The sequence below is a fragment of the Argiope bruennichi genome, chromosome 11 (genome assembly GCF_947563725.1).
Source record: "Argiope bruennichi chromosome 11, qqArgBrue1.1, whole genome shotgun sequence".
NCBI classification, from domain to species: Eukaryota; Metazoa; Arthropoda; class Arachnida; order Araneae; family Araneidae; genus Argiope; species Argiope bruennichi.
In genome coordinates this window covers 70,291,589-70,363,677 of record NC_079161.1, presented here as the reverse complement: position 1 = coordinate 70,363,677, position 72,089 = coordinate 70,291,589, and the positions used below count along the sequence as shown (strand labels likewise).

The following is a 72,089-nucleotide window of genomic DNA, read 5'->3' as shown; positions in this document are numbered from 1 at the left end:
ACAATCGATTGTGATTTCCTGTTTTTGAAAGTTAACGGTAAATTATGTAAACAGAGGTAGGCACCCAGCGCCATCTATTGAGTGATCCAATATGCAAGTAAATTTCTATTTTTATTTAAGCCAAAAGATTAATCCCAAACCATACCTTGTCTAATTAAAAAATTGACATTACAGTAATTTCTAGGAAAATCATTTTTAATTAAATTTTTAAGGAGGATATTTGATGCTTCAATATAAGAATTTTTATTATTGCAAACCCTTTTGATCCTGTTAACTTGTGAGAAAATAAGATTTTTGAAAATTTTAGAGTTTAGATTGGAATGGTAGTTACATAGTTTTGTTATTTTAAAGTTGAAATCATCCCTTTTATCGTATATACCAACTATTGTTTTATCATTAGCAATTTCGATTTTTAAATCTAGAAAGGTAGCCTCAAGTTGATTTATATTTGTATCTTTTAGAATTAAATCTTTTGGATAGCAATTAGTAATAATATTAGTATTGTCGAAGTTAATCAAAAGTAGGTCATCAATATATCTCCACCCGTTTATTAAATTATATTTAATTATTTTTTTCTCATAGTAATGCAGGAAAATATTAGCTAAAGCACTTGAGAAAGCTGTCCCCATTGGAATGCCCTTGACTTGTTTATAAAAATTAATACCATTAAACACGTAATTTTCAGTAATATTAAAATTACATAACTCAAGCCAGTTATTTTTAGGAATGATATTTTCATTTAAATATTCGTCATAAATAAAAGTGCAGACCTTTATTAATTTTTCATGAGGTAGATTAGTGTATAAATTTTCGAAATCAAAAGTATTAAGTTTATTAATGTTGTTATCTTTAAGAAAATCCAATACTTCTTTGTTACTAGAAATAATAAAGTTGTCTTCATTTTTTATTTTGTCCAGGATAATTTTTAAGTATTTAAAGAAATGTTTACCCGTATAGTAATTATAACTACCAGTGCTACAGGTTACGAATCTGAATTTTAATGGATTTTTATGAAATTTAACTGTTGGGAATAAATAAGGATAGTTAAGAGAGCAAGTCTTAGTTTTGGTTTTTTTTGCGAAAGCTAGCATTCTTTTATCTAATTCCTTTTTCCCGGTGTTCTTTAACATATAAGTTGCATTAGAGTTATATTCATTAATTAAAAGTTCTTTATAATAATATTTACAAATTAAACAGAAATTATTTGCTGATTTATATATATATAACAATGTTAACGTAAGAGACACAGAAATCATTCTTATTATTTACTAGCCGGGCCATTTACTAGCGCATGGCCCGTCGCGCGCTCTACCAAGGGGCACTGTGGATAGCTTTGTGTCAGGAGCATTCACGGAGAAAAAATTACTGACACAATTGTTTTGTTTAAAAAATCTTAAAAATACAAAAAAATATAAAATTTGTGGAAACGGAAAGTGTAGGACATGTCCTTTGGCAGATAAGGAACAGATCAAAAATGAAAACTCAAAATTACAAACATTCTGTAAAAACAAAAATTTGATTTATCTCCTTAATTGTTCAGAATGTAATTTAAAATATATTGGCCAAACTAGCACCGAGCTTAATTTAAGAATTAACAATCACAGATCCGATATAAAAAACTTCATAAAAAATAAGACCACTGACTTCGAACTGGAGCATTTTCAAAACCATAACTTTAACAATATTAATATCTACATTCTAGAAGACAATATTAACGAATTAAACAAAAGATTAGATCTGGAAAACATTTATATTTGCAACCTGAAAACTTTATTTCCTTATGGTCTCAATAGTAAATTAAATGGGGAAGGTTATGCAGATTTAAACAATAATTGCATTTATAACAAATTTAACATTTTTAAAAATTTTCTAAATAAAGATAACTTTTCTAAAAGATTTAAAAGAGGTAAAGGGAAAGGAGGCAATTTTCAAATTATATTTGAGGAATTTCAAAATTACTGTAATCTGGAACACAATAGTGAAAACATTCACAGAATTAGGAAATACATTTTTGGTCTTAGAAATAATAAATTAAATGGTTTTTAAATAATAAATTCGGGGAATTAGAATTTAAAAATTCGTACACTAAATGTATTATTCTAGATCTTATTAAATGTAAACTTAACATTGGAAAAAACGATTTACTTTTTAATAATAAAAATAATGTTTACAAAGAATACTGTGTGATTAAATTCTTGGATATTTACTTCGAATATCTAAAATTACCCAAAATTATACATAATAATAATATATTTTTTCCTCTTGCAGATAAAACTAATGTATCAATAGCGTTTAGTTACACTTCAACTTTAAAGAAAAAAATTTGTAATTATAATTACTATAGCAAAAATTTAGATAAAATAAATAAAACAGATTGTTACTGTAACAAGGAAAAATATAAAGATTTTATAGATATTGATAAAGGTCATATTATTACAGGTAATTTAAAAATTATTGAATCCAACTCTTTAAGAGATTTGATGGGAAGAGGAACAAAATTTAGATTAAGAGAAAAAATAAACCATAACAAAATTTTGATTTCTATTGGTAATGATTTGGATGTTTTTATTGCCAAATTATCTAGAAAATACCACTGGCCTGCGGAAGGTTTCGGGGAATGGAAAGTGAGAATTTTAAAGGAAATTAAAATAAAATTGAATACTGATTTTGACAGATCTAAAGAACGTGGGATTTATTTTAGTAAAACATTAAAAAATGAAATAAAAAATTTAAAAGAAAAATTTGTTATTACAGTAATAGATAAATCAGCAAATAATTTCTGTTTAATTTGTAAATATTATTATAAAGAACTTTTAATTAATGAATATAACTCTAATGCAACTTATATGTTAAAGAACACCGGGAAAAAGGAATTAGATAAAAGAATGCTAGCTTTCGCAAAAAAAACCAAAACTAAGACTTGCTCTCTTAACTATCCTTATTTATTCCCAACAGTTAAATTTCATAAAAATCCATTAAAATTCAGATTCGTAACCTGTAGCACTGGTAGTTATAATTACTATACGGGTAAACATTTCTTTAAATACTTAAAAATTATCCTGGACAAAATAAAAAATGAAGACAACTTTATTATTTCTAGTAACAAAGAAGTATTGGATTTTCTTAAAGATAACAACATTAATAAACTTAATACTTTTGATTTCGAAAATTTATACACTAATCTACCTCATGAAAAATTAATAAAGGTCTGCACTTTTATTTATGACGAATATTTAAATGAAAATATCATTCCTAAAAATAACTGGCTTGAGTTATGTAATTTTAATATTACTGAAAATTACGTGTTTAATGGTATTAATTTTTATAAACAAGTCAAGGGCATTCCAATGGGGACAGCTTTCTCAAGTGCTTTAGCTAATATTTTCCTGCATTACTATGAGAAAAAAATAATTAAATATAATTTAATAAACGGGTGGAGATATATTGATGACCTACTTTTGATTAACTTCGACAATACTAATATTATTACTAATTGCTATCCAAAAGATTTAATTCTAAAAGATACAAATATAAATCAACTTGAGGCTACCTTTCTAGATTTAAAAATCGAAATTGCTAATGATAAAACAATAGTTGGTATATACGATAAAAGGGATGATTTCAACTTTAAAATAACAAAACTATGTAACTACCATTCCAATCTAAACTCTAAAATTTTCAAAAATCTTATTTTCTCACAAGTTAACAGGATCAAAAGGGTTTGCAATAATAAAAATTCTTATATTGAAGCATCAAATATCCTCCTTAAAAATTTAATTAAAAATGATTTTCCTAGAAATTACTGTAATGTCAATTTTTTAATTAGACAAGGTATGGTTTGGGATTAATCTTTTGGCTTAAATAAAAATAGAAATTTACTTGCATATTGGATCACTCAATAGATGGCGCTGGGTGCCTACCTCTGTTTACATAATTTACCGTTAACTTTCAAAAACAGGAAATCACAATCGATTGTTTAAAGTTTCGTTCACTGTTGGATGGTATGTCTTGGCCTTTTCGTTTTTAATTTTAATTTTAATTTTAATGCTGTTTTTGTTTTTATTGTTATTGTTTTTATTGTATTTTTACTTTGTGGTTTTTTTCTAATTTGTTATTTTGTATTTCCTTTCTGTTAAAATGATATATCTCTTGAGCATAATTTCGGGGGATTTTCGGGTCACGAGGAATCATTATTAGACTTAATGTCTGTATGTCCTCACAGAAAAAATCCCTTTATTTGAATCCCTGCCTGAGGGTGACCCTTGAAAAAGTCTTCAGGCCGGATTCTTTTTTAATATTTTTTAATAATTTTTATTTGGTTTTTGTTTTTCCTATTAACTTGATTCTAATACTTTTGTATCAATTCATCTGTGTTTTAGAAGTAGCTGCAATTGCGCTCTCTTAATACTATGAAGTTCCTTTTTGGTTTTAGTTTAAATAGGTAATAAATTTTAGTTGCGATTTCGAAACTGTTTTGTTTCGTTTTCATTTTAGTTTCGTTTTCAAACTTTTTCTTACTTTAGATTGGTTACTCGTTCTTGCATTTGGTTGGAATTTAGCTGCAGGTGCGCTGTTCCACGAACTGCAAAATTTTTAAAAAAAAAATTTTTTTTTAAAAATTTTTAAATAAAATATTTTTAATTTTTTTTTGGTGGTGGTGGGGGGTTCAATAGGTTTTTTGGTGTATTGCCTAAAAAATTTAAGAATTTTCAGATCATTTTTCCTGATTTTACTTTTTCGAGAATTCCTTGTTTTTGGCGTTTAGGAGATATATTTTCATTTTAATAAATAAATTAAACTATGCAAAAAGTTAATAACGAATTTATCATAGCGCATGGCCCGTCGCGCGCTCTACCAAGGGGCACTGTGGATAGCTTTGTGTCAGGAGCATTCACGGAGAAAAAATTACTGACACAATTGTTTTGTTTAAAAAATCTTAAAAATACAAAAAAATATAAAATTTGTGGAAACGGAAAGTGTAGGACATGTCCTTTGGCAGATAAGGAACAGATCAAAAATGAAAACTCAAAATTACAAACATTCTGTAAAAACAAAAATTTGATTTATCTCCTTAATTGTTCAGAATGTAATTTAAAATATATTGGCCAAACTAGCACCGAGCTTAATTTAAGAATTAACAATCACAGATCCGATATAAAAAACTTCATAAAAAATAGGACCACTGACTTCGAACTGGAGCATTTTCAAAACCATAACTTTAACAATATTAATATCTACATTCTAGAAGACAATATTAACGAATTAAACAAGAGATTAGATCTGGAAAACATTTATATTTGCAACCTGAAAACTTTATTTCCTTATGGTCTCAATAGTAAATTAAATGGGGAAGGTTATGCAGATTTAAACAATAATTGCATTTATAACAAATTTAACATTTTTAAAAATTTTCTAAATAAAGACAACTTTTCTAAAAGATTTAAAAGAGGTAAAGGGAAAGGAGGCAATTTTCAAATTATATTTGAGGAATTTCAAAATTACTGTAATCTGGAACACAATAGTGAAAACATTCACAGAATTAGGAAATACATTTTTGGTCTTAGAAATAATAAAATGAAATGGTTTTTAAATAATAAATTCGGGGAATTAGAGTTTATAAATTCGTACACTAAATGTATTATTCTAGATCTTATTAAATGTAAACTTAACATTGGAAAAAACGATTTACTTTTTAATAATAAAAATAATGCTTACAAAGAATACTGTGTGATTAAATTCTTGGATATTTACTTCGAATATCTTAAATTACCCAAAATTATACATAATAATAATATATTTTTTCCTCTTGCAGATAAAACTAATGTATCAATAGCGTTTAGTTACACTTCAACTTTAAAGAAAAAAATTTGTAATTATAATTACTATAGCAAAAATTTAGATAAAATAAATAAAACAGATTGTTACTGTAACAAGGAAAAATATAAAGATTTTATAGATATTGATAAAGGTCATATTATTACAGGTAATTTAAAAATTATTGAATCCAACTCTTTAAGAGATTTGATGGGAAGAGGAACAAAATTTAGATTAAGAGAAAAAATAAACCATAACAAAATTTTGATTTCTATTGGTAATGATTTGGATGTTTTTATTGCCAAATTATCTAGAAAATACCACTGGCCTGCGGAAGGTTTCGGGGAATGGAAAGTGAGAATTTTAAAGGAAATTAAAATAAAATTGAATACTGATTTTGACAGATCTAAAGAACGTGGGATTTATTTTAGTAAAACATTAAAAAATGAAATAAAAAATTTAAAAGAAAAATTTGTTATTACAGTAATAGATAAATCAGCAAATAATTTCTGTTTAATTTGTAAATATTATTATAAAGAACTTTTAATTAATGAATATAACTCTAATGCAACTTATATGTTAAAGAACACCGGGAAAAAGGAATTAGATAAAAGAATGCTAGCTTTCGCAAAAAAAACCAAAACTAAGACTTGCTCTCTTAACTATCCTTATTTATTCCCAACAGTTAAATTTCATAAAAATCCATTAAAATTCAGATTCGTAACCTGTAGCACTGGTAGTTATAATTACTATACGGGTAAACATTTCTTTAAATACTTAAAAATTATCCTGGACAAAATAAAAAATGAAGACAACTTTATTATTTCTAGTAACAAAGAAGTATTGGATTTTCTTAAAGATAACAACATTAATAAACTTAATACTTTTGATTTCAAAAATTTATACACTAATCTACCTCATGAAAAATTAATAAAGGTCTGCACTTTTATTTATGACGAATATTTAAATGAAAATATCATTCCTAAAAATAACTGGCTTGAGTTATGTAATTTTAATATTACTGAAAATTACGTGTTTAATGGTATTAATTTTTATAAACAAGTCAAGGGCATTCCAATGGGGACAGCTTTCTCAAGTGCTTTAGCTAATATTTTCCTGCATTACTATGAGAAAAAAATAATTAAATATAATTTAATAAACGGGTGGAGATATATTGATGACCTACTTTTGATTAACTTCGACAATACTAATATTATTACTAATTGCTATCCAAAAGATTTAATTCTAAAAGATACAAATATAAATCAACTTGAGGCTACCTTTCTAGATTTAAAAATCGAAATTGCTAATGATAAAACAATAGTTGGTATATACGATAAAAGGGATGATTTCAACTTTAAAATAACAAAACTATGTAACTACCATTCCAATCTAAACTCTAAAATTTTCAAAAATCTTATTTTCTCACAAGTTAACAGGATCAAAAGGGTTTGCAATAATAAAAATTCTTATATTGAAGCATCAAATATCCTCCTTAAAAATTTAATTAAAAATGATTTTCCTAGAAATTACTGTAATGTCAATTTTTTAATTAGACAAGGTATGGTTTGGGATTAATCTTTTGGCTTAAATAAAAATAGAAATTTACTTGCATATTGGATCACTCAATAGATGGCGCTGGGTGCCTACCTCTGTTTACATAATTTACCGTTAACTTTCAAAAACAGGAAATCACAATCGATTGTTTAAAGTTTCGTTCACTGTTGGATGGTATGTCTTGGCCTTTTCGTTTTTAATTTTAATTTTAATTTTAATGCTGTTTTTGTTTTTATTGTTATTGTTTTTATTGTATTTTTACTTTGTGGTTTTTTTCTAATTTGTTATTTTGTATTTCCTTTCTGTTAAAATGATATATCTCTTGAGCATAATTTCGGGGGATTTTCGGGTCACGAGGAATCATTATTAGACTTAATGTCTGTATGTCCTCACAGAAAAAATCCCTTTATTTGAATCCCTGCCTGAGGGTGACCCTTGAAAAAGTCTTCAGGCCGGATTCTTTTTTAATATTTTTTAATAATTTTTATTTGGTTTTTGTTTTTCCTATTAACTTGATTCTAATACTTTTGTATCAATTCATCTGTGTTTTAGAAGTAGCTGCAATTGCGCTCTCTAAATACTATGAAGTTCCTTTTTGGTTTTAGTTTAAATAGGTAATAAATTTTAGTTGCGATTTCGAAACTGTTTTGTTTCGTTTTCATTTTAGTTTCGTTTTCAAACTTTTTCTTACTTTAGATTGGTTACTCGTTCTTGCATTTGGTTGGAATTTAGCTGCAGGTGCGCTGTTCCACGAACTGCAAAATTTAAAAAAAAAAAAAAAAAAAAAAAAAAAAAAAAAAAATTTTAAATAAAATATTTTTAATTTTTTTTGGTGGTGGTGGGGGGTTCAATAGGTTTTTTGGTGTATTGCCTAAAAAATTTAAGAATTTTCAGATCATTTTTCCTGATTTTACTTTTTCGAGAATTCCTTGTTTTTGGCGTTTAGGAGATATATTTTCATTTTAATAAATAAATTAAACTATGCAAAAAGTTAATAACGAATTTATCATAGCGCATGGCCCGTCGCGCGCTCTACCAAGGGGCACTGTGGATAGCTTTGTGTCAGGAGCATTCACGGAGAAAAAATTACTGACACAATTGTTTTGTTTAAAAAATCTTAAAAATACAAAAAAATATAAAATTTGTGGAAACGGAAAGTGTAGGACATGTCCTTTGGCAGATAAGGAACAGATCAAAAATGAAAACTCAAAATTACAAACATTCTGTAAAAACAAAAATTTGATTTATCTCCTTAATTGTTCAGAATGTAATTTAAAATATATTGGCCAAACTAGCACCGAGCTTAATTTAAGAATTAACAATCACAGATCCGATATAAAAAACTTCATAAAAAATAGGACCACTGACTTCGAACTGGAGCATTTTCAAAACCATAACTTTAACAATATTAATATCTACATTCTAGAAGACAATATTAACGAATTAAACAAGAGATTAGATCTGGAAAACATTTATATTTGCAACCTGAAAACTTTATTTCCTTATGGTCTCAATAGTAAATTAAATGGGGAAGGTTATGCAGATTTAAACAATAATTGCATTTATAACAAATTTAACATTTTTAAAAATTTTCTAAATAAAGACAACTTTTCTAAAAGATTTAAAAGAGGTAAAGGGAAAGGAGGCAATTTTCAAATTATATTTGAGGAATTTCAAAATTACTGTAATCTGGAACACAATAGTGAAAACATTCACAGAATTAGGAAATACATTTTTGGTCTTAGAAATAATAAAATGAAATGGTTTTTAAATAATAAATTCGGGGAATTAGAGTTTATAAATTCGTACACTAAATGTATTATTCTAGATCTTATTAAATGTAAACTTAACATTGGAAAAAACGATTTACTTTTTAATAATAAAAATAATGCTTACAAAGAATACTGTGTGATTAAATTCTTGGATATTTACTTCGAATATCTTAAATTACCCAAAATTATACATAATAATAATATATTTTTTCCTCTTGCAGATAAAACTAATGTATCAATAGCGTTTAGTTACACTTCAACTTTAAAGAAAAAAATTTGTAATTATAATTACTATAGCAAAAATTTAGATAAAATAAATAAAACAGATTGTTACTGTAACAAGGAAAAATATAAAGATTTTATAGATATTGATAAAGGTCATATTATTACAGGTAATTTAAAAATTATTGAATCCAACTCTTTAAGAGATTTGATGGGAAGAGGAACAAAATTTAGATTAAGAGAAAAAATAAACCATAACAAAATTTTGATTTCTATTGGTAATGATTTGGATGTTTTTATTGCCAAATTATCTAGAAAATACCACTGGCCTGCGGAAGGTTTCGGGGAATGGAAAGTGAGAATTTTAAAGGAAATTAAAATAAAATTGAATACTGATTTTGACAGATCTAAAGAACGTGGGATTTATTTTAGTAAAACATTAAAAAATGAAATAAAAAATTTAAAAGAAAAATTTGTTATTACAGTAATAGATAAATCAGCAAATAATTTCTGTTTAATTTGTAAATATTATTATAAAGAACTTTTAATTAATGAATATAACTCTAATGCAACTTATATGTTAAAGAACACCGGGAAAAAGGAATTAGATAAAAGAATGCTAGCTTTCGCAAAAAAAACCAAAACTAAGACTTGCTCTCTTAACTATCCTTATTTATTCCCAACAGTTAAATTTCATAAAAATCCATTAAAATTCAGATTCGTAACCTGTAGCACTGGTAGTTATAATTACTATACGGGTAAACATTTCTTTAAATACTTAAAAATTATCCTGGACAAAATAAAAAATGAAGACAACTTTATTATTTCTAGTAACAAAGAAGTATTGGATTTTCTTAAAGATAACAACATTAATAAACTTAATACTTTTGATTTCAAAAATTTATACACTAATCTACCTCATGAAAAATTAATAAAGGTCTGCACTTTTATTTATGACGAATATTTAAATGAAAATATCATTCCTAAAAATAACTGGCTTGAGTTATGTAATTTTAATATTACTGAAAATTACGTGTTTAATGGTATTAATTTTTATAAACAAGTCAAGGGCATTCCAATGGGGACAGCTTTCTCAAGTGCTTTAGCTAATATTTTCCTGCATTACTATGAGAAAAAAATAATTAAATATAATTTAATAAACGGGTGGAGATATATTGATGACCTACTTTTGATTAACTTCGACAATACTAATATTATTACTAATTGCTATCCAAAAGATTTAATTCTAAAAGATACAAATATAAATCAACTTGAGGCTACCTTTCTAGATTTAAAAATCGAAATTGCTAATGATAAAACAATAGTTGGTATATACGATAAAAGGGATGATTTCAACTTTAAAATAACAAAACTATGTAACTACCATTCCAATCTAAACTCTAAAATTTTCAAAAATCTTATTTTCTCACAAGTTAACAGGATCAAAAGGGTTTGCAATAATAAAAATTCTTATATTGAAGCATCAAATATCCTCCTTAAAAATTTAATTAAAAATGATTTTCCTAGAAATTACTGTAATGTCAATTTTTTAATTAGACAAGGTATGGTTTGGGATTAATCTTTTGGCTTAAATAAAAATAGAAATTTACTTGCATATTGGATCACTCAATAGATGGCGCTGGGTGCCTACCTCTGTTTACATAATTTACCGTTAACTTTCAAAAACAGGAAATCACAATCGATTGTTTAAAGTTTCGTTCACTGTTGGATGGTATGTCTTGGCCTTTTCGTTTTTAATTTTAATTTTAATTTTAATGCTGTTTTTGTTTTTATTGTTATTGTTTTTATTGTATTTTTACTTTGTGGTTTTTTTCTAATTTGTTATTTTGTATTTCCTTTCTGTTAAAATGATATATCTCTTGAGCATAATTTCGGGGGATTTTCGGGTCACGAGGAATCATTATTAGACTTAATGTCTGTATGTCCTCACAGAAAAAATCCCTTTATTTGAATCCCTGCCTGAGGGTGACCCTTGAAAAAGTCTTCAGGCCGGATTCTTTTTTAATATTTTTTAATAATTTTTATTTGGTTTTTGTTTTTCCTATTAACTTGATTCTAATACTTTTGTATCAATTCATCTGTGTTTTAGAAGTAGCTGCAATTGCGCTCTCTAAATACTATGAAGTTCCTTTTTGGTTTTAGTTTAAATAGGTAATAAATTTTAGTTGCGATTTCGAAACTGTTTTGTTTCGTTTTCATTTTAGTTTCGTTTTCAAACTTTTTCTTACTTTAGATTGGTTACTCGTTCTTGCATTTGGTTGGAATTTAGCTGCAGGTGCGCTGTTCCACGAACTGCAAAATTTAAAAAAAAAAAAAAAAAAAAAAAAAAAAAAAAAAAAAAAAATTTAAAAAAAAAAATTTTAAATAAAATATTTTTAATTTTTTTTGGTGGTGGTGGGGGGTTCAATAGGTTTTTTGGTGTATTGCCTAAAAAATTTAAGAATTTTCAGATCATTTTTCCTGATTTTACTTTTTCGAGAATTCCTTGTTTTTGGCGTTTAGGAGATATATTTTCATTTTAATAAATAAATTAAACTATGCAAAAAGTTAATAACGAATTTATCATAGCGCATGGCCCGTCGCGCGCTCTACCAAGGGGCACTGTGGATAGCTTTGTGTCAGGAGCATTCACGGAGAAAAAATTACTGACACAATTGTTTTGTTTAAAAAATCTTAAAAATACAAAAAAATATAAAATTTGTGGAAACGGAAAGTGTAGGACATGTCCTTTGGCAGATAAGGAACAGATCAAAAATGAAAACTCAAAATTACAAACATTCTGTAAAAACAAAAATTTGATTTATCTCCTTAATTGTTCAGAATGTAATTTAAAATATATTGGCCAAACTAGCACCGAGCTTAATTTAAGAATTAACAATCACAGATCCGATATAAAAAACTTCATAAAAAATAAGACCACTGACTTCGAACTGGAGCATTTTCAAAACCATAACTTTAACAATATTAATATCTACATTCTAGAAGACAATATTAACGAATTAAACAAAAGATTAGATCTGGAAAACATTTATATTTGCAACCTGAAAACTTTATTTCCTTATGGTCTCAATAGTAAATTAAATGGGGAAGGTTATGCAGATTTAAACAATAATTGCATTTATAACAAATTTAACATTTTTAAAAATTTTCTAAATAAAGATAACTTTTCTAAAAGATTTAAAAGAGGTAAAGGGAAAGGAGGCAATTTTCAAATTATATTTGAGGAATTTCAAAATTACTGTAATCTGGAACACAATAGTGAAAACATTCACAGAATTAGGAAATACATTTTTGGTCTTAGAAATAATAAATTAAATGGTTTTTAAATAATAAATTCGGGGAATTAGAATTTAAAAATTCGTACACTAAATGTATTATTCTAGATCTTATTAAATGTAAACTTAACATTGGAAAAAACGATTTACTTTTTAATAATAAAAATAATGTTTACAAAGAATACTGTGTGATTAAATTCTTGGATATTTACTTCGAATATCTAAAATTACCCAAAATTATACATAATAATAATATATTTTTTCCTCTTGCAGATAAAACTAATGTATCAATAGCGTTTAGTTACACTTCAACTTTAAAGAAAAAAATTTGTAATTATAATTACTATAGCAAAAATTTAGATAAAATAAATAAAACAGATTGTTACTGTAACAAGGAAAAATATAAAGATTTTATAGATATTGATAAAGGTCATATTATTACAGGTAATTTAAAAATTATTGAATCCAACTCTTTAAGAGATTTGATGGGAAGAGGAACAAAATTTAGATTAAGAGAAAAAATAAACCATAACAAAATTTTGATTTCTATTGGTAATGATTTGGATGTTTTTATTGCCAAATTATCTAGAAAATACCACTGGCCTGCGGAAGGTTTCGGGGAATGGAAAGTGAGAATTTTAAAGGAAATTAAAATAAAATTGAATACTGATTTTGACAGATCTAAAGAACGTGGGATTTATTTTAGTAAAACATTAAAAAATGAAATAAAAAATTTAAAAGAAAAATTTGTTATTACAGTAATAGATAAATCAGCAAATAATTTCTGTTTAATTTGTAAATATTATTATAAAGAACTTTTAATTAATGAATATAACTCTAATGCAACTTATATGTTAAAGAACACCGGGAAAAAGGAATTAGATAAAAGAATGCTAGCTTTCGCAAAAAAAACCAAAACTAAGACTTGCTCTCTTAACTATCCTTATTTATTCCCAACAGTTAAATTTCATAAAAATCCATTAAAATTCAGATTCGTAACCTGTAGCACTGGTAGTTATAATTACTATACGGGTAAACATTTCTTTAAATACTTAAAAATTATCCTGGACAAAATAAAAAATGAAGACAACTTTATTATTTCTAGTAACAAAGAAGTATTGGATTTTCTTAAAGATAACAACATTAATAAACTTAATACTTTTGATTTCGAAAATTTATACACTAATCTACCTCATGAAAAATTAATAAAGGTCTGCACTTTTATTTATGACGAATATTTAAATGAAAATATCATTCCTAAAAATAACTGGCTTGAGTTATGTAATTTTAATATTACTGAAAATTACGTGTTTAATGGTATTAATTTTTATAAACAAGTCAAGGGCATTCCAATGGGGACAGCTTTCTCAAGTGCTTTAGCTAATATTTTCCTGCATTACTATGAGAAAAAAATAATTAAATATAATTTAATAAACGGGTGGAGATATATTGATGACCTACTTTTGATTAACTTCGACAATACTAATATTATTACTAATTGCTATCCAAAAGATTTAATTCTAAAAGATACAAATATAAATCAACTTGAGGCTACCTTTCTAGATTTAAAAATCGAAATTGCTAATGATAAAACAATAGTTGGTATATACGATAAAAGGGATGATTTCAACTTTAAAATAACAAAACTATGTAACTACCATTCCAATCTAAACTCTAAAATTTTCAAAAATCTTATTTTCTCACAAGTTAACAGGATCAAAAGGGTTTGCAATAATAAAAATTCTTATATTGAAGCATCAAATATCCTCCTTAAAAATTTAATTAAAAATGATTTTCCTAGAAATTACTGTAATGTCAATTTTTTAATTAGACAAGGTATGGTTTGGGATTAATCTTTTGGCTTAAATAAAAATAGAAATTTACTTGCATATTGGATCACTCAATAGATGGCGCTGGGTGCCTACCTCTGTTTACATAATTTACCGTTAACTTTCAAAAACAGGAAATCACAATCGATTGTTTAAAGTTTCGTTCACTGTTGGATCGTATGTCTTGGCCTTTTCGTTTTTAATTTTAATTTTAATGCTGTTTTTGTTTTTATTGTTATTGTTTTTATTGTATTTTTACTTTGTGGTTTTTTTCTAATTTGTTATTTTGTATTTCCTTTCTGTTAAAATGATATATCTCTTGAGCATAATTTCGGGGGATTTTCGGGTCACGAGGAATCATTATTAGACTTAATGTCTGTATGTCCTCACAGAAAAAATCCCTTTATTTGAATCCCTGCCTGAGGGTGACCCTTGAAAAAGTCTTCAGGCCGGATTCTTTTTTAATATTTTTTAATAATTTTTATTTGGTTTTTGTTTTTCCTATTAACTTGATTCTAATACTTTTGTATCAATTCATCTGTGTTTTAGAAGTAGCTGCAATTGCGCTCTCTAAATACTATGAAGTTCCTTTTTGGTTTTAGTTTAAATAGGTAATAAATTTTAGTTGCGATTTCGAAACTGTTTTGTTTCGTTTTCATTTTAGTTTCGTTTTCAAACTTTTTCTTACTTTAGATTGGTTACTTATATATATATATATATATATTAGATTTATGTACTATACTCTCACAGAAAATTAAAGTTTCTACATTTTATATATGCTATAAACTTAAACTAATTTTATGTATCATGCTTATTTTTACAGTTAATTGGGAAAAAATAAGCTATTCTGATTTTTAAAAATAATTTCCCAGCAGTTTTATAGAAAAATAAAATATAATATCAATGTAAAATAAAGTGTAATAAAAAAAAGAAAATGTATAAATGTGTAATTTATAAAGTAATGGTATTCATGCATAAATTGCATGCCATTAATTAATTGCCACAATCACTTGCTTTCTTTGATAAGTAAATAGGTTCTTTGATAAGTAAAACTAACTTGCCTATGCTTACTAATAGTGTACGATTAATACACAAGTACCAAAGTGCAGCATATATATGGTGTAGATTAATAAACATATATGAAAATGCAATATATATATATATATAAAAGGTATCAGTATACGAGTGCATAATATATAAAAATATGTAATAGTATAAAAATATGTAACAATGTAAAAATATGTAACAAAAAGTAATAATATATTAAAGCAGAGTATATAAAAAATAATATAGTAATATATGCAGAGCTTGACTAGGGCAGGGACATACGGGGCAGTTGCCCTGGGCCTCCACATCAGAGGAGGGAGGGCAAATCAAATAAAAAGTTTATTTTACTTTTCCTCATTTAATGCTCTTTTTTTTAAAACAAAATTTCAGTACAGTGTAAAATCCTTGTTTTATGTTAGCTTCTTCATTAATCTATCGTATGAATACGAAAAATCTATATTTCATAAATCCATGGCTTTCTAGGGTGGAATTCAGCTAAATTTTCACAATTAAGATGGACAATTATGCATCTTTAACTCAGTTAATGGAAAGAAAATAAAAAAAATTAGCCAAAATAACATTGCTTTTCTAGAACAAAAAATAACAAAAGTATAGGGCATTCCCCTCCCACCTTTTCTTTTAAATTTTGCATGCAATAATTAATTGAATATAAATCAACAAAAATGGACAGAACGATATTTTGTCTGACCACTGGAGGGAGGAGGTCTTTATAGCTATTTTAGGTTCTAGTCAATTTTCTTGTTATATATCTATAATGAGGTGAAAAATTTAAATAACTCCATAAAGCTCGGTTCTTCATTGCTAAAGTAGTGAAGCAGAGGGGGCCCCAAAGAATTTTTTGCCCCTGTTAGTTTAAGTCGGGCCCTGCATATATGTTACTATTATCCTGTAGTCTTTTTATGAAAGTGGTCAAAATGAAATTATTACACAAACATATATACATTAAAAATATTTGGAATTTCATATCCCAAATAAATGAGATTTTTATTACAGTCTGCAGATGGTATTCAAATACTTTCTTTGACTTACATAACGTTTTTTAATATACATTTATTACTAAAACCATAATTGACCCATAATCACTCTGCACTTAAACAATTAATCATCACAGATCACTTTCTAATGGATTCGTTCATAACTAGAAATTGATAATGCTCAATCATGGTATATGATAACTAAACAAGTGCCAAATTGATATATAAAAATGTGGTATATATATATATAACAACATATAAATGCATAATATATAAAAATATGTAACATATAACATAATAATATATGAAATCACAGTGTATAAACAACAACATGTATATATGTTAAGATAAACAGATCTTATACAAGTCTTTTTATGAAAATGGTCAACATGAAATCATAAAACACACACATATATATACATTAAAAATTATTAATGAAAATATATGAAATTCCAGGGGCAAATAAGTGAGATTTCTTTGACTGTTGTGAATATATTTTTTTTTCTGTAATCCTTTATTACTAAAAATTATACTTACTTAAGTGATATCCTTTCTTTTACTATCTGCATATGCTAATGTATGCATAAATAACTTCTGACCATACCTTACTATTTTTTAAAAATTCATTTGTGTGTACTTAGCTGAGGTGACAAAAATTCCTAATTAATTGAATTACAAATGTAATAATTTTGACCCATCAAATATCATATATTCTTTGTTATTTTCCAAGTTTAAATTTTTTAAAAATGAACTGTGCTTTCAAATTTTAAAGGAAAGCAGCAAAGATTTAAAAAAAAAAAAATATTTAGAGATGGTTGAAGTGAGCAGCTTTCATTAATAAATTTGTTAAGAGTGGTTTGTGGAAATTCACATCCTGTTTATGTCTTCCAAGTTACTTTCCTTTGCTAACTTACAGCCCCAGTCATCCACTTATATCATAACATCCTGCCACAACTTCCCAGGTTCAAGTGATACTCTTACAGGCTAAGTCCCTAAAAAGGAATTTACTGAATCCAATATCATTCTAAAGTTGATCATAAACTTCCTTGTTTAATTTACACTAACAACAAAGAATAAATTGAAGTCTTGAGTCTTTTGCCAATCATGCCAGAGGATACTTAGCAGGCTAGTTGATGTTATGAGCTGCCTTTACTCCTATTCCTCCATGCATATTAAGAGATTTTGCCTGCCTGCAAACTGTCTCTCTTAAGGACCCATATTCCCTTTCTTTAGGCAGTAGTTACACTGTGTCTGCCTAGATATTTATTTAAATAATTAATTAAGAAATCAATCACTTTAATTATTGAGAACAAAATTCTACTTTCCCCGAACATGTTTGAATTATTGTCAAGAGCATATTCAGAGCATTTCATTTCTTATATTTATATTAGAAGTGAATTTTTTTATGAAGGGTAAATGATTTCATGAAGAATAAGTTGTTAATTATAAATCAACAGGATGATAAAATAATAAATATAAGAAATATATATACAGTACACTCCCGATTATCCGCGGAATTGGGTGGCACGGCCGCCGCGGATAACAAAAATCGCGGATAATCCGAAAAAAGCTAAAAACGGGTATAGCAAAAGAGAAAACAGTCATTCCAACTTTGAAAAATCGTTTTTTGTACAATAAAACGTAAAACAAACAGCAGGAAATGTTTAACTAACGCTTACTATTTTAGTATATCACTCAAAACTAATCTAAAATGCATTTTGTTAATGAAAACAGAAAAGTGCTTTGTACTTACGAGAGGCGTCAAGGATACACAGAAAAATTAATACATATGTACTGTTTTAATACTGTAATGTATTATGTAATTATAAAAGCATAACTGTAAAACTACACCTTTTTGAAGAAAGCAGTCATTTGTGTTTGCTTCTTGCTTTGGAAGCATTTTCTCTTTGCTTGGAAGCAAAAAAAAAAAAAAAAAAACTTTGTGCGGCAGGCGCGGATAATCGGGAGTCTACTGTATTATATTGTCATTATATATATATATATATATATATATATATATATATATATGACAGTAAAATAATGAATATGTATATTGTCATTTGGATAATTCCCTGAGTTAGTTTGAAAATTTTTTTTTTATAAAATGAGAATTTATTAGATTTTTATCTTAGTAAATGATAATGTCATTTTGAATGATCATGAAGTTGAATTTACAAAGGAGAAGATAATTTAATGTAAATTAATACAAATTCCTCAAGTAAAGTGGAAAATTTAAACTTGGTTGGCTACTTTTAAATAATTAATGGGGTTTAATTTAAAAACCTAGTAATTAAAAATCTTTTTTTTTTCATTTTATGTATACAATATAATCTATATATTTGATTTATCACCCATCCTAAAATAATAAATCTTTATTTTAAATTAGATTTGTCTTTATCACTATTTCATGCATATGTTATATCTAACTTATAAAGTTCCTTTTAGATCCAGTGATTTGAGTTAGGTTCATTATTAAATGTTAGTGTAAATTTTAATGTCCAAGTTTTAATACACAACCCAATATTATTTTACGGTGGTGATTTAAAAAGTGCCATCAATATAATTTGAAAATATGAATGGTAAATGAATATTATTCCAAAATTAGAATTCCAAACCTTAAAGGAAAAACAGATTAAATTTAGAAAAGCTGACAATATTTAAAAGTAAATAATCATTTCTTTGACAATTCAAGATTACAAATGCAATTGTTTTTGTTAAATATAAATCATCCATAAAAAATACCAAAGAAGAGGTCTACTTTAACATTAGTAAAAAAAAAAAAAAAAAAAAAAAAAAAAATCCTAAGCACTGTTGATATATATTAATTGGATATATAATCTAAATTTAAAGTATTCTGAAATATGTTGCTTGTTTCAGCTAATTTAAATTTCTAGCATTTCAGGATCAAGGAAATTATAATTAAACTTCATAAAAAATAAAAATACATGATACTTGTGTATTAGGCACATGGCAGCAATCAGTCACAAAAAAGTCAAATGTAACAAGTTTACTGCAACAAGCAATTAATTGGCAAGGATGTCATGTTAACTTTTTAACTATATCTGCCATTTACATAGGTTGTCCAAATTTCATTAATTCTATGCAATTAAGTTAAAAGTTTGTTAATGGCAGGCGATTAATACACAAGCACCAAATACACTAAAGCATTATGTATATACATTTACATATACACAAATATATTATTAAACAATATATTTTTCCCCTTACATTTAAAAATGAGCAGAATAAAATTAACTTATCAAATAATAATTAAAGCATTTACTTTAGACGAGATAGTGTGGAAATAATTAAGAATTTGAGGAAATATTCAGTATTACAATTTTTCTTTATAATGTTATTTGAAACACAGTTAAACCTCATGAATGTGAATAAGAAAGTTTGTTAATGAGGATAGATACGAAATACCACTTCACAGATAAAAATTACTTCAATGATAATAAAGACGAAAGCTTTCAGTAGAAATCCTCTGTCAAAAGCTATAGCTTTACCAGCTGTAAGAATGCATGCATCCTTCTTTAACAAAAAATTAATATGTTTCTCATAGTTTATACAACTGTCTTGATTTAACTGATAGAACATTTTTTCAAAAAGCACTGATTTGATTGCTGCCATTTCTATTGATATATTCCCGGCACAGAAAGACATAATTCCTAAAGTAACAAAAATAAAAATAAATTCACAAAGAGCTTCAAACAAAATCATTGCCACAAAATCTTCAACTACCATCATATCAATGACTAAGATCGTTATAATGCATAGGGCCTGTAGTAGAAGAATGAATGTTACATTACAAAACAGATTATCAAAAATTTCCACATTTTTAATGATATTAAGATAATCTTTCATTGTATTTTTCATGTCTGTAGAACAAGCAAGATCTAACTTCTTGTGGAACATTTTCTTATAAAATCGCAAATTTTGCAACAGTACATAACAAATTGACACATATGTGATGACCATTATACAAGGAAATACTGCCTCCTGAAGAATGCGAAAAACTTCTCTTACATTCATTACATTTCCCACAATAATTCTCAAGGCGATTAATAAAAGAGGATAGATGAATATAAAACATAGAGCAAGGTTGGTACAGTATAAAAGGAACCGATTATGGGATGTAAAATTCTTAGAAGTAATATTACTCAAATCGGCCAAAAACCATTTCAAAGCCTTTTGTTTTCTCAACAATAACCACATGAAACAAGGTAGAACTGGAAGTATCACGTCAATGATTGTAGCGTACTCTAAGCCTCCTTCACTGATTGTTGCATACCACAAGTAAAGGCAACTTAAATGAAGAAAAATAGGATAGCATAACTTCAGCAAATAATCTAAAAGATATCCTTGCCGACTGCTGTTACTGCTTTCGGAGATGGGTATTCCAGTAAGCTTCAAAATAAGCAATAGCTTTCCCAAATGTTTTTCCAGTTTTCGAATAGAGTTTTCATCAACTTTTCTTTGTGCTTTGAATTCGCCGCCGGTTTCCATTATGTTCATTTCCATTCCTTATTTTAATAAACTGTAAAACTACTTAAACGAAATTATTAGATGAACGCACAAATATCTTATCCAGATATGAATGTCCCTAAACGAGTTCTTAAAATTGCACCAATGTTGCGCAATATTGAATGAAAACAAGTGTCGCATGCATAACGATAAAGACTGTAAAATTGCGCAACTCTAGTATTGTCATTTTATAAACTAAAAAAATAAACAATGTCGCATGTAACATTAGCCAATCAGCGAGAGGCGTGGAAAACCCCAAGGCCATTAAACAGGAAGTTACACTATAATGAGCGCGGATTCATTTAATTTATTGTTCCAGAATCAACAGATCCGTTTCCCGCGTCCAGTAGAAGAGCGGAACTGCGGATATCCGCTCCGAGATCTGGATTGAAAATTTAAATAGAATCATTGGCCCAAACTGCTTTAATAATATTTTTTACTATAGAAATTTTTAATAAGTAATAGTTTAATGAATTATTATTAATTATAATTTTATGAGATTAAAATATTAACCTTTTATTATTTTCATTTGTTGATTTTATTTAAATTCAATGAAAATAATATTACCAGTTCTCTTTAAAAAATCACTTTGATCTTTCTGTGCTTCAAATGATGAAGTTTCATGCTATAGTTTTCATCAATTCACCGACTATTTATATTACAATTTTGATTTCTAGTGTAGCCTTTTCATGAATTGTTGGATATAATTTATTTACTGAAACGGTCAGGGGTAGAATTTCGAATTTCTAATGAAAGATACAATGTTGGTTGACTCTAAAAAATATCTTATTTGTCCTCAAAAAATTGTTAATTTTTTTTTGCTCTTATTGAAGTTCAAATGCCAATATTCGAAAATTTTAAGTTGTTAATATTTCCATGATAAAATTTTATTTTCATTGAATTTTCTGCTGATTTAATTACCTGCCATTAAAATTTAGGAAAAAATAGATTTTTCCTTATATGACTTAACTGCTTCTGATGTCACGAATTTCATAAATTGAACAATTTCGGCTTCTTGGCGATTCGATGGCCTACTTGACGATATACTTACCTACTTGACGTCGCAATTTTTTTTCCCCCTGGAAAAATTTATTTGTGATAGTGAAGAATCTCAGACTGTCTTATTGTTAAGATAATTGATGTGAGTGCTGATTAAAAAAAATGATTACTTTAACAAGGATGATGATGTTACAAAAAATATACAAACAAAGTGAAAAAAAAAAAAAAAAGAGATAAAAGTTAATTTCGAGGATGATGACAGTAAGAAAAAAACTCCTGGTTCTTAGATAAGATAGATAGATCCAGATCATTTTATCCAAGATCTGTTCAGATAAGATACAAAACAAGATATTGCATGATCTCTTAAGATGTTATCCGATATTCTGAATGCTGGACAATATCGTGAAGACAATGCAACATTATTGTGAGGCCTTTTGTGCTAATTATTGCATTATTGAAGACTTATTTGTACTGCCGCCACCAGAAGAAAAAGAGATACATAGAGAACCTCAAAAGAAGAAAAAGAGTCAGAATCTTATTCAGAACACGACGAGGATTGAAAAATAGGATTTTCTACCGTATACTTGATGCAAATGTAGAAAGATGGAAAAACAGAAGTTCCTGTGATTTATTTTTTAATCATTTGACAACCTGAAATAGATCCTGATATCTCAGCCTATCCTTCCAACCGACAAAATATTTTTGAACTCAGACAAATTGCACATCACATTTAGAGCGGGAAAGTTCCGAAAAGCCTTGATCAGCGATTGCCAATTGAATAAAATGGTCAATCGTCGATTTAGGCTATTAGGAAGGTTCGCCCTAATTGAATTACCTTTCCCTAAAAACTGTATGTGTGTGTTTACCCTAAAAACTGTGTCTTTGTACTGTCTTCAGAGCAGTGTTGAACTTTCGTACAATAACTAAATTTTCGATTCAAAAAATTTGTACGAAAAGGGAACATGTTGATGGCAGACGCATTACATGCTAAATGACATATGCACACCATTTGAATAAAATTGCCATATGAATAGATTACATTGCTTCTAATTAATATCTACTAGTCTGATTAACCTGTAAACGTTCATTTAGCTCAGAATTGCCAACTTACACTTATTAACTAATTGGCCTTATGAACGAACATTAGAACTAATTTGCATTTGTGGATGCATCATTATTATTACTGTACATTGATAATTTAATGCACTTCATCTTGTATAAGATTTCATGAACATGATACTTTTAGGAAGTCTATTTTAGATATGCAGAAATTTTGTTCCCTCTTGCCTACTTTATTCTTGGTGCAAATTGTAATCTGAAATATATAACAAAGCTTCATTTGTAGAAAAAGAATTATAGTATAGTCGAATATCACAACAAAAGAAATAATTTTAAATGTCTTTAAAAAGATTAGTAACAACAATTTTCATAAAGGGCTGTCTAAGCTTTAATTTCTGGTGAAAAATTATTGATTTTGAGTTTTATGCGAAACAACCAGTCAATTTGAATGCACCATAATGTACTGAATATTGGTTAATTATACAAAGTTAAATATATTATTAAACTGTGATGTTACTCTAGACATGAAAAATAATTTGCAAAAACTGAATAATATTTAAATAAAAGGTATCAAATTTTATGACTTTAAAAATGAAAAATATTGGTTATAAAATTTAAAATCAATCATTTGCAGATACACCATACATTTCATTCGATTGAAAAAGACACTGGTTTGTGGCCTGTTCTTCCTATGAGTGAGATGGAAGTTGAATCAACCGGGCTATGTAAAGGTCATTATCCCTTCACTCACAAACATCTCATATTTGGAGAAAGTTCTCCTGTTTGCAACACTTGACAACTTCTTTTTATGGTTCAACATATTTTAACTCAATGTTCTTCTTTTATTCATTATCGTGTTCATTTTTTTTTTTTTTTTTTTTTGCTTTGTTTTCCTTTGCTTGACCTGACAAGTGAAAAATACTATCCAGATATATTTAACTAGATGGATCAAATTTGGTATACAGGTTTAGCATTTAAAAAGAAGATGAATATCAATTTTTGAATAAAGTTCCTTCAGGGATTGACCCTCTGTAGATCTACTCTTTTCCATCATGTAAACACAATTACATGGATAAATGATATACAATGTGCAATAACAACAATTAGAGATATGAGTCTATTTTCAATTTGTTGGTCGGGGGGAGGATGCCCAAAATGCATGCTATGTGTTTGGATACTCAACTATTAATACAAACAATTACAATTTATTATTTTGAAAACTTTAAAAACATACAGAAATTAATTCTTCCAACATTTCACATTTAAACATTCAGATATGTTAAATATTTTTGAAACTTGAAAAATTTTCTAACTAAGCAATAAAGCAATAATATAATTTTTTTTTTAATGTTTATCTTTCTTACACAAGAGAAAATAAGTTTATCTTTTGCTCTAGATAAATCAAATTTGACAATAAGAAACTGGATGGAAAATAATTTTTAAATCAAAATATAAATTCTTCAAGAAAATTCCTATACAAAAACGGACTCAAATTTCACTGAAACAGAACATTCAATGAATTTATGTTCTTAGATATGAACATCAACTGGATTTTACATATATTTTTAATCTAATATTTTTTATTAATTAGCAAGATAATGTCAAAATGAAACAAATTTATTAGAGAAATCTTATCTCAAAAATTTTAAATTTATGTTATTTTTAATAATAGTAAAAAAAAAAAAAAAGAAATGCAATAAAATATTTATCAAAAATAGATTGAAAAGAAATATTACAACATTTTTATGCAACTTCATCAATAAAAATCAGAATTCAAATATCAATTTATCTGAACAACAGAAAAATTGTCCAATTCATAAATTAATTTACGAACAGAGTAAAATGTTGCAAGCATTAAAAGTTGCCTTAGGAACTTTAAAAATCAAAATATTAACCACTGCTAATTTATATATTTATAATGAAAATAGAAAAATAATGGATATTAGAATATATATTCTAAATAAATAGTTTAAAGCTACATAAGTATATCTTCTATGATTTGATTTCAGCTTTAAAAAATGAAAAAATTTATTTGTTTCAGATTATAATAATGCACAATTATAATATATAAAAAAATATTTTATTCAATCTAGCATATTAACTTAATGACAACATCTAACTATTACAATATTTTTAAACCATAGAAATTATCCTTCCTTTGTATTTGAGAAATTTACAGCATTTCATGCATAAATATTAAAAAGTCTAAAAAAAAAAAAAAAAAAAAAAAAAAGGCCATTCAAACAAAGAAATTTACACTTGATTTTTGGATGCATGAATATGAACTTAGCCTTCATATGTTTTGATTACTGTTTACAAAGCTCCTGAATAACTCTGAAATGTTACATTCAGTAACTATTTCTGATTAACTAAAATGATTTTTCCTTTTGCTCCTGATGAATGGATGATATCTTTGTGTGCAATACTTGCATTCTCCATAGGATATGACTTGCCAATGAATGGCTTCACCCAACCTTCCTCATTGCTTTTCAAAATAAATTCTGCACTCTGTTGCCATTCCTCCTGAAATGATATCCAAGAACATTTCATTATATTATATATATTTACGCTCATCACACCACACTTGCATTAAGAAAGTTTTTTTTTTTAAATGCATTAATATAATGCTTTGTCGATGCTACCAAGGCTGTCACTTGCAACATTTAAGCTCAGTTTGGGTTAAATCCCAAAAACTAAAAACTTCCATAATTCAGAATCCAAATTCACCATATTAATTAGTGTATGAAAATCATATTTAAACAGGATCAATTTATTTTAATTAAATATCATCTTTAATCAAATATTACATATTCCTAAATAATAATTAATCATTAAATTATAAACAGAGTAATAATTCTGTCCTAATTTTGAAAAAAAAAAATCATTGCTTGATAATAAAATGCTTCTACATTCTGTGTAAATTCAAATGGCTCATTTACTGTGACACACAGCATACAATACTAAAATACCTCACTGCTCAATTATGGATATAATTTTATGATTTAGTGATTAAAATTACAATTAGAAATATTTATATATACATTTTAATTAAATTAAACTAAATTAAATAATTGATTTCTCTGAATTCTTTTACAGACTTCTGGATAGTAACTATAAGAGATTTTTTGACAGTGCAGATTTCAAGATTTGTCTGCTTGCAACATTTTTTATCTAAAAAAAAAAAAAGCTGCAAACCAAAGTGTGTTCTTAAATGAGGAAGAGTTTAAATGTGATTTGAAACTTTGGTCTGAAACATCATAACTTAATAATGTGATTCATTCATCATTGCTTTAATTTTCAAACTTGTCCTTAATTATGTAGCACCGATAGCATGGACATACACAACTGTATTATATATTTAATATAAAATGGGGCACGAGTGAAAATAAACCCAGAAACTAAGGCAATAAGAAATATTATTGTAAAATATGTATATAAATATCTCTAAAAGTTTATTGAAATTAGAAAAAAATGTATAGAGTTATGTATTGGATAAAGCATTAATGTACTGAAATAAAATTATTATTGCAGCAAAGCTTACTGTCTGAATTTTAAAAAGAGGTAAAAATGATTTGTGCATAATAGTATACTCCTAAGTTTATATTTCAATTTAATCTGGAAGAAAATGTTAACATTTTGATTACTTTTCAAATAAAATTTTAACTAAAATTGTTAAAGAACCTATTATCCAAAATATAATACATGTTGAATTAAGAGATTTTTAGGTTCAATGGCCTAGCCTGTTGGTAATTTTGCAAACCTTACCTTGGTACACCAAAAGAATGGAATCCACCAGTATTATTGGCTCTCATCGTGGAAAACATAAGATGTCATTAAATAGGAACTTTGAATCAAGTGATTTTGTTTAATCAAGTAATTGTCAATTCGTTTTGTCATGAATAACATGGATTTAGTCGAACATATTTGTTTAATTGTTATTGAGGTGAATTTGCCTCTCAATAGTAAATATCATTGAATGGCTGAAAGTACTTGAAATTCATACAAATATCGTACATAATGCCAGAAAATCCTGCCCATATGGAAAAAGATTTGTTTGCTGGCAAGTTTTTGTTTCATCTCAATTCCTCATCCTCTTTAGCGAGTATATCAGTTTTATGTTTAAATCCTTACACAAGAGGATGGGATGGACTATTCTTATTATATACTGTGCAGAAGTTGTATTTTTGCCATTAATTTATAATCCGTGTAAATATTTTCTTTAAAATATTGCAAAAAAATGATAAATATTATATTTTTGTAAACATCTTATAATTGTGTTAAAATTATGTTTAAATCTGTTGTAAAACATGTAGCTGTTAATAAATCTTGACAACCATAGGAAACTGTATACAAATACAACAAAAAGTATTAGAAACAATTACATTTCTCCTCTATCCATCTAATAACAGTTGCTTATTTATAAGAAATATCTTTGGCTTGCACAAATTCCCCAAAACTATTGTTACAATACTTTCATAATACTTAACGGCATTCAGAATATCAAACAGTTTGTTGTAATAGCAATTGCCATTTTCCTACTACTTATTTTGATCAAAAACAAATAACATTCAACTGAAGTTCAATAAATTTCTGAAACTGCATTACATTATGCCCTAGTTTTTTTTTACTTCTTTTATGATTGAGAAAAAATTTCCTTATTTGCAAGATGGTTAGCTATCAACTATCATCAAACTAAACATTGTGTAAAAAAACTATCTATAATAGATATTAATATTAATGTAACTTTTCAGAATATCATTTAGAAAAAAACAGGTATTGTTACAGTGAAATATACTCTTGAAATTTAACAAGCCTAATAATTTTTCTTTAAACTCTAAATCATAATTAGTTTTTATTGACTATCTTTGAAATTTCTTCGCATCTCGTCCACATTTTTTCATTGATTTTTTTAAATTCTCTTCAACTATTTTACTATATTGCATGCTAATATTTTGATATTTATTTAAGTGATAGTTGAATAGTGTGAAGAGAAAATAATTTAATAATGATTTGTAGCAACCATTTATTTGATAATGAATTATAATTCACCTTCACAGGATGAATGATAAAATGTGATCGCTAATAGACTTGCACTCGAAGATTTCGAGTAATGAACCAAAAGGAAATAAAGATAACTACAGCAATTTAATTGTAGATTGATGTAAATGAAATAAAGTAAAGTATCAGTGATACCTTACAATGAATCAGTTAATGCACTGAAACAAACATCCAACAGCATCTAAAAAAAATAATGGAAAGAAGAGCAGGGAATTAAGATGTTTTATGTACAGCAATATAATTATTGGCTAATATTTTTTTTAAAATCATCTTTATGGATTTGAAATAGATCGTGAAATTGATTGCAACTCGAAACATGCATACAAATGACACAGAAAATCTTGCCTAGACTATTAATTACATTATAGACTGTCAAAGTTTTATTACTAGCATTTTTGTTGATATAAATTATTAATTTTTACAGTTTGGAAAAATATTTTTTAGTTTATAGCATTTTTAATGAATTTCATGAGTTGAAAAGATTGCAATCCTTGGCAGAATTTTTGTATACAGATATGTATTAAAGCGATGCTAATATGTTATAATAAAGTAATAATTAAAAAATTACTGCATTAAATTTATTAGAGAGTAAACAAAATATACAAGATTAAGAAATATTATAAAATACTACTAAAGATAATAATCAAATATATTCAATAAAAATATCATTTAGAAAAGGAGCCGAATCTTGTTTTGTAATGATTTCTGTAGGTTTTATACGACAATGTATGATGTCATAAGCTCTCCAAAGCGAGAGTCAATAATAATGGCACATTTTTTATGTCTTTGGTGAATTAAGGCAAGGTTTGTAAAAAGGTATCCTGTAGAGTGGTTTTACATTATACATATCACAATGTACAAATAGTATGTTAGCCTATAAATATCATTATACTACATAAGTTTTTAATGTTATATTATTTATAATTTCATTATAAGAAGTCTATGCTGCAAAATATTAAAATTGACTCCAATTTGTTAGGTAAACTATATATACTTCTGCAGAGCTTTCTGCAGCTAATACAAAACTGCAATTAGTTCCAATTATAAAATTGGACCAAAATTCAATAAGCATGCAACATGGTTATAAAATTTTTAACTGTAAAGTTAATAAAAAAAATCCCATAAAAATCATTAACAGAAATTAATTTCTACAAGTTATTAACTTCCTGGCTTATTGAAAAATAATTTCATGAAGTCTCTAATTCTATCCAGTATTGATTTAAAAAGCATTTTTTGACATAACTGATTTGCTTAGTGACAAGACAAAAGTTCTAATACTATGTTGTTAATATAATATTACTGTGAATTAAAATACCAGATTCAATTAATGAGAATGAAAGTAAGCTTCCAAAATAATAAAAAATTATTCCAGAGATATTTGAATCAAAGGCTATAACTCCACATCTTTATTAAAATGATGAAAATTATGTGACTGCTTGGTTTTTAAAAGCTGCAAAATGTTTCAATTTATGTTTTTATATGTTATTCATATAAATTAAAGTGTTAACTAAAAGAGATAAAAACCTGATGAAAGCAGTTTTGTTAAGTGTTGATCATCAAAGATTAATGTTTTTGTCCACCGGAAGGCCATTAGTTTTTAATACATCGGTTTACTTTCCTTTCAGTTGAGAACAATTAAAGAAAAAATATTAAAATATAGGGAAATAATTTGCTATTATTACTTTTTTATTTTGAATGAACATTAATATTTAAGGGTTTTTTTAAAAATTATTATTATCAAAAACAGATAATTTTAAAAAAGATTACTGAAATACAAATATTTTCTATCCTCTTAAGTGTTTGAAAAAAGTAAATTTATTTGATTTTAAACTTATTTCACAGTAATGTAAAGCTATTTCATTTTTTTTATCTGGATCACTTAATTATAAAGTTTTAAATCTTGGGCAGTAAATTTTTAGAGGTAAAATAAATATTTAAAATTTAAATTACTTGTGCTGATACTGAATTAATAAATTATAATAAAATGTGGTCTTTTAGTAATTTTTCACTTATAGAAAATTTCATCAATATATTAATTATTAGGACAAGAAAAATCTTTACTTTGTTGCTGTTTAGCAATCCAATACCATAAATTTCATGTTCAGGCATCATCATTTTCCTTGGGTCAATTCGTATGGGCCCTCTACTTCCTATTATCTACAAAATATTCATCAGGTTAATCAAAATGCATTTCAATAACACAACGGTGATTAAGACTAAGAATTTAAAAATCTAGGAAGACTATATAGTAAAAATATGAATTATAATTAATTCAGAATTTTAACATGAATGCACTTATATTTTCAAATAATTTCATTATTAAAAAGTAAAGTTATTAAAAGTAAATTTAAAAGTAAAAAAAAAAAGTAAGTAAAAGTAAAAACCATTTCAAAAATTTATTTTCTGATTTCACCTTTTTAAATTTTTGCTAAATTTAGCTTAATTTTTTAAGGTTTTGAAATTTACGAGAATGGTAGGAATAATATTTTCTTGGAAGTTCACTGAAAGTTTAGTATGATCAGCAAGATATCTTTTTTTTTTAAATATAAATTTCATTGGATCCTTTAAATATTACATTCAAACCAAAAAAATATATATATTAAATGCTAATGGCAGGACCGCATTTCAGATTGTGGAAATATGGAGTGAAGCCCCTAGTTATAATAATTTTTCTTTTAATGCAAAAAGGATCTATATGACACTTATTCTTATCTAAATAATCTAAATAATAATACTTATTAAATTTAATATAAAAGAATAGCAAATTAATATGGCTTAGTTTAAAAAAATAATGAATAGTTTTTGGTAGGACCCAAAGTATATTTTAGATTGACAAATTCAGTGAGGCTATTTGTGGTCGTTGGATATTAAGAAATAAAGGTAATTTTTAAAAATATATTTAAAATGATTTAAATATATTGCATAGAAAACAATAATTAATAAAAAGAAATTACAACATAATACTTACAGCTAATCTACCTCTTTTAGCAAGAATATCCAAATCTTTGTCAAGGTTCTTATTTGCCAGCATTTCCAGAATTATATTCACACCAGTATTCTCAGTGTATTCCTAAATCAATATCATCATAAAATGAGAATTTATAGTGAATGATGCATATGTGAGGAATGTATAGAACCTATCAATCAATATCTATGATTAACTATAACAATCAAGGATCAGGTCTCACAAGTGTATTTATTCTTCAGGGGAACTGATGCTATCATATAGCGAACCATTCTTCATTAATATTACTACCTTCAATGCTAGTGCATGCGCTTTAGTAATATTGCTTGTATGGAAATACTTAATACATATAAGTTTTATTATAACAGAGATTATTCCAGAATACCTTGGGCCTGTGTTGTACCTCACTGTAAATCAAATTATAAAATTGTATTTCTTTATGGCTTCCTAAAACAACTAGCACTATGATATGGGTGGATTTTGGAAATCAAACAAGAGAAATTTACTCCAACAAAACATACTATATAATTTAATTTCCAGATATTCTTATTTTACTATTAAAATGTGTATGAATGTATTCATTGTCTTTAACAAGAATAATCCAATTAGTTTGGATTTCATTCCTATAACTTACTTTTTAACTTCCATATCATATCAGTCTGTTATAATAGAAGTTCTTCATGAAGTATTTATTTCTATTTTATGCATTAGTCGGGCCTTTTTAATACATGTCCTTTTACATTCTTTTTTTTCTATTTCTGTGCTTATAATGGTGAATAAATCCATTTATTTATATTTCAAATAACACTAACTTTTTTACTTCATGATGTTTGGAATTAAAACTCTTTTGTGTATAATATTTTTAATGTAAAAATTATGTTTGTTTAAAATATTATACTATAAAAAACTTTTATCATCTAAAATGTTTTAAAATTAAAATTAGAAAATCAAATGAGCCAAACAGTTTTTAAAATTACTGATAGTTGATTTTCGCCACAATTTATTAATATTTATTCTACTAGTATTCTAAATTTTAAATTTCAATTTTATCTTTTCTCTGTCATAAAGTATTTTAGTTGTATCTGAAATTAAATAAATAAAAAAACTCATTGTTGTGGTTTTTCCTTAAAGTTAGATTGTAATATATTTAATTCATAATAATTCTGAGCACATAGGTAAGAAAAGTTTCTATTATTTCTTGTCTAAGAAAAACAGAAACATTAATAATTCTATCTATAAAGAAAGCCATCATCTCTATTAATGTGTGAATATTACTTTCACATAATATAAAAACCTTTAAGCCTCAAACACTCATTTTTAACAAAGTATTTATTACTTCTTTTTTTAATGTAAAAATAATAAGCATATATTTACCGCAACAATAACGACATAAAAAAAAAGCAAAGAAAAAGAGAAAGAAATATTTAGTGAAAATTATAGCAATGTATATAGAGTGTCCCAAATAGAATATTAGTTGGTGAACTGCTATCTTACTTATATGACATTACAAACTGATTGTGAGGCCTGATTCTCATAGCCTAACAAACAGAGGTCACAGACTAACAAACTAAAGGTATTGTTTCAATTTTTTCACAAAGTGATGCCAAAATTCGTCACATAAATGCATTTGTAAATATAAAATTGCATATATAAATACAAGTAAATTTTTCTGAGAATAATTGAAAATTCACCAGGAAATAAAAACGAATTAGCATAATAAACACATAGGAGAGACAGGGTAATGAACAAAGAGTTTCAGAATAAATGGTTCGAAGTCTAACTTTCAGAAGATAAATACTATTCTAGTCAAGAAAATCTTGATGAAATAATTTTATGAGCGTAGAATTTCCAAATAAACTCAGTAGCACGATTCTTGATTTAGGCTTAGAAATATCAAAGCTTTCAAAAGTAAATTTCTTCAAAGTATATGGAATGATGATTTAAAACATCTTTTTTTTCATTCCCCATAGAGACATAAAAACCAAGATTCTACATTAAACGCCATCATTATTGCATTTATCAAATAGTTTTAATATATTTAAGAGGACTATATGATAATTGTCATATTCTGAAGTGATTGCTCTCGCTAGGTAACAACAAAATTGGTATTTTATGAGTAAAAAAAATAACTCCATTATATGAATTAAATGGGATAAAACCAAATCTGGATAGTTGGACAATTGACCAGAAAAAAAAAAAGAAGAAATAAGCAAAATTACTGATAATATAATAATTTAAAGATTATGGAAACAATATAATTTATATTCTTACAAACAGTTTTAACTGGTGAAAATATTGTTTGCAGCTATCTGGAGTACTCTTATATTAGGCTTATGTTCAAAACATAAAACAACTGGATAACTTTTGCAGGTGATCCCTTGCTACAACTACTAATTTCATTCAACTATGATCGTGGAATAAAAAATCCAATTACATTTTTCTCAAAATGAACGATTTGTAGTTACCTAATTAAAATGCTCATCCCCTTCCCAAATATGCTACTGAAAAGAAAAACAAACAAATTTCATAGCTATTCTAACATTAAATAAATAGCAACTTTATTAAAGTATTGACTAAAAAATGAGGTTTTCGTTACCTGGATTTTTTCAAAGTAATCTTTCTGTTTGTGATTAACTACCAAATCAGCCCCTGTCTGTTTGACCAATGACACACCATCCTCTGTTCCCGCTGTACCAATGACTGTGAGTCCAAGATGTTTCGCAATTTGCACTGCAGCAAGGCCCACAGCACCACTTGCACCATGTATTAAAACTGTCTCGCCAGCAGAGCATTTTGTTCTTAAAAAAAGACATGCATAAGCTATATTGCCTTTCTAGATTTTTATATCAACTAAGAATAATACATATGAGAAATAAAAATATATATATACTCAACAGTTATCAAAGAAAAGGAAGAAGAAATTAAACAAAATTAAGAATGAAAAATGAAAAAAAAAAAAAAATGTAGCTTATGCTATATCCAAAATTTTAATGTTGCTTTTGCCAAAAAGAGTAAGGAACTTAAGATGATATATAAAATCAGACATAAAAAAAAGAATACAATTTTATAAACCAGCATATAAAGCAGTTAATATTCATAGCAAAGTTGTTACAGATTAATCCTATTATTTTCGATTTTACATTCAGACGATGGGGAAAATGTCAAGTGGGCACTTTCTTTAATGCTCTTTAATTTAAAACCTACATCCTATAGTGAGAATGTCATCATTTGATGTATAATAGTGCAAGTAAAATATTCATGTTTGTTTAAATAATTAAAAATTGGCTTAAAAGAGACAAGAAAAGAAATGTAATTGATATAAAGATTGGTGTTTATATATTATGTTATAATTATATAGTGAATCTAGCAGGCATTTGTTAAAAATCATTAATAACTAAAGTTCAAATATTGTTTTCAAAATGCCATTTAAATTTGGAATCAGGTTTAATAAAGATTTCCTTAAATGTATTCCTTCAAAGGAGCCTGCAATTAAAATACTGTAGCATTTTTCAGTAACCATTTATTAAACAAGAATGAAAACAGGACAGATAATTGTTCATACAGATACAAAGTAAAGTACAATAGCATTAAAACTAGTGGAACTGGTCTTTCCAAAACTTTCTTGCATACTCTCTAAAAAGAGTATTATCTTCCTCCCCCTGAATAATACTATGGATTTAGGGTAAGGCTGTGAATAGCTAGCATGATGATGGCAAACAATAGTTAAGAAATATTTAACTACAACAATTTTATGTTTCTTATGGCACTTGCCATGGAAAGTCCGCTGTTACGAAGACAGCGATTTAAGCTGATAGGGTGTGTTTCCTGTATTTTTAGTCGCCCATCTAGGGAGTACGACTTTGCCACTACACACGTCACAACCCTTTTTACGGGTGGACTTCATTCACTCAACCACAGATCGTAATTTAGACCTGAATCAGAGAACGATCACCCCTGATCCAGTACCCCCAGTGGTATTACTCTCAACATGGAGGACTTTGTGACCACAACAGATTTATACGCATGCCAGCCACCACACACACAGGGAGTCTTCGGCTGGCGGGGTTCAAACTCGCGATCCAAGGGACACGAACCAACCAGTCTATCCCGGCCTTAACAATTTTATTGAATCTATTGTCATGTTCTTAGCAATTAATCCCTGGCATTCAGCAACATGTATTCGAAAATCTAATTTGAGTTTTAGATGTATTGTTTCCATCCAATTGAAACCAAAATTTAATACAGAACTACTACTGCAGTCACAAAAATCACATACCAAATTTCATACATTTAGATAATTATGTTCTTGAGTTATTGCATTTACATGCTTTTGAAAGCACAGATGACAGACAGTCAACTGCTTGACGGATTTGATATCAAATTTGATAGATACTTCATGGATTTGTCTTCAAACTTGAGAGATATCCACATTTTAGATGTTATATTAGTGAGACAAATATTTTTTTCAATTTGCAGTTATCAAGTTAACCTATATTCAGACATGCAGACTTCCACCAAATGGATTTCACTCCAAATTTGAAAGTGTATATACTAAATTTCATCAGTTTTGCTCGAAGTGTTTTTGACTCATTTTTGTCATGGGTAGATGAACAAACCTATATTATGCTAAAAATGTGTTTTTCAAACTTGGGGAGTTTTAAAACAGGGAGATTCATCAAAATCTTGAGTTTAGATTTTTAAACAATTACAGTAAATTCTTTATATTTTGTACACAAGAAAGTAAATATGCGAAATTGAACTATATTAATTTGAAAAAAATTATTTATCTACTATTGTAATCTAAGAAAAAACAGAAAACTATATAAAAAAATTGATGCATTCATGAACAATAAATAAAATGAAATTCCATTTAGAATAATAATTCAGTTTACATATAGAGAAGGATCAATAAAATCCTTTAACTAAGACTTTTAAATTCAAAACCGCAGCCCATACAGCCAGGGAAAAAATGTATACTTATAGTAAATAGACTATGCTAAATACATATCACAGTGTTCATAGAAATAAAATTAAGGAGATTAGAAATAAATAAATACATAAAAATAAAAAATAAAGAAAATTCACCAAAAAGTCAAATTAGATAAATGTACATCATACCATAATAAAAGTAAAGAAAAAATTGCACGGAATTATCTGTAAAATTGGCAGAGATATTTGCAATAAACATTCCGTGGCTTGCAAAATGTTTTACATTACAATTGAAAAATATATCCTAAGAATCCCCCCCTCCTTCTTGAGTGCTTTTTCTTATTCTTCCTTTTATTTTACTAATTTTCTTTGTTGCTTAAATTTCCCTTTGTTGTAGCTTAACTCATAAAACCTGTATAATAATCGAAGATGCATTTTTCAATTTTAGGAAGAACCATCATGTGTGTGTGTATAATATTGGGTTGGCAACTAAGTAATTGCAAATTTCACTCATAGATGGCTTCAGTTGAATTTTTAGGTTTGCAGACGTAGTACAAAAGTAAAACACATTTTGATCTGATAGTTGGCAATTCAGCTGTCAATCAGTAAAAAAAAGTTTTTTGATCGGTTGCATAGTTTTTGTTTGGCGTTCGTTGAAAAATGGAAAATCAAAAGGAACATTTTCGTCATATTTTGCTTTTTTATTTCCCCAAAGGGAAAAACGCATCGCAAGCTCATAAAAAGTTATGTGCTGTTTATGGTGACGAAGCCTTAAAAGAACGGCAGTGTCAAAATTGGTTTGCCAAATTTCGTTCTGGTGATTTTTCACTCAAAGATGAAAAACGCTCTGGTCGTCCAATTGAAGTTGATGACGACCTAATCAAAGCAATAATCGATTCGGATCGTCAGAGTACAACACGTGAGATTGCAGAGAAGCTTCATGTATCACATACATGCATTGAAAATCACTTAAAACAACTTGGCTATGTTCAAAAACGCGATACATGGGTTCCTCACGAACTGAAAGAAACGCATTTAACGCAACGCATTAACAACTGCGATTTGCTAAAGAAACGTAATGAAAATGATCCATTTTTAAAACGACTGATAACTGGCGATGAAAAATGGGTTGTTTACAACAACATCAAGTGGAAAAGATCGTGGAGCAGGCCAGGTGAACCAACTCAAACAACATCAAAAGCTGATATTCATCAAAAGAAGGTTTTGTTATAGTTTGGTGGGATTACAAAGGAATTGTCTACTTTGAACTCTTACCACCCAACCGAACGATCCATTCTGATGTCTACATTGAACAACTAACGAAATTAAACAATGCAGTTGAAGAAAAGCGGCCCGAATTGACAAATCAAAAAGGTGTTGTATACCGTCATGACAATGCAAGGCCACACACATCTTTGGTCACACGGCAAAAATTATTGGAGCTTGGTTGGGATGTTTTGCCACATCCACCATATAGTCCTGACCTTGCACCATCTGATTACTTTTTGTTTCGATCTTTACAAAACTCCTTGAATGGTAAAAATTTTAATAATGATGATGATGTCAAATCGTACCTGATTCAGTTTTTTGCTAATAAAAACCAGAAGTTTTATGAACGTGGGATTATGATGCTGCCTGAAAGATGGCAAAAGGTCATTGATCAAAATGGGCAATACATTACAGAATAAAGTTATTTAGTTCCATGAAAAAATTGTCTTTGATTTTCTACAAAAAATCCGCAATTACTTAGTTGCCAACCCAATATATATATATATATATATATATATATATATATATATATATATATATATATAGGGTGCCAACTGTGTACTTTTGATGGAACTTCATATTATTGACAAACATAGTCAACAGATCTTTGTGGCACTTTTGGTGATTATTCACTAGTTGGGGAAAAAAAACCCCACCCCATAACATTTTTTTGTTAGTTAATCACTGGTATGCAATATACTCAAGTACAGTCCTTAATATAATACTCAAGTACAGTCCTTAATAATTTTCTGAACTATCACTGTCTTCAATTATTTTTTTTTAAAAAATCTATAAAATCAAAGATGTTAAGCAAATTTGGGACAATTCTATTAGTAAAACTCCAATTTTTTTTAAAGCTAAATATTAGTAATAATTCACTAATACCAATGAAGGAATGGTGCCAATTGATAACAATAATCGATTTGATAATTAATTGATAACAATCTGATTATTAAGCACAGGAAATATTGATTGCTGTATTACACTCCGACTTGAAGTAACAGCCAATAGTTTAATTAGCCTGCTATAAACAAAACGTAAGAAAAACCACTAGTATTTTTATTAATAGAATGTAGGAGAATCTATTATGAATATATATATATGTATATATAATTAAAAAGATTACCCTAAATGGGAAAATATAAAGAGTTACTTAATAACAAGGGCTCTGTGAGCAGTAAAGTAAGGAACTCCTAAAGCTGCCCCTTGCTCAAAAGTCAGGTTATCATGCAAAGGAAAGAGTTCGTCTTCTTTTACAACAGTATATTCAGCATAAGTGCCATACTTTTGTAAACTCACATTACAGATAAACACTCGCTGCCCAACCTGCACAAACAGAAATAATTTTTTAAAAAAAAGAATAGTTAAAATAGTTAATCTGTAGAAGAAAAAAGTAATTTTCACTATTTTTCAAATTATTTTTGTATATAAAATAGCAAGACTTTTAAATTCAGCAATATATATATATTAATACAATATTTATACTTTAAAAAGCTTAAATATTTATACAAAATTTTTATCAGTAAGGAAGATGACAAATTATATGAAAAAAAAAAAAAGTAATGTTTTGGAATGCAGAATTGCTATATTTGCAGTTGTTCGATTGCTGTTGTGTTATTAGAAGAGTACCAAAGAAAGAAATAACAAAATAAATTTAATTTAAATAGTAAAATAGATTTCATTTAAAGTTACCAGCTATATCAAAACAGCAAGAGTAAGGAAGTGGTGATTTGTTAGAATATGCTGCGATACAAATTATTTATGCTAAAAATAGGGTTGTATTAATGCCTTTTGCTATACTTATTAAAATAACGAACGAATAACGGAAATTCCAATTATCTGAGATATTATAATAAATATAAGCCAAAATAAATAATTAATATTGTATTAAATAAATTATAAATTTTTATTCTAATACTGTAGACTTTTAAGCTTATGTAGCTGATCATAAAATATTAAATATCTGTCATCATATTGAATTCTTAGAAGTAAATGTAAGCCTGCACCATCCATATATGCAACATCCAGTAGTGTTGATGGTTCCAAATCAAGAAGTCACAAGACTTATAATTCAAAAAATATTTCAAAAGTTTTAAATGGGGGAAAAAATGCTCTTCAAAAAAAAAAAAAAAAAAATTTAACTTCTCACGAGATTTAAGTGATGGTGAAATTCTATAACTCATCAAAATAAACAAGCAGTTCTAGTTGCGTGTGAACAGGAAAGTACCTATCTTGTTAAAATGTTTTAAGCAAGGAAAATTGCGATACCAATAAATATATATATTACAAATTTTCGTAATACGTCCAAGTAAAAAAATTATAAAATTTAATTTTATATATGTTATAGTAGTTTCAAGGCACAAAATATTAAGCAAAGTTAATGTTATTTACATTATTCAAGCTAAAAATTTCAGGATTCCTCAAGCATCAGGAAGTTAAAATAAACTAAACTGCTTGCTGAAAAATATCGATTTGATAAAGATGATGATATGCTCACAGATAACAAACAATTAGCATCTTCTTTAGATGCTGATACAAGTTTTGAAAACCAAGAAACATTTTTAAAAAGTCCTTGAAAAATAAAATAAAAAAATTCTTATGAAAGGAGAGATTAATCTATACAAAACTGTTAGACATTTAAAGAAAAACCATGCGAAAGTTATTTTCGGATCCGAATTTTACGGTCCTTGTGTTGTTTTTCCAATCCCGTTCCATGATCTCAATGAAAGTAAACAAACCGATGATTCGAACCCGACCTTTTTGCGAGTTCTGTGGTTGGCAGGAATCGCAATGCAAATCGAGCAAATATTTTAATTTCGGCTCGTGTCGTAGTTTTTAGAGAAGAGAAGGATATGGAATATTTGAAATGTGATTTAACTCTAAGAGAGAGCGTTGACTGTTTGGCTATGCAACTGTATGTTGCTTCAACGTTTTAACTATGCCGATTAGTGATTTTAGACGGTTCGAATCTGAGGTCTGATAATGTTGATTTAAGTTTTTATTATTCAACTTATTATTTTGATTGCTCCAGTTACGAACACATTGACTCTTGATTTTTAATAAAAGTCATTTTTTAAGAAACTGCTTTCCTCTTTATGCCTTCTTGACACAAAAATTTCATTGCTTGCTTTACTAAAGTTTGGGTGAGTTTACCAAAGTATAACAGAGTTGATTATGAGCCTAGAAGGATAACAGTTGGTTATAGGCCCAGAAGTTTAACAAAAACAAGGAAATGAATTTCAGATTTTTTTTTAATGTTGCAATATTTGGTTTGATCTATCTTCTCATTCAGATGTTTAAAAATTAAAGAAACATAAATAGTAGAGAACTTATGCAAGAATTATGATTTATTACACAATTTTGGAGAAAATGTAACATTGCTGATTAGAACACTATTAAGCTATATTGTTATCAACAATTTAATTCATCCCTTTCCAAATATTTATATTGCTGCATGCATTTGATTAACAACTCCGGTTTTGGAAGTTGCAGCAGCAATATCATTTTTAAAACTGAAAATAATTCAAAATTACTAGAGATCTACTATAGCTCAAAAGAGATCAACATATCTAGCAATTATTTTATTGAAATTGATATTTTATAAAAAATTAAATATAAAATTACTTATAAATCAATATGCAAAAAAGTACAACTTCTATAATTTAAATCTAACCAAATATTGAAATTATTTTCTTTAAAATTGTTTGTTTATTTATTATATATGCTTTGTTAATATGTTTACATGAAAATAGATTTAATGTGCCAGTAAAACTTAATGTTAATCAATAATTAAAAAAAATGTTACTTTTTTATCTACATATCTGCATAGCACACCTCTCTTTCACTATACATTTTTCAAATATTTAATTTTGGTTTCAAATTGTAAGATTATAGTATGAAGCAATATATCTTGTATTAAGCAATATAAGCGTACTTCACTTTGTTTCAAATGTTATTTTTTATAATAAATATATGCGTAATGCTTCAAAGAATGTGTTTTAATATATGTTTTAATGAAGCATAAACTTTTCACATATTTCAAAAATTAAAGATAGCATGCAATTTTTTAATTCTTCAATGCAAGTAAATAATAGATATCATAAGCCATTTTTTCTTAATATTGCCACTGCATAAAGGTGTTTGTTAGACATTTGCATAAGACCATCAATTAGGCTTGGTGTGGTACTGAGCAAATGTCGCATTAAACAAAAAAATTACAAATTTTTTAAAAAAAATAAGCAATTAATTTGCAATTTTAATTTCAAAATTATTACACATGGGCATTTTGATACAGCATTCATTTTTAAGTAAATCATGGTATTTTTAGTTTTACAAAATATTGTATAAATACAAGAAAAGAAAAACTAACTTCAAATTTAGGGACACCCTCCCCTACTTCATGAACGATACCAGCTCCATCCTTTCCTGGAGTATATGGCAGTTCAGGTCCATAAGAGAAAAGTCCTGCACGAATATAAGTATCCACAGGATTGACCCCAGCTGCAATTACTTTTACAACAACCTGTGAATAACAGAGTTCACAAAGTAAGAATATATAGCAGTTTTATAAATAGTATATCATTTTTATCTTCACTAAACACTTTATACATTTTGTAAAGGAACAGTAGAGAATCCAGGAGATAGTACAAGTTATGAATATCTACTGATATAAATTAAAACTCAAAATTAATCTAAAGAGAACCTAATAAAAATATTGTTAAAGACAGGTTAATGTTAAAAACAAAAACATAAATATGGAGTATATTTCTTCCACAATAAGGCATATATGATTCTCTTAGTAAACTCACTTTTGGAAACATTTAACTAAAACATTTTTTGTTACAAAAATCTAATAAACAGTAATTGTTTATTGGAATTTGTGTAGCTCTTTTATAAGCATATTTATCCAAACTAATCTGATTTAATAAATTTTAGCTAAATTATATACACAGATATTTTAAATACAACACTGGATACATAAATGATTTAGGATTTTTTCTGAGTACGTTAATTTACTAAATTTCTTTGGATTTATAGAACTGAAGATAGAATTCTCATTTATAGAACAACATAAATTGGAACAAAATATTAATGCATTTACAGTACATGTTAAAACCAAATATGATGACGAAACAAAAAATAGTTTCTCTTGACTTCATTTTTAATATTGTGCCACAAAATGTATCAATTTTAAAAGGGAGAAATAATTTATCTTGATATACATATACTAAGAAGGGTTTGCATATTTATTTATTTTTAAAGGGAATTGAAAAAATGCTATACAATTCTTAAAATTTAGAAGCTGACATTTTGCTTATATAAAAGAAATAACAAGTAAAAAAAAATTCATGAAATTTAGAAAGAAAAAATATATAAAATTTTGGATGAAGAAAATAATAAATTATTATAATAATTTTTTTTCAATAAAATGAATAAACTTGCATGCTTTCTTTTAAGCTAAGCCGGTACTTACAGCCATTAGCAAACTTTTGACTTAACCACAGATCATTGACAAACATTGTCATATTTTAGCTATGACTAACATGATACTGAAACTGGTTGTCACCACTGGTTACAATTAACATAACAACTTTGGCAATTAATTGTTGGCATGAACTTAATATACAAGTACCAAAGAACTTTTTATTTGATGTTTAGACATTACAAAGTTCTAGAAATACTGGCATGCAATTAGCATGACAACTTTGACAATTAATTATTAGCATGAACTTAATACACAAGTACAACAAAACTTTTTCTTTGATTTTTAAAATCACAAAGTTTTAGAGAAATTGGTTATAACTAGTCTTTAATGTAATTTTTAAATAATCAATTTCTAGATTATAATAAATCTGAAGAATTCTTAGACTTTACAGTAACCCTATATACTGAAATTATAAGCTAAAAAAATAATTAAAATTTTAAGTATGTATGTGGACTTGCAAACTTTAAAAATCTAACTAAATCTTGAAATTTTTATCTGAAAAAAAAAAAGATGTTTATCTAGAATAGAAAAACCTAATGAAATGTTTTATCACTAATTATAATGATACATTTTCGGAACGTGAAAATATATTTTGTAACTAAAATAAATTCAGGAAACAGTAGCATACCGTGGATGCCGATGCAGTAGGTATATCAACTAATTTTAATTCAAGTACTTCCTCAGATCCAAACTTTTCAACACTGATAGCTTGCATTTTACCATCTGAGAGAGCTAAACGATAAATATATATACATAAATATTTGGAAGGAAATAAATGAAATACTCTAGGAGAGAGAGAAAAAAAAAAGTTACTGACACATAACTTTACAACTTTGAAATATCAACACAGGCGTTGCTGTTGCAAATGTTTCTGAAGATAAAAGAAAAGCAATGAACCTATATTTATCGTGGGAAAATAACTCCAAAATTAACAAGAAACGAAGGAAGGGTGGATGTTTGTTTCGCGGCGTATGCTCTTGAACAGAATCTTAGCGGGTTAACAAATTCAAATGAATATCATAAACAAGAACCCAAAATAACACTTTTCAAATATAAAGGAAGACTGAATTTAATCTTAAGAAGACTAATTGAGAATTAAGAAGACTAATCTAAGAAGACTAATTGAGATAAATTTTGAACTTTAATCACGAAATTTCGCGGGTTCCGGTTTCGTTTCTGTAATCAAACCGTGATTAATCAGTTTCTCAATATTCATACCGAAATCACCAAAAAAAAAAAAAAACTTAATAAATCATTCAGATTACAATATTTACATAGAAATAATATTTCAGAATTATTATTCCTTACAGAGTGAAAGAATATAAAAAAAGTAAATTGTAAAATATCGATAATTCACTACATTCAATCGCTATCGACAATATGACACGACAGTGCTGTGTTGTATGTAAACATGTCATTATTGGTTTGTCGGCGGATACTTTAATTAAACTTAGTATAGTTTCTAATAATTGTAGATAATCATGACAAAACTCGCTGAATGGCTTGCTGGAGTTATAGTAATAACAGCCATTTGGTTCTCCTGTTTGTCAAATGATATAATTTTAAATAGTCATGATCTACACTCCTGGCTGGTAAGACCGGAACGTCTCCCCCCCCCCCCTTTCTTGTACTGTCAATCCATATAAATTTAAAATGAAAAAGTATCTTTGTAAAATTTAATTATATTCTACAGCGAGGAAAGAATTTTTTTTATTTCTATAGCGATGTAATATTAAGGAATATGCAATATAATTGTTGTCTAAGGAATTTGCTATTGTATTCATATTTTAAAATGATTTATTTTGTGTTTTGGGACTTTCTGCAATCTCTATTTTAGAGGAAGGCTAATTATACGTGAGCGTGTATATAATTTAAATTATGGTAGAATAATTATGTATTAATAATGTCTGCTATTTATACCTCTACATAATATATTTTAATTCGAATTATTCCATGATTTTATTTCAGCTTTTCATCACCGACAGTAAAAATGAATTATTTTTCACCTTTTTTCTTAAAAATGCTGAATTGTTAGACAAATATGAGATTTTGGAAAATATTATGTCAAATATTTTGATGTCTACCGAAGTTTCATTTTAAGTTTGTAATAAATAAGTAAGGACGAAGATTTGATGATTTTGTATGCATATTTAATTGAAAATAATCATGTAAATGTATTTTGTTAAAATTAATTTTATATAGCCTTTAAATTTTTTTTGCTATATTTACTTCTTTCCACAACTTGTAATAACCCTTTACTTCATTTTGAAGACAGGTGCATTTTTTTGACTTATTCTGCTGTGTGTCAAAATCAAAATGAATAACGAAGCAAATGATCGTTAATTTTTCTGAAAATAAATCATTGTATTATATTGGATTATTTGCATATAATTCTCAAAAACTGTCTGTTATTTTAAAGTTCTTGAGTCAAGTTTTTAATGATTTAGGATAAAACAAGTCAATAGATAAGGAGAGGTCGCAAGATATTTTGGATTCAATATATATATATAAAATAATTTTAAAGTATAATATTCAACTTTGTTGAATCAATTTTTTTGTGTTAAATTCACTAAATTAACTGTAGTAATTTTCATATTTTACTCCATTTTATTTCTTTAAAATTTTTTACGTTAATGAATTTTCATAGTTAAATTGTTATTATTTTTAACATTGCTCAGAGAAGAGTAGTAATTTTAGGCTGTTGCAGCAATAAACAAATTTAAAATCATTGCTTTGACTATGACTAAACAAATTTAAACTAAACAAATTTGACTAAACAAATTTAAAATTTTGCTTTGGTATGCTTCTAATATTTTAAAATCTAGTTTTGTTGTAGCACTTTTTAAAAAATTTCTTTGTGTTCTATTCAGTCAATCTGGCTATTAAATTTTCTATAAAATGTCACTGATATTTCATTTTAGAAGTCAGTCAATATGTTTTCAAAATTTAATTAATGTTTAGTTTGGTTAATTTTATATGTAAATATTTTTGTTACATAAACCTATAAAGGTAACTTTAACTAAGTTCTTAAATGATCAACTTCATGAAATGTAATTAATTCTTGTCATTTACAAGTAAAGATTTTCAAAATTAGCTTTTTGAATACTTTATTTGGAAAATTTTAATATTTAAAAGTATTTTATTCAGAATTTCATATGATAATATATTATTTAAAGCTAGGAAAATTTGAGTGAAAAAATCTTTTGTCATGATTATAAAAACAGAATCATTAGTATATTTTTAATTTTCCTTCATTTTAAATTTACTTTTTCTTGGTGCATATATGCATTTATATATATATATATATATATATATATATATATATATATATATATATATATATATATATATATATATATATATATATATATATATATATATATATATATATATATATATATATATATATAACCATTTATTGATTTTCTTTTTACAGCTACCATTTTACGGGGTCATTGCATTTGGGGTAGGTGATTTGATATATATATATATTTTGTAATGTATAATTGCGTCATTCTTGCATTGTAAAATGCTTGCTGATATAAAGATCTATATTTCTGTTTCTTAGAAATTGCAATGAACTGTTATATTAAATATGCATGGAGGATATCATATAAGCTAATATAAATTCAAATAATTAATATCAAAAAAGGTGTTTTTAGTGAATATTTACATTATTAGTAAGACTCAATTAAAATAAGATGTTTATTACTATTATTTTTAATAAAATGAGTTGTCAATCTTCAGATTCTTTTTTAAGTGATATCAGAAAATTAGTTTTAAAATTGGAGAATAAAATTATGTATCTTAGTTCAGAAATTGCAGCTATCTTTAAAATTCATCTTAGAAAGATATTTTTTTATTAATTGGAATTTGCTTTGTAAAATTAATAGGGTAAAGTAGCTACTATAAAATTATTTACTCAAGTTTAAACATAATTGAATTTGTGATACTTCCTTGTATAATATTTAATGATTGTATAAACATATAATTTTTCTTCTATAAATTTAAAAAGAAAAATGTGTCTCCCTTTATTTATTCCTATGTTTTATGTCCTAAATATTTCACCCCCCCCACACCTTCTGTGCATTCTCAGTTTGAGGATATATGTAGTAAAATAAGACAATGATTATAATAAACTTATTTTTGTAAGTGTTTAGTGAAATAGTCTAGTAAAATCTTTAAAAAAAATTTAAAATTTATTTAAACCTTTGTCTTTTTCAGCTTTATTCTCTTGTTGTAGTTTTATATCGAGTTTTTACCTTCAATGATTGTCCTGAAGCTGCAAAAGAATTAAAAGAGGTAAAAACTAGTTTCTTTTGACTTCTAGAATAGAATGAAAAAAATCAAGCAGTTGGTTTTATATTCCTTTATAAATGCTTAAATTATTAATAAATAAAAGAATAATAGTGATCTGTCATCATATTTGAATATTATATCACTTAATAAAAGCCATTTACTTTTAATATATTCTTTTAAATCTTAAGTCTGTTATATAATAATAAATTATTTATTTTATCCAATCATTATATTCACATTTTTGCATTTGTTTACATTTTTTTTGGTTGTCGTAAATATATATATTTTAGTTACATATACATTTTATATTACTATTTGTTTAAATTATATATTTTGTTTAGTATTTTAACATTGTACTCTTATCTGGAAGTAATATACATTTTGAACTTTTGAAATTCATTATATGAAAATTTTCTTCAATAATTTTATTAATCAGATATATTTCAAAATTATATTTCTATTTTATGCTTCTTTGGATTTATGAATGAGGCTTCTTTTATAATATTATTTTATGGGAATTTTAATGCTCTGGTATTTAATGGGACTTTTTATTGTTGTTGAAGTTAATTTTGTAGCACACCATCGCAATTATTAATAATTGCCTTGATTGGAAGTAATTACTTCATAGAACCTTACTAATTTGGTATAAATAAAAAGGTTTTGCATTTAAACAATTTATATAAAGTCAGCAATTGTATTATCTGTTCAGTACATAATTCATTGGTCTCTTAGTAATCATGATTTTTTTAAGTATAGAAGATCAGGGAGATTTTTTTTTTCAGTAGTCTGCAATTTATCAGTACAGCTGCAATCAATCAGTTCAAACAATCAGTACAGCTGCAATTTATTTTCAGTAATCACTGTTTATATAGACCATTTAATTTTCTTAGTCAAGGAGTGACATATAAAAAAAGTTGTTTTCATTAAACTCATCAATTTTCAATTTCTGGTAAGTAGAGTTTGGCATTGTCATTTTGTACAAGAAAATGTTACAGCGAGAACATACTTTATTCAGTTAGATTACAATATTGGTATTAACAAAATCATTTCATTGCAGCTGTAAAACTTTTAAGTTCAAATGATGAAATATTTTTTTGAATCTCTATATATTTATAGTCATGTCATTATTGTCTTCCTTGGAAAAATATAAGTATGATACATTTCAATAAATTTAATTGTATTATTGCAATTGATATTGTAAATATTTTTAGGAAATCCAGATGGCGAGAGAAGATTTAGCAAAAAAAGGATTTAAATTTGATGATTGAACTGTATTTATACTGATAACTAATTATATCTTTTTGTGGACCATAAATATTATTTATTTTTGTAAATGGAAATAAATTATCTTTGAAAAGATTGTTTTTGTCATTTTATTTATATAGATTGATTTTTTATTCTACATGAATGTGTACTGGCATTCACAATGAAGAATAAAAAGTTCTATTCTTGATCACATGAAAAAAAAAAAAAAATGAATTCTGTTTTAAAAGTTTTTACTATAATTTCAAACCTTTTCTTCTTTTATTTTTATTTGGATCTCCGAAAAAAGTTTATTACTGAATTAAAAGAATCTGTTTGTTAAATGGTTTACGTTTTAATGTTTAAAGCATTTTTTAAAAGAATTCATTATGGTCCTAACCAGTTCAAAGTATTTATTTTATCATGTTAATAAAATAAGAAGAACACTATAATCAAAGTTTTAAGAGATTTTCAAAGCAAAGGAAAAGCACTACATGTTAGAAAAGTTTTATTACAAAAGCTGTAAAAATGTACAATTTCATAATTTTTTTTACTTCTAATAGATTGTTTAGACTCCAATTCTAGACAAAAAAAAAAAAAAAAAAAAAAAAATGAGGAGATTAAAAATATAAAACCAAAAACCGACCATATATATAATTCAGTTAATTTTAGGTATGTGAATTTTGAGCCATTTAAAGACTTTGTTTCTTTTTTGATATCACAGATATAAAGGATTTTGTTTTATACAAAATTATTTGATTGAAGTGTAGTTTAGTATGCCTCCTGAGTTTGTTGGCAATATAGCAATCCTAGTGCTGTTTTATTTACTACTTTTTGCAATGGTTGAGTTGTACATAAACTACAATTATTTTATGAAAAATGTTAAAATAATATATCGATTAAAGATTTTAATGTAGTTTTGTATTATAATTAAAAGTTGTTTTACTTCTAATAAGGCACTGCAATTTTATTTTTAATTTGAATACAAACAGAAAATATTTATTTTTTTGCAATTTTTAAGTGTCGGTATGTGCTTTAAAATATCATCTGAATTTTTACTTTAAAAATCTATTGCAATGAAATTCCTTACAATTATAATTCTTTTTGTGCTTTGATCGTTCCCTTGATAATTTGTTATATCAATAATTATGCAAGAATGGATGTCTGGTGAATGGGATGGCAGGAAGTATTTTGAAGCTGCAGAACTGATGAAGAGTGAGTGGAATATACATTTATGCTGTTGATGAAGTTAGGAAAGGTTGTTTGTTTGTATGTACTGTTCCTGTTATCGACACAGTCCTTATGTTCAATGTGCTAGTGAAGCTACTAGGTTCCCATACCCTCTGCTAGCAAAGCCCTAGGATGTTTTTTTCCTTTATGTTAAAAAATTCTGCCTGGTGCCTTCTTCAGATGCTGAAAGAACTGAATTTTGATCTTTATACAACAAACTGGTACAACCAGTTTGAAAAACTTCATTTCAAAATTGTTAAGATAAGCAGCAATAATGATCCCAAAGATTAAAAATTTTTAAAAATAAATCTCAGATTAAAATAAAAATTACAATACTTATCAGTAAGTTCATAATTTTAATGCAGAAAGTAATAATTATAACTGTTTTTCAGAAATGTTTGTTTATTTTGACTGCCATCTTTTTTGGCATCCTTGGCACGACAAGGGGCACACTAAACTACACTTTTACCATTTATTTCACTTCACCAAATTAGACACCTATGGTTTTATGCTATTTATGGACTTTTTTTCATTATGAGTGCTGTAACAGTTCGGCCAGTTTTACCTCCAAAGCTTATGGTGGGGATATCAATTTCATCGTGCAAACAAAAATCTGCAAATAAAATTATAAGATTCATTTTCTTACATCAAATAAATTATCATTTCAATGAACAAATTTCAATACTTTGGTTCTTAATATTATGCTATTTCAATATGTATATTGCAAATGAAAAACGAAATACATTTTAGAATATTTTACTACTTGAATATTTTCTTGAAATTTCATATATTAAGATTCATAAGCAGAAAATATTGATTTTAATATATAGTTTCATTTATTACAAACACATATGGAACTAATCTATTATATTAGTTATACTAAGAAATATTAAACAAAAATAATGATTAAAATATAAAACAAAAAAGAATATTCTATAAACAAGAAATTGAAATATGAAAGTACATCAGATTAAAGTATTTGACAACAATAAGCCTGCAAAATGTAAATCTGCAATAACAAAAAGGATTCTTATTCTTTTCTTTTTATTTTGTTGAAAACAACCAGTTGTAAAAATCAAAATTTAGTTTTTTTATAACAACTTAAAGGAAAAAGTATTTTAAAAATCCTTAAACTATCTCTTTAATTTCTATTAACAGTTATTCTTTAATTTTCTATTTTACAGTTATATGATTCAATTTATTTTTTTATTTAGAAAACAGACTTGGAAAAAAAAATAGTTGAATTTCAGAAGTAATAAATTGTATCAAACACTGAGAAATAATAATAATAAAAAAAACCCATTTGATTAATTAAATAAAATTAAAAATACAAAAAAAAGTGGAGAATTAAAAATGTTATAAAAATATTGTTTATAAAAATGAATTATTTGAACAGTTTTGCAAAAATAAAAAGTCTGACAACTTGACTATGAAAATAGCTAATTATAGCTTTCATTATCTTACTGAGACTCTTATATTTTTCCATAGTGAATAATTTACACTACTAAATGTCTAAAAAAAGAATAAGTTACCAGAATCATCAAAAGATAGCAATTTTCAATAAATTTGATATTAGTAAATTTCAAGTGAACAAGCATCTTTAACATTTTTTATATAAAAAATATTTAGCTTGTTTTTTATGTTTAGCTTGTTATGTAACATTTGGTATAAATAAATAAATAAAAAAATTGGCATCTTTTGTTGCCTTTTAAGTGTAATCTCTTGCACTCTAACAACTGAATCAGACAATAAATGCAGTTCAATAAAAGTAGAGATTCTTTTTATATATATAAATATCAGCAGAGTTTGAAACGACTCTCTTAACTTTGCATATAAAAGAAGAATTTTTGTATAATCAATAGGGCCATTTAATATGACAGATTAAGTTTCTGCACCAGCAAATATTTAATGAAATCCATATGATTCCATTCATTCATAATATCAATTCTTCTTAAAAATTATTTAAAAAAAAAGAAGATAAAAACTGACAGTTAATTCTCTGTTCTAAAGAACATTTATGAACAGGAACATTTATGGTAACTGTTTAAGTTGAAGCATGCATTCATATTTTTTTTAACAGATGTAAAGATTGTAATATAAAAATAGAATTTATGAATTTTCCTTTAACAGTAAAACAATTTTTGATCATTTTATCTTTTCTTCTCTTTCCAACTTGAGTTATATTTTTTGTTAACTTCTTTAGTATTACTCTCATTTGTGATCTATCTCCTGAATTAACATTTCTCTGCTTATAGACAGACATATTATAGAAAAATACAGAATCATCATTATTACTGAGGGATATATAAATAAAAGAGCCAAAGCTTCAATTAAGTATAACATGCTTATTCAGGGTGGCCATCATTTCTGCTTTTAAATTTCACCAATTTTTTCCAGTCTTTTAAGAATTTACACTGACTTTTTTCAGAGGCATCTAACATCCTCAGAATGGTATTGCTTTATTTTATTTTCTTTAATTATTGCACAATATGTTCTTAACTGAATTTGAAAAATTTTTCAACTATTTTAACTAAAATCAATGTAAAATAAAATTTAATGCTCAATATATATATATATATATAGCATTGACACTATAATATACACAAAATTTTGATCCCTCAGAAAGGTAAATTAAGGGCCATGGGAAGTATGCTTCCCACCAAATTCATCAGTCTTTTTAAGAAATTATGCAGACTGGCATAAGCTCTGAGAAATTTTTCAATAAGACAGAAACTTAGATGCTTCAGTTCCTTATCTCAAAAAAATTGGTATGTCTTGATTTGTTACTTAATTATTAATTAACAAAATTAATTCATTAATCAAACAAAATTTATCTAATAAGCTTAATGAGCCAATTTCCTAAAGCCAATCTTAATGCTAAAAATATTTTAATATGTCATGACTTGGAAAAAAAGGGCTTTTTAATGGGTTAAATCTTCAGTAGCCTGGTGCAAGGGCAGAAACACGGATGGTCACTGTTTTTGAGTATTAATAAATGCTTGATTCTCATTAGTTGCCAAAGATTTTTCATTCTACTTATGGAAAATTACTGAAGAATTATCATATTCGATAAAAATTACCAGTTTTATAATAAATTTCCCTGATTTTTCACAATCTTCGGGAATTCACAAACGATTCTCGGTTAACTATCCTGTCATTTCAATATTGCAACATCATAGTCAATGATATGAAACAACACTTAATTGGAGAAACATACTTAGAATTTAATATGGAACATATCTCAATAAGTCATTTTGTATCATTAAATATATCGCTAATTAAGCCAACAGTCATTAGGAAATTAACATTTTTTGGCATTGTGGATATGAATCACCATCAATGTCCAAAATTCTTTCCTGATTCTTTTTCCAATGTCATGCTTTGTTCTACTCGTAACTTTGCGAGAGTCCATTAGAAATGAGATTTTTCCAGGAAACTTCATTATTTTTTTTTAAAGAGAGAATTTTCTTGCACATGTTTTTCGAATTTATTGTTACAATATTTAAAAGAAAAACGAGATGTTTCACCACAAGTCTATTTACAGGAAGGGGAAAAATAAATTGCTAATGCTAAATGCATTCTCCTGTTATTATTGCTTCATCTGTATTCAATGAAAAATTTATATGTAAATTTTTAAAAATGTCTTGTAAAAATGTTTATGCAACATTTAAATTTTTTACAGGATGCATAATTTTTACTTAATAACAAATGATTTAACTTTTCCTTTCCAATTCAGATAAGGCTTTGTTAATATTCAACAAAATTGGAGCCACTGAAAATGGCAAATTATGTACCCAATAATGTAGGAATAATAACAGCCAAATTAGGAATTTCACATTAAAAATTCCGTCACAAAAAAGGGAGCATTAAATGGCACAGGAGCAAAATTTGTAATTGTTGCTGCTAAAAATGATGATTTATTTGGAATAAAAAAAAATTGCTAGGAAAATAAGAGTTTGCAGTTTTTTATAAACACTTTCTCCATGTGGCTCTGTTTTTATATGGCCACTAATACATAAAATCCTTTTTTTTATCACAATAAATAAAGTAATTGCAAAGGATGACTTGCAAATTTTTCTAAAGACTTTTTCACTGACACCAATCTTTTTCATACTTTCTTCAATAAATGTATTAGTTTGTCTAATAAATCTTCAATAAATGTCTTTCTTCTCATGTTTAAGTTAATTTTTTTAAGCCAGTCACACCAGTAATTATTTATTTTTCAGTTTTATGAATGTTCTGTCATCCTCACCTGTTGGAAATGATACTCACCATCCTGATATAACAACTAACAAAAACAAAGGAATGTTGAGACAGACATCACAAAAATACAATGGGTATCTTCACAAAGTACTAACAATTTTTCCCCTTAAGCTCAAAACTGCAAGTGGTTACTTCTCTTGATACCAAATATTTCCTGAATGGCTAAAATAAAAGGTGAGAGAGGGGAAAAAAAAAATCATAAATTCTTTTCAGTGCCGAAATTTGATAATAAAAGGCTGTCAAACCTTTGTTCTCCCCCGCCTCATTTGAAAGGCTTTCGGCATAATTATATGACAACCTATGAATTTGGGATTCTTACACTTTTGTGCCATATGTAAAATCTGTACACAGCACACAATCTTGTTATCTTTCTACTCCCATCTTTTTTGTTCATAAACACCTTCCAGCATATTAAACAAAATTTTAATGCAGATTTACATTGATTCCAAGGATAATCAAATTTTATTCTAAAAGAGCTTAAAACTTCATTCCCACTGGTAAAATGTCATGTTTGGAAAAAAGAAGAAAGCTGCTTACCTTTGAAATGTTGCTGAAGTTCATCTTTTGTCCAATTACATGAAAAGAGAATAAAGTATCCATTTGAGGATAACAAATTAAGAATTTGTTGTATATACTGTCTTCTTTTTTCTTCTACATGTTCAATATCTAGACATATTGCATCATATGTTCCTAGAATGAATAAAAAGTGTAGCTTTATTTCATTTATTATATTCTTAAAAAATGTATTTAGAAATATCTAATGTAGAGCTGATTATCTCTGAATTATTTATACTTTGATTGCTATTTTTACCTTTATCAATTATAACTTGAAAATTTTTTGAATTCAGTGTGCTTGGATCGCTAGGGCTTAGAAAGTCCAACGCCTGTTAACAGACAAAATAAAAAATTATTTATGGTTTAAAAATTGCACTATATATTTTTTAAAAAGCCACATTATAATACAAAAATGTAGCTTTCCTAACTTTTAATAATTAAAAAAATACAATATTATTGAGAATATATACATAATAAAATTGCAGTTATATAATGGTTACTATTATAAACACACATATTTGTTTAAAAAACTGATAATATATTAAAAATGCTAGCATAATCCAAAGATAAGCAATATAGCTAAAAGTTGTATTTTTGATTTTTTTTTACTATTTTTTTTTATTTATTTGATGAATTTTATAAAAAAGTAATATTACTTTTATTTTGTGTATTTCAATAATTTAGGTCTGTAGAATTTGATATTACACATTTTGCATTATTTCACTAAATTATTTAAAATACAATCAGCAAAAAAGTACCGTAATGACATGAAACATCTCTGGTTTCCTCCTTAAATTACTGATAGAGAGAATCAAAGACCATGTACATCAAGTTTTGCAAATATACTTTTGCTGATACTGAGGACATTATAAATAATAAAGATTTTAATTAATCAAGTTATTTATAAATACAATTGTATCTCTATTTCATGAAGCAACTTTGTTCCACTTAAAAACTTATAGAAAAGAAACGTGTTAAACAAAAACTTGTAAATTAAGTTATAAACCCCCCCCTCCCCTAAAAATTATCATGTTGTTTATTAACTTAAAAATTGATTCTAAACTATAAAAACTTTTGCAGTCCTGCTTTGTATAGGTTTATTACAAACACATTTATCATAAAATTTTTCCCACTTTTCTAAAAATTGAAATACAAATCAATATTGAAATGCGATATAGAAATTATTTTTTAAATTATGGAAATTGAATAATATGTAAACGATATTTAAAGTCAAGATTCAATAGAAAATTTTGTTAAATAAAAAACTTCATTGGATAAAAATTATATTGTGTAAAAGAATCTATTTTTTACAAATAGTGACATTTAAAAATTTTTTGTATGAACATCATAATACAATATTAGTTATCTGCTTGCACATAATACTAGAAGAGGGACATAAATAAAAAACTTAAGGAAAAATGACAGCATAAAGTTAAAAAAATGTATGCTTGTATAACAATGTGAAGTTTAAAAAAGTATTTAAGAGATTGTGTACACATTATCATGAAGACTGAAATAAAAAAATATCTTGTTTGATTACTTCATTTACTTACTTCCAGGTTTGCTTTCACATTTTCACTTTCAGCAATCTTTTGAGCTAACTGTATGGCTTTTTCTGAATAATCCACACCAGTTAAGTCTTCAAACCCAGATCTAGCCTATATAAAAATGAATTTATAAAAGTCAGTTGCCATTTTCATTAAATTTAGCAATGTAGAGAAATCTAATAAGGCTGAATGTCATTGACAGAAATAACTATCATTTCTATGAACAATATTCATTAGAATTCAGAGTATTTAATATTTAGTAAAGGCAATAATTATTAATAATAATAATTTGATTTTTTCCTTTCTGATTCATTGATTATGTTTAGGGTAAATATACATGCATAGAAGTAAAAAAAAAAAAAAAAAAAAAAAAAAAAGGATGTTACTAATCATAATTGTAATCATAGCTCAAAGAAGTTCTTAATTTAGTTTATTTTTGTATTAACCACACCAGTAATTTTTTTAAATGATTAATCCCCCCCCCCTGAAAAAAAAATTTCTAAAATCTGTAAACTAACAGATATTTTCATAAATAATATTCACAAAAAGGGAGCAGTTAATATTAAAGTTCATCAATGATATGCAATTAATAGAAAAGTATCTAATTTTTTCAATTTATATTAATAACCTAGAATAACATTTGACCTAGTATGAGTATTTGCACTTAACTTAGTTTAAAACTTTTTCTAAGAAGAAATTAGAAAGAATTAAAAAAAGTAGAATTTCATAAACTTACCAAAGTTATCAATGTCATACCATTCCCACATCCTATATCAAGAATTGGTGCAGACTTCTCTACTTTATTTTTTTCCAGCCATTTCACAATTCGCTCAAGATTTTTCTTCCTAAACCTGTTGTAAAATAGAGCAATTTTATCTGAAATTTCAATTAGAGTATTAAAAATTGCCCATTATACACATTTAATGGAACAATTCATTTGTAACTATGACTAAAAAGCCCCAAGAAATTTTTTTCCAAATTATAAAAATATACTCAGGTATATTATTATTTATTATGAAAATTTTTGAATATGTGGATCACATGCTATATAGTTGATGATTGAAATCGTGAAATTTTTTTTTTTTGGAGCTTTTTGGTCAACATTAGAACCGGAAAGTACCAATTTAAATAAGCTTCTACTAATAAGAATACTTTATCTTAATAATAAAAACTAAAAAAAATTTATAAAGACATTTTGTTTAATTGTAATACAATGTGGCAACATAATTCGCTCTGAAATTATGAGACTATAATTTAATTCTTATATTGAACTCAATTGACGGGATATACAGAAATAAATAATCACAAAAAGTTCATTCTGTCTAAGCATCTTAATAATCTGAACAGGTCAGCCAATCATGAATAATAAATTTGAATTCTGTAGTCAACACATATATAAAATTAAAATAAGAGATGCACAAATGATGATCACTTAGATAATGACCCAAGATCAGCAATGGGTCCATTAATCAATAACATGCCATTATTGTATTGTCAAAGAAACTTGAACTTACTTACAAGATAATTTTTTATTCCCATATCTAAGATAACCCTGGAAGAATAGATACTGAAGCGATATGTGATGTGCTAGGATAGAACCTGGGACCTTGTGGTTAGTATCCAGTAACTAAACCAGTATACCAAAACGATCGTTCGTATAGAAGAGTTGTTAACTGGCTTATATACTATTCACCACAGTACTCTCCCTCCAGTGAGTCGGAGGTGAGACAAACGATTTGGCTGTTGAGTGGTGATGTATTAAGTAACTGTTGTCTAAATGGACCTGTACCCTATTCGTTTAACTAAACCATTATGCCAAAACGATCGTTGGTATAGAAGAGTTGTTAACTGGCTTATATGCTATTCACCACAATATAAATTATAATAAAATAGATGTAACCTCCACCTGAGCACTTAGAACAAATTGAATAGTAATTGTCATGATAATAACATAGGAACTGAAAACGGAGACTTAAAAAGCCGTGATACATCCTCTCTTACAGGAAGTACATCTTAACATTAGAATAGAAGTCATCACTCTAACTCAGCTACCTATTGATTTGGCTATCTGCAAACATCTGCTCACTTTTTTGCCAACTTCCCATCTCATATTTGAGGTGCATCCAAAAGAATAAATACTAGCATACACAGAACAAAAATAAACATTTATTCAAGGGAAATTTGAAAAAAAAAAAAAAAAAAAAACTTTAGTTCAGTAAATAAAGTAAATATATAACCAAATTACAATAAAGTGGTAGAATGATGCAAAGGAAAAAGAATAATGGTCAGAAGATGTTATATAGTTGAATCAGATGAAAACAGAAAGAAAAAAAGAACAGATTCAGAAAAACTTTATAAATAAAACTGAATGTCAACACAGCAATAAATATACTATCCATTGCTGTCATAAAAATCATTCTAAAAATAAAATTATTCAATATTTACAAATTAGCATAAATTTGTGTATTACATAAGTAGAGGTGGAACTGGTCAAATTGTTCAATATTTGTTTAAGAAAATTTATGTATGTGTGTGTGTGCATGTGTCTGTCTGTCTTTCCCACCAATTCCCACTTTTTATATTTAAATAATTCTGCATGTGCTCTGTAAAACTGCTGAATTCAGTGGGTTCCCACACACCGAGTGAAGGGATAAAAATCCTTAATGTTATATCCGTATCAAAATCTCATAATAAAATTACTGAAGGGAAAAAACTTTGTCTCTTCCACACTAGTGTCTCGATGTAAACAGAGGTAAGGCTTGTCATCGCTTCTTTCTTGTTCATAGTATGCCTCCCAGATAAAATAAATCAAAGTTAAAAATTTTTTCAAAAGTTTCTTTTTCTCAGCCATGCATCTGCTAAAATATGCTTATATACAGTGGTGGCCAAAAGTGTGGATATTTTTTGAAAGTTTCATGTTTTTCAACTTTGCGTGCTTGTAGAATATAATTATTTTTACTTAAAAACAAATGTTTATATATCAAATTGAAGGTAATTTATTGTAGAATTTAATAAAAAAAAACAGTATTATAATATCTGTATTACAAAAAAAAGTTACGCTCATTTTAGTAGAACAAACAAACACAAATCGTTTTGAATAATGACGTGTTTTGCAATAAAAGCGTACTAGCCAATCACAAACATTGTTCTGAGGACCCCATCAAATGTCTGTAACTATAGTTTAGGTTATTTGGTATGTAAAATAGTTATTGTTGTGGAAATATTTTGCGGAATGATGCATACAAGTACAATTAAATAGAGTATTGCTGTTTTTGAATATTTTAAGTCCTTTTTTCTAATTAAACTAATTTTAAACAATGTCACCAACAAGAAGAACTGATTGGACATCTACAAAAAGAAGCCGAATTGTCATATTGAGAGAAATTGTCCTCTCTTATGCCGAAATTGCAAGACAAGTTGGTGGTTCAGTGACTTGTTCTGGTGTACGAAAGTTCTGTTTACATTATGAAAAATGAAATCAGTGGAAAATAAGGCCAAATCAGGCCGAAAAAAGTGCACAAGTGCTACTGCCGATAGAAAAATTAAACGGATATGCCTTCAAGATAGAAACATTTCATCAGATGCCATTAGATGTTAAATGAATGCAGCGGGTATTGCAGTAAGTTCAAGAACAATAAGAAAAAGGTTATCAGGATTTAGACTACAAGCTAGAATTCCAAGGAAAAAACCATATTTAAATCAAAAGCAACGCAAAAAACGAGTTAAGTGAAAAGAACACATTAAATGGTCAGAAAATCAATGAAAGCAAGTAATCTGGAGCGATGAGACTAAAATATCGCTCTTTGGTAGTGATGGTAGAAAATATGTGAGATGTAGAGTAGGTAAAGGACTTCATCCTGATTGCATTGAAGCAACTATAAAAACTACAACAAATGTCATGATTTGGGCATGTATTTCTGCAGATAGTGTGGGCCGAATTCAAGTGATTGATGGCATCCTGAATGCCAAAAAATACATTGAAACTGTCCTGGAACCAAAATTGATACTTTCCATCAGAGATTTCTTCCCCAACAAATCACCATTTATTTTTCAGCAGAATTCAGCTCCATGCCACACAGCAAAAGTATGCAAAGCATGGTTTCAAAATAAAGACATAGATGTATTACCATGGCCAGGAAACTGTCCAAATATCAATCCAATTGAAAATTTGCGGCAACGTTTGAAAATTCTTGTACGAAAAAAACGTTCCTCTATTAAAAGACAACTTATTGAATCTATAATTGATTCTTGACACCATGTGATTACGAAATATGAATTCCAAACACTCGTTCACTCGATGAAAAGACGCTGTGAAGCTGTCTTAAAAAAAAGGGTTATCCTACTAAGTATTGGTTGTGTAAGTATCACTTTTAAAAAATGCAAATCTAAGATAGATCTTACTAAAATGAGCATAACTTTTTTTTGTAATACAGATATTGTAATACTGTTTTTGTTATTAAATTTTACATTAAATTACCTTCAATTTGATATATAAACATTTGTATTTAAGTGAAAATTAATATATTCTACAAGCACGCAAAGTTGAAAAACATGAAACTTTCAAAAAATGTCCACACTTTTGGCCACCACTGTACATATTGTATAGGCATAAAATAGAATAAAGCTCTTGACTTTAATTTTTGAGACACATAGATGCATTTCAAATGAAGTAATTGTAATCTAAATATTAAATTCATAAAAGTCAATAATAAATAAAGCTTTTATACAATAAATTATATATTGTAACAAATATTATACTATATAATAGTGCTATAATACACTAGCTAATAACTATATGCTATTACATAATAGCAAATATTGCAATCAATTAGTTGATGAGAATTAATGCAATGATTGAGCCTGTTTTATTGTAACCAGTGCCAACATGTTCAGACTTCACATTCATTAATTTTAAGCACAAATCAATAATGTTTATATTCATTTTTAATTAATATTATAGCTGAAAAAACAACTTCGCAAAAATTTGATAAGTTGAAAGACCAAACTTTAGCACTCTGTCAGAAATATACTTCTGGATACACATTTTTGAAACAAAAACTTGCTCATCTTTTTTTTCATTTATGATATTTCTGTCATATGAAATATCCAAAAATTGCTCTCTTTCTTAAACATAGTCTGGCACATGATCAGTGTCATTGTATCAAGAATCCCCCCCCCAATCTATATGTATATAATATTAAAAATTAAAAGGAAAGTCATTTAACGCTCATAGAATTTTTTTTAATTCTAGCACCAAAAATAATGCAATGTACTACTACTAGTAATGATTGATGCAAAATAATATATACATATACTATAGATTGAGAATTCTTGTTGCATAGATTTTAAGAGGAAATTTTTATTTTACCAGATTTCACCAATATCTCCATGATCTTCAAAATTTTTCAATTCAACAGAATAAAACTGATCCCAGCTAGAAAATAAATTAGAATATAAAACACTGCATTGCACTTTTTAAACAGAAGCTTAATAAATTGATCAATAAATAAGCTCATAATAAATTTTTTAAAAATAATGTTACTTGATAGAATGAATAGATACAAAAATGATAACTAAATAGCCTTTGAGTAAATTAAATAAAGAAGTGAAACCTTTGTAATTTTTATCACCTTTCTCTTTCATCATGTATCATTGGTATCATTTTTTTTTTCAAATAAAAATTGCCAATTTGGTTCTTGTATATTAACAATATGCCATTGGCAAGTATTAGCAAAAAAAGAAACTATTAGCATTTGATTCATGGAAATCAATCCCTGACATGTGTTAACGTAGAACACATTACTGCAATTCTTATAATAAATGTATTATATTTTACTTATTTGCTCAGATAATATTGAGTATTATTTGAACATTAATAAAGTAATAATAAAGTACTTTCATAGTATTATCTTCAAAGCTACACAGCAAAATATAAGTGGAACAGAAATAAAGAAAATTGTTGAGAAATAGAATAAATATACATTAAGTTACAAAAGTGTAAATATGTTTGAAATATTTAAAAAGAAAAATAGAAATCAATCCATTTGTCAAAGACATTCATTTGATGACAAATAAATATTACATACATAAAAAAAATTGTATGATAATAAAACGTCTTATTGGAACACTCACAAACAAAAGAACGCCGAGATTTTCAATAAAAATTTTCGTATAGTCAGTATTCTAAAGAAATTAACACATTTTAATAGCAAATTGTCATTCACTGGCATCTATGATTGTAAATAACCTCCCGTATTAAGTTCACAAGTTTTACTGAGTCAATCATTCTATTATTCTGCAGACACAGCATTTTTCAACTCTGTTGTAACAAAAGCAGATGTTTTGAATAACCTCCTTTTAATATACTATACATGAATATCTATTCATAAATATTCATGTATGGTAATATCTCAAGTTGAATTTTAACATACTAAACAAGATATTTTATAATACTGGAAGTATTCTATGGGTCATTATCTTATTGGAATATATCATTTGATTAATGTTATAGCTATCATTTGAAATTAAATGGGTCATTCAACAATATATTAATTATGTTTTTTATAACAATATAATAATAAAAATTTCTATTACCATTTCGGTACTTGAGTATTAACAACATGCCAAGAAAATGTTTTTAAAAACACATATCTTGTACCACTATGCATCACATTTATTCAGATGTATATACTTACAAATTATAGCATTCTTAAAATATAATTTCTAAACATTAATAACCATGGATCCTCGTATCATTACTAAACCATCCCCATATTTTAAAAAGTACCATATTTTTTATTTTGAAACCTTTAATTCAGTTTTGCCATCTTTTGATTCTTTCACTATTTCTCAAAACTTTATATTCTTCATTATTTCTCATTGTATTCTTTTGTTATATCTATTTACTACAAAATTAAGCATGATTTTTATAAAATTCAATCCTTTTATCCTCACTGATTACACTTTTGAAGAGTTTTTTCCTCAAAACCCTGGAAGGGAGGCTGCAAGCAATTTCAGACTATAATAGAATGTCTAATGTATTTTAAAGCCCAATTATTATTCTGCAATTATACTAGATTTCAAGATAAGTTCAACAACTTCCTTTAGAGATCAATGAACTTTGATGATCTTCCACATTGTGACAGGCATTCAGAAAAATGTGGATTCTGAAACTTCTAATTATTGCTTGTATGGTAAAACTGCCAATTCCAAGGATTGTTCAATTTTTTTTCCACTTTATAATTTTACTATCATCATTAGTAGTATTATTTGAAAAAAAATTGGGTCTAACTAATAATGTACTTTAACTTTCTTATCTGACACAAGTTAATCTAAATACTATATTAGAATAAATGATAATAACCTTTTGTTTTCAGAAAAAATTTCGTCCAGTTAATTGTATGCACACTTTTATTAATGAGTCCAATAATACAATCTAAATTTTATTAGATTTTTAAAATATAAAATTATCTTTTTGTTTTTATTCAAAAATAATTTAAATTTTTAACATCTCGAATGGGTATTTAAAAAAAGAGGATTTTTATTTTCCCTTATCTGTTTTATAATTTTTTTGAACCATATGTAAATATACTTCTATGAGTAAGTGCATGAGAAAATATTTTTAAATCTCTGTTTCAAAATTGAAACACTGTTGTGATGCATACAGTGCAGTAAGAAGATATAAAGAAAAATCAGCAGTATTGATGGTAATAAAATATTCAGAAAGGCATCATATTTTAATGCCATGTCATCTACTTTATTTACAGTTCTTCAAAATGAAGTCGGATTTTCGAATAAAATAATTTGTAACATATTTTTATGTAAAATATCAAATTAAAATAACTATAAAAAATTTGATAATTACAATTTGTTGAAGAATTAAAATATCTACACTACATACTATTCTTTCTGCCCAAGTTCACAAGTTGAAGAAGGACTTAATTCTTCCATAATAATTCACAAAAAACCCCTGATAAATTTAAATTGCACGCGCAAACAGCATGTTGTCCATGTTAAAAGTAAACAAACAAATCCTTATGAAATCGAACAAGATGAAATATATATCATTTCGATTCGAGGACATTCCACTGCTACTAATTTTGCTGGCTCAGTTTATAAGTGACAAATATTTCATAAAATTTTTTAATCTAAAATATGTTTATCCTTTTTTTTATTTGGGGATCAAGAATTATTTGATTTTCTATTAATAGATGGCAACAAATAAAAAGGTATTTAATTTAAAACTCGTTATCAAGAGATAACTTTCTAATCCAACAGAGCACCGAAAGGGGGAAACTTTCATTAACGGTGGAAACTAGATGAAGAACTTTGTTATATAGAAACATTTCTACAATACGTAAAGGATCCCTGAGTTAAACCACATTTCTTGGAGTAGATTAACGGCCGTATTCACCGACACATGCGTTTGTATCAGAAGCACACATCATTTAAGTATCTTAACGTTCATTGGCTGTTCAAATCAAACCAAAACATAGTTTTACTTTTCTTGGCAGGTTACTGCCGTTTTGGCACACAAATTAATTCGCAATGGTTTAGATTTTTTTTTTTTTTAATATTTGTTTTAAAATACTATTATAGCACAGTGAATGGGTATCAGGAAATTTGTTTTTGTTTTTTTTTTGAATAATCGTAATGCTTGGTGAATTACTCATGTTAAGAGGTTAATATATCTTTACTTAATAAATGATATCAAAAGAATGGTATAAATTACTATAACAATGATATAAACAATTTTTATTAAAAAATTATATGTCAATCTTCATTTCGCAAAGGATTTATTTGGTCAATAAATAGAATATGCTAATTTTATATATATATTTAGATATTTCAAATAAATGCCACCTAACATGTTAATTAATTTCTAAATTGTGTTTTGAATACTCTTGATTTTAATATTGCTATGTGCAGTGATGTAAAATATCTCAGTATCTACCGATTTTTATTATTAAAATGTTAACATTCACAAACGCAGCCAATGCTGTGATTTATGATATTTCTATACAATATAAATATGTAATTTACACATATTTAGACTATGTATACTATTCATATATAGAATTGCAATACGTTAATGAAAAGAAAACTAACAATATGAGAATCTTTTAGATTCTATAACAATAAAAATCACGAAACAGGAATAACAAAATTGCAATTTCATTGCAGGGATCCTACATAAAATATGTGGTTTAAAAATATTAACCCCTTTTTAACATGAAATTAAAAAAAAAAAAAAAAAAAAAAAAAAAAAAAAAAAAAAAAAAAAACCGCTGAATTTGGGTTTTAAAAAGCTAAAGAGTTAAGAGTAGAAACTAAAATGCAAGATAGAATTGTTTATTTTTCTGTGGTTTCTTCATAATCCAGATCAGAACCTCCTGATCAGAGTGATCACTTTTGTCTAGTTGTTATGTTACTCGACTATGATCCCTAACGTTGCCAGTTCGAACCTCAAACAAGCATAACTCTTTTTAGATTAAAAAATCAAATTACCAGATAATTTTTATAAATTTAAAAAGAAATTTTTTGATAACTGAGTATAAAAAATTTTTAACCACCACAGGCTATGAACATTGTTTCTGGAGCAAAATCTTGTGAAAAACTCTTCACCCTTCACATTATCAAACATTGCTGATAAGTTAAGTTTTATAATGTTAATTATTTGGAAAGTATATTCATTCATGCTACTTTCAACAATGGTATTTTTATAACAAGATTTCAACAGGAAGGATTGTGAATTACTTTGTAGCTGAAATTGTTGTATGTAATTGACACTATCGTAAGCGCACATTCCCTTTTCTTGCAGTTTATTTGATAGGTGGGTTTCATCTGGATTATGAACTTTAATATACTTTTTTGCTCTTAAATTTAATGTAAATGTCATAGTTGATATCTAAATAAAATAAAACTCATTTGCAATTTCAGGGGGGAGAACTTTAATTATATTTTTACAGCCTCAAGTTTAAATTCGAATGATCATTCATAAACACTCTATGTTTGTAAAATACTTTTTGAAGGATATTAATAAAACTCTGTAGATGTTTCATTGTCTATAAGTTTCCTAATTTTTTTTTTTTTTTTACTTTGTAAAATATCCAGGTTTTAGGAATATACCCTTGTGTATTTTCCTATCCCACAACATTTGTTTGGTGCCTCCAACCTGTTTTATTGTTATGATTAAAGTGGATATTTTGTCAAAAATTTACCAATAGAAGATTAAAAAAAAAAAAAAAAAAAAAAAAAAAAAAAAAAAAAAACCTTTGAACAGAAGGCAGCAGCATTATTTAATGATTAAATTACTGCAATCCATAATTTTTTCCTATAACAAAGTAGGAAGTAAAATATGTGATTTCTACAAGTTTTATATTAGGCTAATATCTTCCTTCATTTTTTTTTTTTTATAAAACTTTTGTTTTTAACAAAATGCATTGCTATTACAAAATTCAATCAGTTTCTAAACACAAATGATTAGGCATTATGGATAACATTTTTTTAGACCAGTTAAGATTCTTCTGGTGGTCCTTAAAGCTAAAGAATTTGATTCTGTGAAAATATTAATTTAAATAAAAACTAAATTAATAAATAAAACCTCTTTTTTTTATAGAAATCTACAATTTTTGTATTGAAACCACTTATCAAATCTTAACTCTATAACTCAGTAAGTTTTTATGTAATTGTGTTCACAGATAGACATAATTCCAAAAATGTGTTATCTGGATATCAGAAAGTGTAAAACTTGGAAATTCACCAAAATCCCAAAGTTGAAATTTTTTCAATGATTACAAAATTTTCTCTTTGTATACAAGAAATTAAAAAAGATGAATCTTAACTATTCAATTTTGACACTGCTAATTTCCTAAATTTGCAATGAACAAATTTAGGGCAGTTATATGTTTCTAAAAAGCATAAGACAAATATTTAATGTTTATTTTTAAAAAAAGGAAATGAAATCTTAAAAGATATAAACAAGTTTTCTTTATTTAAAAACCAAATTGTAAAGACAATGTTACTAAATATCAAGTTAAAAAAAAAAGAGATTACTGTTACTTTATTACATAATAAACAATTCATTTTATACATTAAAAAAATTAGCAATTAAATTTATTCCATTCAGGATACATACAAGTTTAAAAATATGAGTGGTCGAAATTTCAATTATTTGTACAAAGGTCTTCTTTTAAAAGGATAGATTTTTTTTTTTTTTTTTTTTTTTGCATAGTTTCCACATAGGTGGGTACCACAAATGTAATCTTCAATTGGAAATATCTTTCAATGTAATTTTCTTCTTGGCACTGAATGGGCAAGTTATTTTGAATATTATGACTAGTAACTAGTTGTTTGGACAACTTTTTTAAAGAAAATTTCTTCTTGCAATAAATACAAGATACAAGATCGTTCTTGAGAAGATTGCTTATGGACGAATGGGCATTTAAATATTGTTTTTTTTTTGTAGAAGTGAGCGTTACATCAATTGCAAGTGTAATCCATTTTACATTAGATAACTACTAGACAGGGTGATAAATGGTCAATGGCTACCCTTTTTCTAAGCCAACACGAATAGCTTGCCAACCTTCTATGGTTGCCGAGCTTCTAGTGACGTCATATAAGTATCCAATCAGCGTTAGGATGCCCTAATTCCGAACTTCTGATACAAGCACTTCGTTCACCATCCGTAGTTAAACAGCAGCTGATGATTATTAACTACTCAGCGGTCAAATCGGTGCTTTCTAGGCCAAACCGGTTGTCAAATTTCCCATGGTTTACGCCATTTGGCTAGCTTTGATATAGAATCATTTGGCGCCTTCTGAGGTTGACAATTTTTCGGTGGCACTTTTGCTACTGTTACGCTATTGCTACCATTCGTGCCACATTCGACCATGTCGCTAAAATTTGTAGAGAAACTATTTTTTTGGCGAAAATGACTCTATATTATAGCTGTTCCCGCCATTTTTTGATGATCCGACAACCGATGATCACATTCTGAAGAACTGTTTTTCGGATCCAGTTGCTGACTCTACTTCTGATGAATTCGATATGGAGAAGTTAATAATGCTTAGACAAATAAAGAATCTAATATCATTGATTGTAACCTATATTTTAACTGAAATTGGTTGCTTTTGTTCTTTACAAGAACAGTATTAAAATAGAATTATGAAGAAAATAAAAACTATGTTTGGATTTTATCTAAGGTAAACTATTAAACGTTTTTGCTATGAAGAGAAATCCAGAATTTTATTATCAGCACGTTATCGATTATAGTATGATTTTTTTTAAAGTAAGATTGAACCATAAAAATGTTTGAAAACCTTGTTCAATTTTATAAAATTTTACTGAAATTTATTTTTTTTGTTTAAAATTAATTTAATCTATTTAATTTTATCTATTACCAAGGTAGAGGTTGATATTTTTGAACTATATAAGTAATTGATCATAAATTTCAGAGTTATATATCATCGTTAAAAACTGATATACATTGAACGCATGTGTTATAAAGTTGTTATATGAAAACAAACCATCAGTTGCTATATATAAACAAAGCATGAAGTCATATTTATTTATTTAAAACTTTTTAATATATTATTTTGTTGTACTGTAAACTTCATCTATAAAATTTATTAAATATTTATATTGTTTTCAGTATAGTTTTAAGTTTATCAATAGCAAATTTTGTGGATTTCCATTGTTGTGGAGGTGATAAATGAATTTGTCTGGTGATGGATATACAGGATTGATTTTTGCAATATAAAAACTTTCCTGCATGATCTGCTTCCATGGCTACCTCTAATTATAATTTTTCTGACATTAATGATTAACTTCTTTGAATTAAATATATTATATGGAATTAAATATCATGTTCATAGTGCATTTCATTAGTGTTTTTAAAAATTATATTAATCATTTTATGGAAAACCGATTTCAGTATCAGCTTTATTATGTATTTTTCATTTTCAACTTTGGTGCTACATGGATATTTTACAAAGCTTTTTTCTGTGATGTATTACTAAGTTTATATACTGTATAATCATATATTAAATATATTATATTTATTATGCTCTTTATTGTGGGAATTAATTAGACTTTTTAATTGTTGCTTCAGAGGAAAAAATATGCTTCTTATTTATATTTATAAAAATTTGAATATGCAAAAGAAAAGGAGAAAGTCTAACGATTAATGAAGCAGCTATGCTCGAATACAGATTACATAATTAAAAGCTTTTATAGTGGGATGATGGCACCAATTGGAAGAAAGAAATTAAAATTTAATGAACCAAAAAGAAAAATACAACTCAAGAAAATGTACAATAATTTACAAGTGAAGAAGATGGCATAGGAGAAGTTAATTCATGAAAGTCATCTGAAATTCAAACACTGGACCATTGATTGTGAAATGTGAATTTCATTCAGATTAATGTTTAAATCATTTTCATTATCAGCTCTTTTATTATTCTAAAATCAAACTCAATGTTTTCTTTTTTTTAAAAAATTTAGTTAAAATATTTCATTTCTTTACAAAATCAGCATATACATTATTATTCATTTAATCTTTGTAAATTAAAAAGATTAATATTTAAATTAAATTTTGTATGAAAAATAGGTAATGGAATTTATTTTTTCTGGTTAATTTTTGTAAAAATTTTCATAAAATAAGTGTATAGTTGCTTATTTTCCCTCCTCTTGTTTTTCTGCTCATTGTATATATAAGAATATCATATTACACACCAATACAGACATTTTCTATAATAAATTGAAAAATAAATTCATTACAAATAAATATAAAAGTACATCAATAGTACTATTGTTATTTACATCATTATTTATTACCATTTTAAAACAGTTATTTTTTACAGTACTTTCATTTTCAATCTAAGCAGCTTATATTGATATTTTAAGAATTTACCAATGTTGCTTAGTTATTATACGTGAGCCATTCACAAAATTTTTTGATATGTATAGTGTAGCAATAATTTAGTAAAAATTAAATTTTGTGATAATTTTGTTAATATGCTTAATTGTAAATTTTTTAATCAATATACTCGGGCAAATTTATTTTTATAAAACGGAATTACAAACATGTTTGTATTTGGATTTAAAAACTTCAGATACAAATGGTTCTCATATGATCTAAATTTTCATAGATATTTTTTGGAATCAGGCCATGATCGTTTGTTATTTTTCAGAACATAATAATTGGGATCAGAATTCGACTCATAATTTTAAATATAAAAGATACATTTCAATGTTTGTCATAAAGATATTTTATCATTATGAAATTTAACAAGTACATGTTTTTTATATATTTTTTTAAGAGGGTGTGATAAATTTCCATAGAGTTTAGTTACAACAATAGAAATGCATGAGCAAAAATTTTTAACAACAGAAAAATTCTCTGTAATATTAATTAACAGTAACTTAAATTAAAAATCAGAAAATAATTTCGCAAACACATTCATGAATAACAGAATTTGAAATATAATTGTTTTATCTGTGCAAAGTGACATGAAAAAAAAAGTTTTTAATGAACGAAAATGATTTTAGATAACTGACAAGACAAAAAATGTTGAGATAGTTTTGGTCAAAATAATTTGTTGTCATAAAAGTTGGTGTAATTTACAAACAAAATTTCTCTTCCTCCAATATTTTAAATGCAGATTTCTAATGCATTATTAAGTACACTAAACATTTTAAACTAAAATATTTTCTAAATAGACAATATTGAAGGTAAATATCATTTAATGGGAATACATATTGGAAAGTTCTCCTTACTTGTTAAAAATATATTTTATTGATTTACTGTATTTTCAGATTTTACATTTTGGACTTGCTAAATATGGAAAAGATGACTTGTTATGTTTCCACTCAGTGATACAACATACTTGAAATAATACTCAATTAGAGGAATTATAATCAGAAAGGTTAGTAGACCTAAAATTATCTTATCTATTTTTATTTACTTTTTCATACATGAAATATACAAAGAGCAATTGTTGAAAAAATGAATTGCAAGATTTTGATGAACACCGTGTGCTAAACCTCCCTGAGTCTTTGAAATATATTTTTTGAATTCTGTGTCTGTCTGTGAACACCATAGCTCATAAGATAAGATAGATGGATGGATTTATATTAGTTTTCTTCCTAAAACTGTAGCCTATAACAAAATCTTGGATAAAATTTGTCAGCATATGTTTTTATCATTAAAATTGTTGATTAATATAAGAATTTAATCCAAATTCAGAAATATCGGTCATCTGTTGAGATGTATTTGAATGTGCATTCACAAATGCAAGGACTTGGGTATGCAGAATGTGTTATATAGTATTTATACCATAATTGCAAATTTTTTTTAATTTTATACCTAATTGTATTAAAAGAAAATATCCAATATATATATATATATATATATTATGTAGCACAAAACAAAACATTCTGTTTCAGTATACGAAAAAATTTGGGGAGAAATACTCATTTTGGTTTTAATCCATTAATGTTCTGCATCATCAATCGAGAACCATCAAATTTCACATCCATGGCTAAATCAATGAAATTTGACAATCAACAAATTTTAATTGTCATATGTTATTGACAGATCCTGAAGTTAAAGCACCATCATTATTATTATTGTGCTTTAATTTATTTTTGTAAATAATCTTTTATTTTTCGATATTTTTTTAAAAAAAATTCCTTTAACGTATATTAATAAAAAATTATTTTAAAATGATTTTCTACTGATTTTTTTAAAAAAAAATTCTTTCTTTAAAAAATTATAAATGAAATTATTTCACAGTTATATTAATCTTGTTAACTTAAAAGAATTTTATTCATATTTATGCTGTTAATTAATTTGGATATTCACAGATTAAATTTAACTGCAAAATGCATAGATTTAAAATATTTCTAACCCAATCTTTCATATTTAAAGTTTTACAAGTATTTTCAAAAATGCAGTAGAATTGGTTTTGATTTTGAATGAGCCCCTTCTCATTTCTTAACAACATAGCAAATCAAAGATTTCAATCTTGTAAGCATGATATGTAAATGGGAAAACAGTTATAGATTTCAGTATGAAAATATAATTTATATTATAATTTAATTCGATATAAAAATATAATATATATCTA

General features: G+C 26.5%; 3 protein-coding genes across 4 annotated transcripts; 1 reads left to right on the top strand and 2 right to left on the bottom strand.

Moving 5' to 3' along the window:
- Positions 1-25,172: 25,172 nt before the first annotated feature.
- LOC129957253 (quinone oxidoreductase-like) lies at positions 25,173-44,009 on the bottom strand. Of its 2 annotated transcripts, none has more exons than XM_056069507.1 (8): positions 43,648-44,009; positions 43,452-43,555; positions 41,708-41,860; positions 38,492-38,664; positions 33,737-33,938; positions 31,144-31,245; positions 30,237-30,332; positions 25,173-25,640 (listed from the first exon to the last, which is right to left on the bottom strand). In XM_056069507.1, exons 2-8 carry the CDS (start codon positions 43,536-43,538, stop codon positions 25,473-25,475), a joined length of 981 nt encoding a protein of 326 aa, XP_055925482.1. In that variant the 5' UTR covers positions 43,539-43,555; positions 43,648-44,009; the 3' UTR covers positions 25,173-25,472. The 2 variants fall into 2 exon arrangements, with proteins under 2 accessions (XP_055925482.1, XP_055925481.1); XM_056069506.1 differs by having other exon boundaries at positions 25,176-25,640; positions 43,641-44,009.
- Positions 44,010-44,202: 193 nt separating this feature from the next.
- On the top strand, positions 44,203-48,481 carry LOC129957332 (dolichol-phosphate mannosyltransferase subunit 3-like). Its single transcript, XM_056069603.1, has 4 exons — positions 44,203-44,415; positions 46,260-46,289; positions 47,048-47,125; positions 48,334-48,481. Exons 1-4 carry the CDS (start codon positions 44,305-44,307, stop codon positions 48,388-48,390), a joined length of 276 nt encoding a protein of 91 aa, XP_055925578.1. The 5' UTR covers positions 44,203-44,304; the 3' UTR covers positions 48,391-48,481.
- Positions 48,482-48,966: 485 nt separating this feature from the next.
- Positions 48,967-64,307, bottom strand: LOC129957331 (EEF1A lysine methyltransferase 2-like). The gene is made up of 7 exons (XM_056069602.1): positions 63,860-64,307; positions 61,328-61,393; positions 56,696-56,810; positions 55,966-56,070; positions 54,669-54,741; positions 54,395-54,547; positions 48,967-50,207 (listed from the first exon to the last, which is right to left on the bottom strand). Exons 1-7 carry the CDS (start codon positions 63,907-63,909, stop codon positions 50,110-50,112), a joined length of 660 nt encoding a protein of 219 aa, XP_055925577.1. The 5' UTR covers positions 63,910-64,307; the 3' UTR covers positions 48,967-50,109.
- Positions 64,308-72,089: the final 7,782 nt, after the last annotated feature.

What these genes read in the sequence shown, in the direction of transcription:
- LOC129957332 (XM_056069603.1), top strand. Translation starts at nt 44,305, where the DNA reads ATGACAAAACTCGCTGAATGGCTTGCTGGAGTTATAGTAATAACAGCC. An exon ending in ATGATCTACACTCCTGGCTG is followed by an intron (nt 44,416 to 46,259) that starts GTAAGACCGGAA and finishes TTCTTTTTACAG; the next exon opens with CTACCATTTTACGGGGTCAT. An exon ending in CTGCAAAAGAATTAAAAGAG is followed by an intron (nt 47,126 to 48,333) that starts GTAAAAACTAGT and finishes AAATATTTTTAG; the next exon opens with GAAATCCAGATGGCGAGAGA.
- LOC129957253 (XM_056069506.1), bottom strand. An exon ending in CTACTGCATCGGCATCCACG is followed by an intron (nt 41,861 to 43,451) that starts GTATGCTACTGT and finishes TGTTATTCACAG; the next exon opens with GTTGTTGTAAAAGTAATTGC. An exon ending in AGGGTGTCCCTAAATTTGAA is followed by an intron (nt 38,665 to 41,707) that starts GTTAGTTTTTCT and finishes CTGTTTGTGCAG; the next exon opens with GTTGGGCAGCGAGTGTTTAT.
- LOC129957331 (XM_056069602.1), bottom strand. Translation starts at nt 63,909, where the DNA reads ATGGAAGAATTAAGTCCTTCTTCAACTTGTGAACTTGGGCAGAAAGAA. An exon ending in ATGTGAAAGCAAACCTGGAA is followed by an intron (nt 54,742 to 55,965) that starts GTAAGTAAATGA and finishes GTCTGTTAACAG; the next exon opens with GCGTTGGACTTTCTAAGCCC. An exon ending in TCAAGTTATAATTGATAAAG is followed by an intron (nt 54,548 to 54,668) that starts GTAAAAATAGCA and finishes TATTCATTCTAG; the next exon opens with GAACATATGATGCAATATGT.